Below are 72,089 nucleotides of genomic sequence, written 5' to 3'. Positions count from 1 at the left end.
GGCTTTAGCATGTGTAATCCACCCACCCCTCATTTTCACTTAGCTACCTCCCATCTTTCCTTCCTTTGGGGATAGCTTACATGTCATTTTCTTGATGCAATCTTTATAACTCTTACTCCTCCCAGATTAAGATCCCTTTTATATACTGTCATAGCACTCTGTACTTTTTATTCATAACATTTTCTCATGAAGGTGACTTTAGAGTTTATAGAGCATATAGACATGTGGTCATGTGTTTAGAGTCTGTCTATTCTAGCTTCACTGTAAGTTCTATGAGAGCAGGGACAATGTTTATCATCTTTATCTCAGTTCCTGGTACAATGCCTAGCACATAGTGTATATTTAAACAAATGAGTGATCTGGTTAAACAAGTCTCTCTGTTTCTCTAGTATTAAAAGTGTCGTTTCATATAAAATACCTGTTCTTAGGAAAAGCAAGAAAATGAAACGGAGAAGACTAACCGAATTAGTATGTGTATACATACATTCACACTGCAGCTGGATTAATATATTATATATGCTTATATTGGCACGTACTTGTATACTTTAGTATATCTAACCTAGGCTTTCCTGTATGTTTTATCTCTCTCTTTAATATAAAATATAAATTGGATTAATATTTTTTAATTATTATATATTGATATATTTAAATAACAGAGAGAGAAAGAGACACAAAGATATGAAAAAACTTAAAAAGTAGATTCAGAGATGGGTTTTCTAATCATTTTTTCAACAATAAAAAAGTACAAAATATCTCTAATTTTTTAAAATGCATTAAACTTCTGTGGCCTCTTTTTGCTCTCTCAAATGGTATTTTTTTTTAACTTATGAATGATACAGTAATTCTGGGGAAACACTAGAAAGCAAACCAAATTACAAAAATGAGCTCTGAATTTCAGTGTTTAAAACAATCCCTGCTATGTCACATTAACTCCAAAATACTTATTGAAAAATGCTTGATTATAAAAGATTAAAGAATATTAAATGCCCTTTGTACAGGTGAAATATAAGCTTCATAAAGAAATAAACATTGCTGGTTAGTTGTTTTTTTTTTTTTTTTGAGACCAAGTCTCACTGTCACCCAGGCTGGAGTTCAGTGACACAATCTCGGCTTACTGCAATCTCCGCCTCCCAGGTTCAAGTGATTCTCCTGCCTCAGCCTCCCATGTAGCTGGGACTACAGGCATGCACCACCACACCTAGCTAATTTTTTGTATTTTTAGTAGAGATGTAGTTTCACCATGTTGGCCAGGCTTGTCTCAATTGTTTTTTTGTTGTTGTTTTTTGTTTGTTTGTCTGTTTGTTTTTATCATCAAGCTCTGTTTTTTTAAGAAGCAACACTTGTAAATTTAGTTTGTTCATAGAAATAGAATGAAACATGATTTCTAATATTCTTGCAATTCTAGTTGTCAGGCCCATTCCGCAAATGGTCACTCTATAGAGAAAATAGATTACAGTATATTACTGAAGAGTAACCTATACAAGCAACTCAATGATAGCTACTGTTCACTCTTTCAACCATTCCTAGTTGATCTTTCTACTAGCAAACTCAAGGACTAACATATTTGGGGAAACTTAATCTAATGTAAATATCCTAGGGATAAGTCTTCTAGTTTCTTCATACTAACCCCTAAATACTATTTTCACTCTGTTATCCGTCTGAAACTCTATCTTATGTATAAAGTCACTTGATATTGAACAAATGCTCAGCTAAAATCTACTCTGTTACTGCTCCAATCCAGACAATTTTCAATGTATAATTAATGTCCTTCATTATACCAGAATTTCCTGTTTGCCTCTATGTGTGACGCATTCACATAATCCTTCAATTCCTGAAGGTATGACAAGATCTATGATAAAATATGACTAGTGGCTTTGTTTTTCTATCATGATTTTAATTCTTGCTTAAGGAAAATAATTGCTGTGGATAACTCTCATGTTGTATGTAACTTCAAAATACCTTCCTGTATGTTACAAAATGAGAAATTTACCAGATGGAAGGAGCACTTGGGGATTTCTAGTTGCCTCCCTGACTAAATCAAGGAAGAGGAGGAGAAGGTACCATGATTTGGATTTTGGCTGACAGTCCTGGTTCATTCTTAGTCAGAAAAATTAATGTTATATTCCTAAGAAGGATTGTTCATACCTCAAATATGTGGAGTGAGATAAGAACATAGAAAGACCTAGAGTTTGGGTGTATAATTTTGTTTCTACAAATTTCAAAGTTGTGTTTCTGAAACATAGATAAGTTGCAAGGACGCTTCTCTGGAAAATCCACTTTTTTTTTTTTTTTTTGATGGAGTCTCGCTCTGTTGCCCAGGCTGGTGTGCAGTGGCGCAATCTCGGCTCACTGCAAGCTCCATCTCCTGGGTTCATGCCATTCTCTTGCCTCAGCCTCCTGAGTAGCTGGGACTACAGGTACCTGCCACCACACCCAGCTAATTTTTTGTATTTTTAATAGAGACGTTTCTCTAACACAGAAATTTATGTTTGTTTTTAATCTACCTCTAGGGTTAGATAAAGAGAAAACTAGTTGACTTACTTCCAGCAAGAGAAGCTAATTATACTTCTTTATATTTTGTGGTGCAGTACAGAATTAGAGCAATTGCATTTCAAATCTAGTTTTGTGTATTTCCAGCTATGTGAGCTTGACAATTTGTTTCACATCTACCTTCCTCAGCTTCCTCACCTGTAAAATCAGTATAATAGCTATCTCACAGGCACTACCCTGGAACAAAGTAGATTCTTGGTAAATATTATTAATAATTTCTTTCCCAAGACTCCTAGTTCAAACTCCCCCTTACAAATGAGAAAACTGAGAACTTAGTAGTTTAAACATACTTATTTTTTTTTAATTTATTTATATTCTTTTTACATATGCGTGACTAATTTTTAGTACTCCTAAAATTTTTTTCTGAGTCTTTTTATAGAAGCTTTTGAAAGCTGTATATTCTATTTTTTGTGAAGTACATGGTAACTATCAAAAATTATGATGTATTTTCCTTCATATAAACATTCTTCAATCAAAGATCAATTTATTAACCTTTATTGATAATCTTGTTACATACCTGACCCTATGCAAGATCCTTATAAATCTGGAAATTATAAAAACGAAGAGCTTTCTGTCTGAGTTAAGATCTCTTTACAGCAAATATACTGTTTCCTACAGAACAAAGATTTTCTAATAAGGGGAGAGAAAGAAAGGGGAGGAGAGGTGAGGGGAGGGACTAGGAGAAGGGAAAAGGAGAAGTAAGAAAGAAGGAGGAGAGTGGAGGGGCTTGTGTTTTGTGTTGACTTTTTTTCTATTTTCTTTCTTCTTTCCCCTTCCCTCTTCTCCTCTTCTCTCCCCTTTCCTTCTCTCCCTCCCTTCATCCTTTCTGTTTATTCCTCAGAAGTAAAATAACGCTATTTAAAAGAGGAAGAGAAGGACCCAGGTACCCTAGCAGAAATCTCAGCCAGCGGCCAACACCAACCACCTCTCATAGGAATGAGGCCAGTTTTGATTTTCACCCATTTCAGTTTCTTCTGACTGCACCCACTTAATTGAGCTTAGCAGAAGAATCTCACATTAACATGTAGAATTATCAAAATAATAAACTGTCGTTTTAAGCCACTAAATTTAAGGTTGACTTCTTACACAGCAAAAGAGGATCAAACGTTACTTGCTAACAATTGAATGTGTTTGCAGGCTCTGGAAAAACATCGTACTGGAATTTCCTCAAATGAATGAATATGTAATGAAACTGGGTAACAGTCATACATTTGAGACTCAGCAAATTATAGTAATTAACATAAATTGAAATGAAAATTCTCAGGCCTGCAAAACTTTGCAGCACTTCTATGTAACAGTACCCAGGAAGATATTTCCCCAGCCCCACTCTCCCCACTCTTTCCCCACCCACACCTCATGTTTCACTGGAAGACAGTAAAACCTCCATTAACCTGAGTGCCAGCGGTCTGAATGATTCGTATCAACTGAGAGTCACACATAAAACACATTTGGTTTCAGCACTTAATAGAAACTCTTTTATTGACTAGTATTTCAATTTATTGATTAAAATACTTTAACAAACTGACCCAAAATTTTTACTAGCTCTAGGATATTCTGTTCAAATTATTTTTATGATTGATACCTCATTGACTTTGTACTTAAAAGAAGGATTTGGGAAATGTCAGCTCAAAATGTTCTATGTAAGGCAGGGATAATATGTCTTAATTTCAAGGGATAGTGGTCCTCTGATGTCTCTAGATATTTTCTTTTAAAATAGCCAACAGGTAAGTTCTGTTTGGGGTCTTAGAAAACTTCTTTGTTTTCTGAATGACTGTTATTTATAGTATGACTTAAAGGAAAAAGACTTGATAAAATTTCTTAGCACATACACACATAAAAACCCATGGTGACAATGTAAGCTTCTTTAAAAAGGCTGTCATTTTAATATTCAAGAACCTCTGACAATTGTTTTTACCCCTAGTATTCATTCAGTTTTATAATTTTGTATAAGCTAACTGCTTTTAACTGAATAACTTATTTGAAAATATCTTTTAACCATTTGTGTATGCCTTGCCCTCTGTACTGTGCTTCTCATCTTGGAAATCAAAGGGAATAAGGCAAATGACAGTAACAGCAATTAACAGTTACAGTCATTACAGTAGTAGTAATAATAGAGTATTATCCATATCCCATTGCTTTACACAAATATTTTAGATTGCTCTTAAAAAAGAAACAGTTAAATGACTAAGTTACACAAAAATGAGAACTTTATAATGCCTACATAATAGATGTTTAATCAATATTTTTAAATAAATGAAAACAAGCAAAAAGCTATTTTATATCAACTGCTGACTAATAGGCTTATGAAATTGTGATGACTCAAGAAATGTTTTAAGACTTCCTCATGAACCTTGCTGACAATGTATTGTCTGTGATGAACCACATTTGTTGATTAAGACAATGATTTGATGATACTGTGCCCCATGGCTACCTCCTTCCCGGTATCAACCAATTCAAACAGCATCATTACTTCAGAAGACGTTTCATATAGTTTCCTCAAAAGGATTAGTGACTTTTAAAAAATCTTTCTAATGAAACAGGAAAGAAATCTGAATAGTGTTAAGCGTGGAAAGAAAAAATTGTCCAGTGAAGCTAGTAAATATTCTCAGCAATGTGTTTAAGGGGTTGTACAGAAAATGAAAGATACTATGAATAGTGTTAAAAACCTTTATCTCTTGCTCTGGAAATGGTTTTGATCTTATGTTTGAATGGAAACGTATCTGCTTGAGAATTCACAATATCTCAATGTCAATAATGAGGAAAGTCTATAAAGTCATCTCACAGGAGGAACTAGAAAGAAGCCTGCTCTCCTAATTCTGTGTCCTGCTGAGCTTATCTTTGCAATTGACTCCACATCTCAACTCTCAGAAGAACCCAAACTCTCAGCATATCCCCTTCCTTTATGCTTGCTTAAGACTAGAAACTTCTGTGTTGAGACAGGAGAAAAATCATTTTAGTTTATTATATTGTACTGCTAAACTCTAATTTATAAGAAAAAAATGAGGTGGAGAAAAATAAGGGATATATTAAAAAACAGGACCTAACAATTTAAGTAGGCATAGTCAGGAACTATTAAACAAGAAAATTTGACTTAAAAACTTAAGTCAGAAAAAATATTTACTACATTCATTTTTCGGCTAGAAAGTAATTTTGCATATTTAATATTTTGAGACTTCAAGTGATGGGGCTTGTGCTTTGTGTTGTCTTTTTTTTTCTATTTTATTTCGTCTTTCTCCTTTTCTCTCCCTTTTCCTTCCCTCCCTCCTTACTTTCTGTTTATTCCTCAGAAGTAAAACAAAGCTACTAAAAAGAGGAGGAGAAAGATAAAGGCACCCTAGCAGAAATCTCAGCCAGCAGCCAACACCAACCACATCCCATGTGAATGAGGCCATTTTTAATTTTCAGCTATTTCAGTTGTTTCTGATTGCACCCACTTAGGTGAGCTTAGCAGAGGAAGCTCACAATAACATGCAGAATTATTAGAAATAATAAATAATTGTTCATAAAATTCAGTTATTAAAAGTGAGAAAAGAATATGGGAAGTTTAAATAACATCCTAAGAGAGTTATACATAGTTGTAGCAGGAAGACTGCCTGTTGCCAGGACCACTTGTATCTGCCTCGTTCTTTATTGCCAGTCTTCCAAATGACACTTTCATACCACACGTGCTATGGGTCATGTGGAGTTTGTAGCTAATTAGAACAGAAAAGAGAAACCTTCCTTCATGGGATTTATGTTTGTTGATTTACTTATTAACACTGCTTAGGACTTACTTCATCCTGCATTATCCTACATGCAATAAGATACATGAGACATTCAGAGAAACCTAGGACATGCCTCTGCCTTCAAAATGTCTAATTCAATTGAACAAGGAAATCTTATAAATGGGACAGTGATCCAGACAATAATATACAAACCAACATGTGATGTACATAAGTATACTTCTGTATCTATGTGGGGCTTAATTTATATGCAATATTTCACACCAAGAGCTTTAATCAGGACCTGAGAATTCAGAAACAAAGATTTGATTGCAGCTTCTTTTTTTTTTTTTTTTTTTTTTTTTTTTTGAGACAGAGTCTCACTCTGCCATCAGGGCTGGAGTGCAATGGTGCGATCTCGGCTCACTGCAACCTCCGCCTCCCAGATTCAAGTGATTCTCCTGCCTCAGCCTCCAGAGTAGCTGGGATTACAGGCATATGCCACCCCTCCCAGCTAATTTTTTGTATTTTTAGTAGAGACAGGGTTTCACCATGTTAGTCAGGATGGTCTCGATCTTCTGACTTCGTGATCTGCCCACCTTGGCCTCCCAAAGTGCTGGGATTACAGGCGTAAGCCTGATTGCAGCTTCTAGTAGTTCAAAACATCCTTATGGTCATAAACAAGGCAGAGGCTGAGTAACTATTTTTCCTACCATAGAATGTCATGTAGCCATTAAAAAGAATGGGGGAAGACTGCATCAAAGTAGCATAAAAGGATGCTGAACCCATATTTTTATTTATTTATTTACTTATTTATTTATTTATTTATTTATTTATTTATTTATTTATTTTGAGATGGGGTTTCACTCTTGTTGCCCAGGCTGGAGTGCAATGGCCCGGTTGAACCCATATTTTGAAAGACAAAAGTAAGTTGTATAATAATCTATATAAAGGGATCCCATTTATATAAAAAAGACCTTCATATACCTCTGTGAATAGTATACATGTATCTTTACGTATTAAACATGTTTCTCTCTGTATATGCATAAATATGTGCATATAAATCTACATAGAATAGAAAACTAATCCCAAATTGTCACCAATGGTTACCACTGAAGAGCAGTAATGTGGAGTAATGATAAGGAACTTGAATGTTTTATTTCAAATATATCTGTAGTGTATGAATTGTTTACAACAAATGATATCTATTTTTCTATTAGATTAAAAGGAAAGGAAAAAGTCAATATGGTGGGTCTTGTTTTTTAAAGTATACTCAGGTGGTAGAAACAAGTAACTTCTTTTATAATACAAAGGAGGATGTGTTTTGTTTATAGATTCTGGGTGAAATTACAAAAGACAATTCATTTGGAAGACAGAAAGAAGCCCATAAGCTAAAATAAAAAGTAAATCTTTTATGGTAGTTGGCTCTTATTTTACTTACATACTCCAAACTAATCCAAATACTTATCAACAACCAGGAAAAGAATATCTACTTCCCATAGCTACTAGAAAGGAAAGATAACTCTCTCTTTCAAGGGCCACAAGTTTGTGCTTTTGGGTGCTCCTAAAGTCCATCAAGCCTGTACACTGCATTCTAGGAAAGTCAGGGCATATTGTTACATACTCATACAAAGAAAATGCCTGTGGTATTTCAGAGTAGTTCTTACCTTCCTAAGTAGAGTTCTTACACATGTGTAAGAGAGATAGCTACTGAGAAAGGGAGAGTGGGAATGTGAAGAGATGCGTAACATGCAACTTAGTAGGAATTTTGATCTGTTTCATCTTTCTCTGGGTTGGGCACAGCTTGACAGGCTTATATGTGGATCACCACATACCCTCACTTCCCCTTTCCCTACCTCTTCCTCCTTTCTGGCTTTGAGGAATAGGATATAAATGACATCTTCAAAGCATGAGAAGCCACTTATCTGCAGACTTGTAGGCAGCAGCTCACACTCATGTGCAAGTCTTCTGGCTCTGGAAACAACTCTAGCTCAGTCTTCTCCACCATGAGCCTCAGACTCAAAGCCACCCCTTCCCGTAACAGTGCCAGACCATTTCGTGCCCTGAAGGTGTTGCTGCTTCTGTCACTGCTGCTGACCGCTCTGCCTTCCTGCACCAATGGGCAAAGTAAGAGAAACTTAGGGAAAAGCAAAGGTAGAGACCTGCTGCCTACACCTGTTGCTGCTTCTGCTATACCTGTGTCTGGGAGAAAGACTAGCTGGTGCCCCTGGGTCTGGAGAGTGCCATTATACTAACAACTCCAATTGGAGGGGGCACACAGAGGGGGTACTTCACATGTGCTGAGCATTCTGCTGGGCACTTTACTAAAGCTTTACAGATCATATTCACAATGGCCTTATGAGAGAGGTACAATTACTGTCAATTTACAAATAAGGAATTGAGCGAAATAGTCATGACCACTAATAGATCACATTTTCTACTCCACCTGAATGTGTAGACAGTGACTTGTACATTGAACTGTGCTGCGTGTGTGTGAAGTCAACCTCTGGAATTCATCCCAGCAACATCATCCCAAACATCCACATTTATTTGCTGTGAATTATCATGGGCATGTCTAGTCTAACAGTAGAGTAGAGCAAGAAAAATCAATTAAAATGTATTTGGAAGTAGATTCTCAAATAAAGAGGGCAAAGCATTGTGCAATGGTTAGCCAGGAATTAGGGCTAACCTAGGATGGATCACCAACATTCATCATGTGGAAGTGGTCAGGTCAGGAGCCCCTTGCAACAAAGTCCAAGTGATGTAAGTCCCTGCTTCTGTGTCATTGCTTCATCAGGAAAGCCCTACACCTTCACCTCCTTCCCCATCTGCATTGTTTTCTGTTTCTCAACAGATAATTCTGTTGTCTCTTACGGAGCCATGCTGAAAGATGGGAGGAAAATGTACCTGGACCCAGAAACTCCCAGAATCAAGAAGATAGTCCAGAAAATGTTGGAAGGTGATGGGTCAGCTGCTTAATCTGTTCACTTTCTGCCAAACCTGTTTACCTCCCAGGAAGGGCAGGATTTTAAAGCCTTGACTTTCTTGAATTCTTATTTTACCCAAGAAACCTACTCTTACTGTATTAAAATTCAGGTATGTTTCCATTCTCTCTCAAAAATCACATTTTATTCTGAGAAGGCTAGTTAAAAGATGACAGAAAGAAGATGAAAATAAGCAAGCCTAGTTTCAACATAGTATATGGTTTACTCTCTAATTCCTGGCTAACCATTGCACAGTGCTTTGCTCTCTTTATTTGAGAATCTCCTTCCAAACACGTTTTTGTTGATTTTTCTTGCTCGGTTTTACTGTTAGACTAGACATGCCCATGATAATTAATAGATTTTATAATGGTCAATGATATAAGAACTCACACAGAGCCCAGCATAGAATATTTGGTCAATAAATTTTTGTTAAACTCTTTAGGGATATAATAGAGCTTTCCAATGTGCTAGGATGTCTTGTTTACAACATTCTCTGAAAGTTTTTTCTAATGTTTATTTTAGCTTTCCAATGCTGAAAATAGTAAAGTTGTTGAATGTTAAATTTTGTAAGTTGTGATTATTTACTTTAAAGTGAACATATTTGTGACTAGTAGAGTAACAATATATAACGAAAACATATCCAGATATTCTATAAAGAAAACCATGGTATTTTCTGGAACAACAAAAAAAGAAAGTTGAAAGAAATTTAAAATCTTGCCCCAATATTAGATTACTTAGTAGGTGACAGAGTGGGGATTTGAAACTCTGCTCTTAATACTGCACCACACCACTTTTCTTAACTCTGCTTCCTCGAATGAGGAGATTACATTACATATAACATAGTATTATTGGCACACAAAATAGGATTTATTGCATAGATAACATACTATATACTATAATGATTATAGGAGAAGAAATAAGTTCACCTATTCCATCTTGTACTTGGACTTTGGGGAGGTACTCATGTACTAAGCATGTAGTTTACAACTTTTGTGCTATTAAGGAATGCTCTTATTATCTCCTCATCATCATAGGCTCAATACCTTAAAGTGTTTTGTCTATAAAATGAATGTATATATTAACTAATAGTTAGCCAAAACTATACATAAATAAACATGTAATAAAGCAGTAAATGCAAATTGCAATTCTTCTCCTTAGTTTTTTTTTCTCAATTATTCAAAGTAGCTCAAGCATCTCACTCATATCTGTAGTGTTTTACCACTGAAACTTGTCAACGCCAGCTCCTGAGACATAACACAGCGTTGGCACTACATTTATTCTTCATGAGATGCAGGTATCTCTTATTTTTGTGTGAAGTTATTGAGTTATTCTATTTAGATGCAGAGAAAGGGTAGTTTAATTGCCACTTGCTGCTGCCTGAATTCCTGTATGCTGCCAATATTGAAATCTCCGGGTAAGGTTGTACAGACCTACTATGTTGCCCATTGAAATGTAAAACCATCCCTTTTATTTATTCTCTCCACTGTTAACTTAAGTTTCAGTTCCATGGAAATGTATGAATTACAATATGTTCTGCCACAGCCATTGAGTTGTATACCAGATGTTTAAAAATACAGTCAAACATTGCTTAACGATGGGGATACGCTCTGGGAAATGCATCACTAGGCAATTGTTTTCATTGTGTAAACATCATAGAGTGTACTTACAAAAACCTAGTATAGCCTACTACACACCTAGGCCATATGTTATGGCCTATTGCTCCTAAGCTACAAACCTGTACAGTATGCTACTGTATTGAATACTGTGGGCAAATGTAACACAATGATAAGTATTTGTGTGCCTAAATATATTTAAACATAGAAAAGGTATGGTAGAACTATGCTCAAATAGAAAATGGTAAACCTGTAGAGAGCACTTGCCATGAATGGAGCTTGCAGGACTGGAAGTTGCTCTAGGTGAGTCAGTGAGTGAGTGATCAGCGAATGTGAAGGCCCAGGACATTACAGTCTGATCCTGCAGGCTGTATAAACACTGTACACTTAGGCTACACTAAGTTTCTAAAAAATACTTTTCTTTATTCAATGATAAATTAACCTTAGCTTACTGTAACATTTTTATTTTATAAATGTGTTAATTTTCTAAACTTTTTCACTTTTATAATAATACTTCACATAGAATACAAACACACTGTACAGCTACATAAATATATATTTTCTTTTTTATTCTCATTCTATAAGCTTTTTAATTTTTAATTTTTTCACCTTTTAAACTTTTTTATTGAAAACTAAGACTCCAACATAAAAATTTGCCTATACAAAGTCAGAATCATCAATCACTGTCTTCCACATTCATTTCTTATCTCATGGGCAATAAGACACATGCAGTGGTCATCTTCTAAAATAACAATGTCTTTTTCTGGAATATTTTCTGAAGGGCCTTCCAGAGGCTGATTCATAGTTAACTCTTCTTCCATTAGCAGGAGAAGGAGTTCACTCTAAAATAATGATTAAAGAGTATAATATAGTAAATACACAAACCAGAAACAGTGTTGTTTATTATAATTATCAATTTTTATATACTGTACATAATTGTATGTCATATACTTTTATGCAACTGGAAGCACAGTAAGTTTGTTTACACCAGCATTACCGCAAACACATGAATAATACATTGGCTTGCTATGATTTTACAACAGCTATGGTATCACAAGGCAATAGGAATTTTTAGGCTCCACTATAGTCTTATGGGATCATCATCACTTATACAGTCTATTACTGCCCAAAACGTTGTTATGTGGTGCATGACTGCACATAAGTCACAGAGAATTGCTATTGAAGAGATCACTATCTGGTGGGAGAGGCAGACAAGTGGACAAATAATTGCGACCATATGTGACACGTGTCAATATAGATGTATGTTCCAATTATATGCTCTAATTGCTCCAATTGAATAGACATAGGAACATGTCAAAGCCTCATCATCATCATTTTCAACACATTATCTTCACTACTGTAGCTACTTTGCACTGAGTCCCTACCAGTACATTGAAATAGTGATAAACGTTATGATATCTAATGTCACAGTGTTTTCCATTTAAGAAACAAAACAATTTTAAACACTTTTAAATACACAGATACACACACACACACATATATATCTACAGTATATGTGTGTGTATATTTGTGTATTCTGTGAGAAATAGGAAGAACAGAGTTCTGCAAGATAGAACAACAAGGGAACACAATTATATATAGCTGTCAGGGAAGGCCCACCTGAGGAAGTGATATTTAAGCTGACACCAGAAATATGAATAGGTCTTAGCCAGCTGAATAGGCAGGTGTAGGGAGAGTAGGAGAAAGAATTGCATATTCCTACAAAAATGCAGGCTTGCTGAGCATTAGAATATCAGCTAGTTCCATCCAGTGGGTCCCTGACACCCTTCACCACTGTTAGTCAGTGTGACAGGGAACCTTGGGCTTTGGGTTGAGGGTGTACCTTGCCCTGATCAAGAGCCAAAGTCATTCTTTTTTAGAGAAGAGAAAACGGTCGATATGGATCTCTTCCCCTTTCCTGTGTGGGATTCTGTTGCATCCCCTGCACTGTCACCTCCCATCATTCTCACACTCAACTCCCAGATGCCCTGAATCCTCCCACAGAGAGCATCACTGCTCCCCGCCAACAGTGCAGCCCATCTCACCCTGTCACTGGCAGTGACTGAAGACACAGCAGGCTCTGGAAGACATGGCCTGGCAAACTCTCCTTGTCCTCTCTTCTGGACTATTATTCAGGTTGGAAACAATGAAGAAACATCCAGGAGCTAAGTTTTTATAAAAATAATGCATTCAAATATTACTTCTGCAATTTTTCTAAGAGTAATGGGAAATAGACCTTGCGTCCTACAGCATACTGGGTGATTGTTGATGGAGCCTGGTAAATCTCATCCAGAGACTAGGAAAGTTTTCCACATTCAGGTGAAATTCAGAAAAGTCATCACCTAGAGACCAAATTAAACATATTAGTATTAGAAAACAATTGCAAATAGCACACTCTTCTAACACACAGCCGCCAAACTCAATGGTAATCAAGACTGAAGTTAGGAGCATATGGGCAGTTCTTGAGTTGAGAAGGAAACAAGAACTGTCTGGGTCCTGAAGCCACCTGCTGTGTAAGTTGCATGGTGACTACAGAGAACTCTACTATGATACAACACAGAAAATATTTCTCTTCTAAGATGCAAGTAGTGTTTCTAACTCCACAAATGTAAGTGTATATAAACTGAGGTTGGAGGTATGCATCTTTGTACCACCTCCTAGCCAAAGCAGCTGCCCCCAGCCTTTTGTTTTGTAATCTTGGCTGGCCAGAGTCCGAGTCTTCACAGCAGTGTCTTAGCTCCTGCACCACAGTTCCTCGCTCTCCACCCCAGGCTTCCGGACTGGAAGGACGCGGACGGGGGATAAAAGAAGCCTGGTGAGGCCAGGAGTCACTGCCTGCAGAACCTCAGCCAGACTTTCCCTGGGCACTGGGATCCTGCTGGAACCTCGGCTGCAACATGAGCTCCGCAGCCAGGTCCCGCGCCACCAGCGCCACCCTCCCGGAGATGCTGTTCTTGGCGTTGCTGCTCCTGCCTGTTGTGGTCGCCTTCGCCAACGGTGAGAGCAGAAACCAGGCTGGGAGGGCCAGCAGCGGCGAGGGGGAGTCCGGGAAGCCCTGGGGCTGGGGAGGAATCCTCTAGGATCATGATCGCAGCTACGCTTACTGCGCGCGTGCTGAGTCTGCGGGTACAGTGCCAGGCACTGCAAGTGCACCTCGCCACCTGATCAGCACAACCTCTGTCTGAGAGAGGTATGATTTATGGCTAAGGAAAAGAAGGCTGAAGGTAGTGGAAAAGGTCCCTAAAGTATCTCTGGCTACTCAGGGAGTCACAGCTCCCTCCCCTCCTCCTCTCTTACTCCCTCCCTTTCCCCCTCAGCTGAAGCTGAAGAAGATGGGTACCTGCAGTGCCTGTGTGTGAAGACCACCTCCCAGGTCCGTCCCAGGCACATCACCAGCCTGGAGGTGATCAAGGCCGGACCCCACTGCCCCACTGCCCAACTCATGTGAGTCCTCGCACTGCATCAAGTCAATGCTCCCGCTCCGTGCCTCCTCTGCACATCCCTCCCCCTTCTAATGCCATTTGCAAACCCAAGGACTGAAAGACACATCTCTTCTCTTTTCCCTGCCAGAGCCACGCTGAAGAATGGGAGGAAAATTTGCTTGGACCTGCAAGCCCTGCTGTACAAGAAAATAATTAAGAAACATTTGGAGAGTTAGCTACTAGCTGCCTAAGTGTGCACTTTCAATCTAACTGTGAAAGAATCTTCTGATGTTTGTATTATCCTTCTTATATTAACAAAATTAATCAAGTTGTAGTATAGTCAATCTATTTCTTAATAATACTGCAAAAATAATGCTGACACATCACAATTTCATATTTTAAAATTTCCAGAATTTTAAGCAAAAAGCATTATGAAGGAAGGCTTGGTTTAATAAAGACTGATTTTGTTCAGTGTTATATGTTAGCTGATACATATTTGTTCATTTATGTGATTGCAGTACTTTATAGCTACATATTTACCTTGAATGTTACAATTAGCTTGCCAATAAATATTAGTAGCTCTTAAGCATTACTCGACAGCTTTTTTTTTTTTTAATGAAGTAAATAAGCAACACTCTGCTTTTATCCCCATAAATTCCTTAACATTGGTGATATTAAGATTCTGGGAACTAAGAGAAGTGTGAGGTAATATTTTCATTCATCCTTTAGGAAGGCATTGCTCTACACTGGGGAGAAATGAAGGTGTTATAATGTGGGCATATTAGTTTCCTGTTGCCTCTGTAAGAAATTACCACAAACTCAGTGGCTTAACCAACACAAATTTATTGTCTTGTAATTCTAGGGGTCTCAAGTCCAAAGTAAGTCTTAAAGGTTAAACTAAAGCTGTCCTCAGAGCTGTATTCCTTCTGAAGACTCTAGAAGAGAATCTACTTCCTCTCCTTTTTCACCAGCATTCCTTGCCTCATAGCCCTTTCTCCAGTCTTCAATCTGCATCACTCCAACCTCTACTTCTCCTCTGTCTCTGCTGACTCTTCTACCTTTTATATCCAGCTTACCTCTCATAAGGAGGCTTGTGAATACATTGGGCTCACTTGGATAATTCAGAAACACTTTCCAACTCAAGTTCTCTAATACATCTGCAAAGAGATATATATATATAGCCATGTTAAGCAACACATTCATAGTGTCCAGAGAGTAGAACACAAGGATCTCAGGTGTGGGGGGCATTATTCAGCCTACCACCATGGACCAGAAGGCAGGACCTACTTGAGGCAGGAGAAAGCTACAGACCCTTGTTCATGAGCTAGTGCAATTTTAACCTAATGTGACAATGTGTACAGCTAGGATTAAGATCTATGATAAAATAGAGATGGTACAGTTCAATCTCTGTGGTGGGCTGGAAGGGAGGGAGGTACCTAGGATGACAAATTGATTAAAATAAACAAAATTTATAGAGACTTGTGAATATCATCTAAAATTTCCACATCCACATTGCAAATGAGTATTATTCCTATTATAGAGATGAGGTGACAGTCTTGGGAAGGACGCAGCTCGTTCAGAGGCTGAGCAGATCATTCTGGCTCCTGACTTCCTGCTCTTGCTTTCACATTGTGCTGTCTTTCACACAGGAAAGTGGCATGTTAGCGAATTCCATGAACTAGCTGTTGAAGGTGGAGTAGGAATTTGTTGGGGGGCGGGGGGCAGGCCGGCAATGGGAAGACTGGAACTGCCTCAAGATAAATAACAAGTAGAAAGACACAAGATCATTTTAAGTCATTTGCATGTTTGTACAACAGTTCATAGCACTGCAGGGTTGGAGTATCTATGGGAAGAGAGAATGAACAAGGGTCTCCCAACCAGTTTTTGCCCACTTAGTGTTTTTTATCTTCAGTATAACTTATGTACTACCACCCAAACTATCTTTCCAAAACCCAAATATTTCATTTCCCTGAATAAAATATTCAAGGTCCGAAGTCCTTAACCTGGCATCCCAGGCTGCACTACACTCACTTTCCTTCTGTGCCTTAGTTTTCATATGTGTGAAATGAGGACATTATGAGTGTCTAACTTTATGGATTGATTATCTTAAGGACTAAATAGAAGATGCATGCAAAACATTTGGCAGTTCCTTATATACAGTCTGAGCTTAAAAATTAACAACAATTAATTGTATTATAGTATTATATTACCGGTATCAATATTTCTCTTAATGTACCATTCCAGTTAGTCTGGAGTGTTGAGTAAGAATTTTTTATTTTTTATTTTTTTGTAAGACAGTGTCTCACTCTGTTGTCCAGCAACCTCTGCCACCCAGGTTCAAGTGATTCTCATGCCTCAGCCTCCTGTGTAGCTGGGATTATAGGCAAGTGCCACCAAGCCCAGCTAATTTTTGTATTTTTAGTAGAGACAGGTTGGTCTCAAACTCCTGGCCTCAAGTGATCCACCGGCCTCAGCCTCCCAAAGTGCTTGGATTACAAGCATGAGCCACTGCGCCTGGCCTGAGTAAGGAATTTAACAGAGGGTTTTTTTCTTTTTTCGTAATAGGTAGCAAAAAAAAATTGCAATAGCAATGAAATTGTTCAAAACAAATGAACTTTGAAGGAGAAAATACTGGAAATCAGATGTGTGTGGTGTGATTTTGTTTTTGCTGCTTTCCTTTTTGTTGCCTGTCTCAAACAGCATACCTAGTTTTATTTAATAATTTGTTGATGTGACTTTTAAAGGGTCAAAAGAGCAAAACGAATTTTGCCAAGTCAAACAATCCTGGAATGCTGGTGCCTCATACATTCTTGCTTCAGAATGACTTTGGTCTAACTGTCCTGAGAACACTTTTGAGTCATGTATTAATCTGTTTTGCATTGCTATAATGGAATACCTGAGGTAATTTATTAAATAAAAAAAAAGAAGCTTATTTGGCTCACAGTTCTGCAGTCTGTACAAGCATGACACCAATGTCTGCTCAGCTTCTGGTGAGGCCTCAGGAAGCTTTTACTCATGGTGGAAGGCAAAGGGGGAGCAGGCATTTGTGATGGTTAATACTGAGTGTCAACTTGATTGGATTGAAGGATACAAAGTATTGATTCTTCACATGTCTGTGAGGGTGTTGCCAAGGAAGATTAACATTTGAATCGGTGGGCTGGGAAAGGTAGACCCACTCTTAATCTTGGTGGGCACAATCTAATCAGCTGCCAGTGCGGCTAGAATATAAGCAGGCAAAAAAAATGTGAAAAGAGAAACTGGCCTAGCCTCCCAGCCCACATCTTCCTCCCATGCTGGATGCCTCCTGCCCTCAAATATTGGACCCCAAGTTCTTCAGTTTGGGGGCTCGGATTGCCTCTCATTCCTCCTCAGCTTGCAGACAGCCTATTGTGGGACCTTGTGATCGTGTGAGTTAATACTTAATAAACTCCCCTGTATATATATATGTATATATTTTTTCCAGCCCAGCTGGAAAGTTAAATCTTCTGGACTACAATGTTCCTTTAATCTCAGTCTGCATCCCTGACCTGGGGTTGGAGTCTCGAGGAAAACCATGAAAAACAGCTTCCGTGGTAAAGATGCCACACCAAATCGGATGTTGTCTGGATTGTTGAATATATATGGAATACACACACACACACACACACACGCACACACACACACACATATTCCATTAGTTCTATCCCTCTAGAGAGCCCTGACTAATACAGTGTGTCACATAGTGAGAGAAAGGGAGCAAGAGAGAAGGAGGTGCCCGATTCCTTTAAATAGCCAGTTTTGTGAAGTAACAGAGTGAGAACTCATTCATTACCGTGTGGAGGGCACCAAGCCATGCATGAGAAATCTGCTCCCATGACCCAAACACCTCCCACTAGGCTCCACTTCCAACACTGGGGGCCACGTTTCAACATGAGATCTGGAGGGGACGCACATCCAAACTGTATTAAGTTACTGCCTTTATCTGCATGGGCATGGGGAGAGGGCTTTGCTCCTTGGAAAATCCCAAGCGACACAGCAACTCCCTGTTGTTGTTTCAACATTCATGGAGTAATAAAGATTCAGTGCACTTAAACTCCCCTCTAGATGGAGGCAGTCAGCATAAAATGTCCACAAATTAGGGACTTACCACATAGTCATGGTGTCTATCAATGAAACAAAACCATCAAAGGACATTTTGACCTTGCAAATTGTTCTGCATTTTTATTATTGCTTTTTTTCCTTCTAAGACCTTTGTGGTAAAATAATTTCCTCTGTAATGCATAGGATATTGAAGACTTCTTTGTTTTTAAATACATATTCATATTTTTCTCATTGTAAAAGACAATGCATCTTCACTCTAAGTAACAGAAAACAGAGGCAAAAGAATAGAAACTATTTTTTAAAACTTGTAATTTTGCCACTCAATGTTCTTTTTCTTTTTGGACATATTATCATTTGACATGGTTATAAGTTGAACTGCTAATTTTCAATAAAGTATCAATTATTTGTACACAATAATAAAGAAAACACTTAGTAATTACTTAAGTGCATTGCAAGCACTTAGGGAGCATTCCTGTCCCAATTTTACAAATAGGAAACCAAGTCCAGGGTAAAAGAATTAGTTTTCTTTGGCCAGAGAATGAATAGCTAACCTATGTGATCCAGCATTCACTGGATATATATGTAGATCATATAGGATCTACATATATGTAGATCATATAGGATCTACATATATGTAGATCCTATGATTGTTATATTCATTGTGTGTATATGTATGTGTGTATGAATGTATGTATATATTTCCACACATACAGATATATACACACACAAACATAAAACAAGTTCATAATACAATACTCATATTTGCTTTGTACTGTGTGTCCTCATATTTTGTGTTCTATTCTACTCTATCCTACCACATTCCATTTTTTAAAAGATGTTGGCCACACCACTATAAAGTGATTTCATAACCTACTGATGTACCATGATGTGTAGTTTAAAAACACTCCTCCAGTTCTTTGATTAAAGAGTTAAGTTGTGACGGTCTATATTGGATTCCACACTCCAGATAAAATGCTTGAAGAGCCATTAGGGGCAGGATACTAAGGCCTAGCTGAAAAGTTAAATCTCCTGGTCTGTAGTGTTCCTTTAATCTCAGTCACCATCCCTCACCTGGGGTTGGAGTCTCGAGGAAACCCATGAAAAACAGCTTCTGTGGTAAAGATGTCACACCAAATAGGATGTTGTCGGGATTGTTGAGACTCTAGGTCCTTTTCAGCTTGGGCTACCATTTATATTTCCTGACCATCTGCTTCAGCCATGTACTTCCTAGCTTGGTCCCAAATGTAAATTGGGTTAAGAACAGAAAACACATCGATTTCTAGGAGGGCTCAAAGAAAAGCAGCATATTCACACTCAGTGGACTTAACTAGCTGTTATATAAAATTCTTCTTCCCATATGGGTTTTTTCCTTATTATTCCTGTAGATGCTGGCATTAGCCCAGTGGGCTTTTGAGAAAGACAGTTTGGGTTGTATCTCAGCTTTGACTCTGTGTGACTCTGGGTCTCCTCAGTTCCCTTATTCCAAAACAAGGACAATAAAGCCCACCACACAGGATACTGAAAAGGATTAAATCACACTTATAATAGGATCCAGTATGGGTTCTTACTCAGAATTGAAACCTAGTAAATAAATGTTTCCTTTCCTTTCCTTGGAGTTCTACTCTCAGGGAACATAATATTTCCAGCAGAAGCCACAATCCCTGAGCTAGCAACCAACTCTTTAAGAATACAGCCAATAAGCCAGTACTTCCCTTGCTCAGAACCAGAACCCAAAGCTTGGGGGCAGACAGCTAGTTAAGAAAAAATTTAGCATGACAGACACAAGTAGTATTTTCCTGATAACAACTAAAAGAAAATTAAATAACAAAACCACAATGTTTGTCAGCCAGCATGTCTGTAAGATTATAAAATATACAGGACATCTAGTGTACTGTATATTTATACAGGAGGCTGGCTTAGCTATTTTTCCAGGAAAGAAAACAAGAAAAAATAAACTTTAGACTTAAATTTGCCAAGTATTTACTTCTTCACTGAAGCAGGCACAACATGAGGATTATGTCACTATTCAGCATTTGTGGTGAGAGGCAATGCAACTTGAAACAGAGCAGTCAAAACAGAGTTGGAACAGCCAGCTCTTACTTATCAGCTGTGTTGGAGAATCAGTTTTCTTTTCTCAGTAATTCTAGGGATAGCTATAGGGAATGTTCGGAAATAAGCAATAAAGCAATTTACACACGCCTCCATCAGAATAACTATTAAGCTTCACTGTAATTATTCCTTTATCTATTTTCCTACTTTAAATCAGAGAATAAGGATTAAGCCTATTCCATCTCTTCATTCTGGATTTCAGAAAAATGCCTGATAGAGTAGGTGTTAAGTAAATGTGTGTCAAATATTAACTACTTGGAGAAGAATAAATCTGCAGTTAGTGCTGTGAAGTAATGGTGCAGTTGGGTGCTAAGGATAAGCTACTCAGCCAACAGAAAGTTAGTTGAAAATTAAAGAAAGACACCGTTTTCCCAGCTCTCGATCTTGTTAGGCTCACTGATCTCACCAAGTTATTCATAGACATTATAACACACCCATACTATCTGCCTCATCAGTGATTTGTCTGATGTTTTAATTAGAGTCGCATTTGTAACTATTAGGGACTCTGTTAAGAGTTCCCCTCGTCTGTCTATTCACGTGCTCTCATCATACACAGATGCTATGATATAGACATATTAAACATTATTTTATTATAGATGTTTGCTTCAATGTACAACATACAGATGGTAAATTACACACAACCAAGCCCTTGTTCCTCCTCTTTCACTATAATACCCACCATATCTAATTAGATCTTGTATTTCTTTAGTGTCCTTAATTAACTACTTACTTAATTAACTAGAAATGTCAATCAAGGAACTAGCTCAGTCACACACCAGTAGAGCAACCTCTTTGAAATCAGTATTGTTCAGGAAAATCTGTTTCAAAGATTACCTAAGTAAATGGACTGATCAAGAAGGTAAAAAGGAAAACACAAATATTTCTTACCAAAAAATTGAAGGATAATGAATGTTGGAAAATACTATGGACAAGATGTTAACATAAGTTCTCATGATGATTCAAACTTTTCTTTGCTGAAATCTGCGTTTTTATGCTATGTATGCTATTTTCATTTGTGGTTTATATGTTCATCCTTCAATTTCCTAAATTTTGTTTTCAGAATGACAAAGTCATAATAACGTTTTCTTCTCCAAAACAAATTTCTTGCATAATTATTTCCAAGAGAAACTTTTCATTTCCTTATCCTTTGCAATCCTGTAATTCTTTTTTTTTTTTAAATATATGCTCATGATGTCATTACTTGGTGAATACCACTTCCAGATAGGTCAGAAAACAATCTTAAAGAAAACAGAGATGCAAAAAGATTTATAAAAACCTTTTTAAAAAACAATAACTGGCCGGGCATGGTGGCTCAAGCCTATAATCCCAGAACTTTGGGAGGCTGCGGCGGGCGGATCACCCGAGGTTGGGAGTTCGAGAACAGCCTGACCACTATGGAGAAATCCCGTCTCTACTAAAAATATAAAAAAATTAGCCATGTGTGGTGGTACATGCCTGTAATCCTAGCTACTCGGGAGGCTGAGGTAGCAGAATCACTTGAACCTGGGAGGCGGAGGTTGCAGTAGCCGAGATCATGCCATTGCATTCCAGCCTGGGCAACAAGAGTGAAACTCTGTCTCAAAACAAACAAACAAAAAAACAAAAACAAAAAATATAAAAACAATAACCACCCCTCCAAAAAAAAATCTGGCAAAGCTAATATATCAAATGATTCTCAGTGTTACCTGAATGATTTTAAGTATCTGTAGACTAATCATAACATCAGATTATCATGCCAGGAACAGAAAAACAAATAATATAGCATTGCAAGAGAAAGTAGTCAGGCTAAACAAAGAATTTTACATTAGAATTCATATTTTATCCAACTTTTCCTCTTCTACTAAACTTATCACTGTGCCTTTTACAAGCAGGTGAATTTTAAAATGTGTGGGAAGAATAGCTATTATCTACTCACTTACTGCCTAGATCATGAACCTGTAATGACCTGGATTGTTCTATCAGCCCTAAGGCAAATGATCTATAAACCAAACACAGATATTCCAGCTCCATCTGTGACGAGGACCTCCCTGGCCTTATTCCTATCATTGTTCCCCTTCTGTTCCACACCTGGTAGAGCTCAAGCCCTCTGGCTTTGGATGCAGGTCCCATCTGTCTCTTTAAATGTATTGGCAGACCTGGGCATCAGAGCTTTCTAAGGACTTTGGTTCAGACTCATTACTCTGGCTTTCCCAGGTAGGGGATCCCCTTTTCTAGCTCTTACTATAGAATTCAAACTGTGGCTCTGACCCAACTGTCATATCTGGTTTCATTAAATGTCCACTGGCATCTTTTATTCTGGTCCTGAAAAGTCAAAATAGGCAAAAGAAACTAAGGAAATTCCACAGTCCATCAAGGGAAGCTTCCACATATCCTGACTTAAGGATATTTTAGTTTTAAAACAGTGACCTGAAACCATTGACTCATGCATTATGTCAGCAAACATTTGTTGAGTGCTTAGCATGAACCAGACTCATTTTAGAGACTTTTTCTTCTAGCTCCTTCTAACTCCCTGTTTGAAAACTTATCTTCATGTTTACATCTTCTTTTTCCAGAGTCCTGGCACAAAGCTTCCCGTGAACTTTCAGGACCAGATATTCATAGTTTTTGATGGGTCCCTAGGAAAACCACTGGTGTGAGAGAATTTTAGAGTCTGGTGGATGCAAACAGGAATGAGATATGATAGCTTTCCTTGCAGAATACACAATCCAGTATGGGAGTATGTAAATCAATGCTCCCCACAATGTGATTTGTATCCAAAGGCCAAGATAACGCTTTGGAAGGAAAGATGGGATTTTAATGGAAGTGACATTTGAAATGGTCCTTGATTGATAAACAGGAGCCTTCAGTGACTGGGCCCTGCCTATCCTTCTGCTGGATCAATCTAAATGTTAAATTCTGTGTTAAAAAAATAAACCGCTGATTTTTGTTTTCAGGTCATACCACACTGTTGCCAGTTTCCATTCCTTTGCTTGTTTGGTCTGCCTCTTCTGAAGTGGGTCCCTTCCCAACTCACCTTAGGTAGCACCTTCTACCAGAAAGTTTTCTCTGGAAGCTCCCACCCTTCCAAGAAAAAGGGTCAGGTGTTCACCTCCTGTGAGTGCCCACAAAACTCTGCACACAGCTGAGTGTCTTGGACCTCCACACAATGCCATATCTTTCTGTGCCACTCTGTAGATGTGAGTTCAGTTGAAGCAGAGTCTTCTTTTCCCTCTTTGTAATCCAATTTAGAGCCCAATTTAGTTCCTGGATCATGAGTGGTAGATAAATTTTGAATGGATGAATGGACAGATGCATTAACAATAAAGTAACTAGAGCAACTATGTAGGAAAGTTGTCTGTAGCAGAAGTGTGGAAGACGGGTGGTATTAGGCAAGACTATTTCACTGGCAAGAGACAGACATCTAATTTATCTTAAAAAAAAGAAAAGAAAGAAAATCTGCTGGCCTACATGACTGAGAAGTTCATAAATAAATCAGAGCCAGCTGGAGGACCTAGGTGTCCATACATATACTTAGATGGTCCCCTTCATGTCTTACCTTTGCTTTTCTCTGGGCCAAATTCACTCTCAGGCAGGTTCTCTCCAAGCATTACAAAATTCCAGGCCCTCATTTTACCAGTTTTGCAACCCCAGTGAGAATTCAGAACCTCCTTTTCATTCGTTCCAGCAAAAATTCTAGGAACTATTTCTAATATAGCCAGGCTTTGGTCACTTGTCCACATCTGAATCAATCAGCAGGGTTAGGGCTGGGGGTGGCATACAGGAAGGAACTGAGAGACGGGTTATCCTACCTGAACCCTACAGACTAAGAGCTGGTAATCGAGGGGGTGTTCCGAGAAGGGGGTGCCAGACAAGCAGTCTTTGGAAGACTGAATAGAGAGGCTGAACCTAACTCTAGCACCCACTATGCCCTTGTACTTTGGGGGTGAACTGATCCAGAAATCTAACATCATATTCACACATCTTTATTCTTCTCTGCTCAGAGCCAGAGTCATTACATTGGAAGAGATGAGTATAGAGAAATAGGTACAGCAGGTGTGAGGGACAAGAGTTCCTAAGGCAAGTAGGGGCAGAGGAGAGCTGCCCCACCGGTTCCTGCCTGCCTTGAGCATGGTCACTTCTCAGGATGGAGCAGTGCCTCTATTTAGGCTCCCCTAAAATACAGAGCTTGAGTCATGGGCTTGCCATGCATGTAATTGATTTGGGGAAATGTTCCCAACACGGAGGACTCAAGAACAGGAAAGAGTAAAATAGGAAAAGAGGACACGGGCAACTGGGGTTCAATCCTACTGGATATCCTCTGAGAAATGATATAGAATGTCTGCCCAAAGCATGAAAAATGGGAAAACATGTATCTTTTGCCTCTGGTTTCTCCTGCGAAAGGGATGTTACATGGCAGCAACACAGAAACATTGGGCTAGTGAGTGAAAAATACCTGATGCAGCTGAGGCAGGGAGCTGCCAGGTGACATCTGCAGGCAGCAGAGTGCTACAGCAATGACAGATAAACAGGTCTAGGAAACATGAGCTCCCAGATTTGACTGCTAATTATGAAAGTTTCCATAGTGATTCCAGGCAAAATGGAATTTAGCTACCAAAGCTTCCATTTTTAAAGCTTCCTCCATTTCTTTAAGAATTGTTGCTTGCATACGTTTAAAGACTGCGTAAAATCCCGTCATTCAACTCTTGAAAAAAATTAGCTTGGAGGAACATTTGTTCCAACAAGACAATGAATTTGTTTATTTTTCCAGGCTACAGCATTCCTGTGCTTATAAATTTTGAATTTTGGTTTATGCGGATTTCATTGATACAAGTGGCATATTAAGGAGGAAATAACAACAAAAAATTATTTCCATTCCAATTCATTTACACAAAATGTGATTTTGATGAAAATTTTCCTGAGTCAAGTTCTGTCTAATCTGCGGATGCCCACTGCTTCTTGACGTGCTTAATTCGCTTCATTCTCTTGGCAGCTCCTGTGGAGCTCTGCTCCCCCTGAGCGCTCTCATTGCGTCAGTTTTGGGTTGGGTCCTGAGATGATTACAGCAGAAACACTTGTGTTTTTCTCCAGTTACCAGAACTAGATGAGAGATTTGGGCAGCGTGATTAATGATGAAGGCAAACTATTTAATCCTATGAAACATGATGAAGTGTCCAAACTCGGCAGTAGATATTTTGGATTTTCATATTTGAACAAACAGGCACTAAACGAAAATTCAGTTTCCTCTCTAAAAGCTAGCAGATGAAACACGCGTGGCCATTTAATTTTGGTGGCATTCTAAATGAATTCAGAAAGAGAAACTTTTTAAAAAATAAACTATTTAAAAAAAAGAAACTAAAAAATAAAAAAATTATTTTGAAATAATTTTAAGTTTATAAAAGTTGCAAAGTTAATACAGTATCTGTGTATCTTTCACCCACTTTCCTTTAAAGTGAACATTTTACAATATCATGGTATATTCGTCAAAGCTAAGAAACCACCACTGACACATTACTTTTAACTGAACTCCAGATTTTATTTGGGTTTTGCCAGTTTTTCCATTAACATCCTCTTTCTGTTTCAGAATGCAAACCAAAGTACCACACTGCAGTGAATTGTCATGTCTCCATAATTTCCTCTGGACTGTGATGGTTCTTCAATCTGCCCTTATTTTTCATGACATTGACAATTTTGAAGAGTACCACTCAGCCATTTAAGATTCTTTGATTTAGGTTTGAAGCATGCTTTTCTCATGATTAGACTTGGGCTATTAATTTTTGAAAGAGCACCAAAGAGGTAAGCTGTTCTTGTGACATCATATCAAGGGGGTACATGATATGCACATGACATCACACTGATGAAGTAAATCTTCCTCATTTGGTATAGGGCGAGTTTACCAGGTTTTCTCATGGCAAAGTTACTATTTTATTTTTCAGAATTGTGTACTTCAGGAAAATATAACAAGCTATTTCAATGCCACAGGAAAGATATGCTGTTAGTGAAACAAAATTATGGAGATGTATGACCATTTTGCTGTGTTTTCATTTAAGAATATGTAAATTTGAACCATTCAACTAGGGCAATAACAGATTTTTTTAAATCATTCTACTCTTGAAAGTATTAATTATATATCACAGAGTGTTTTTATCATAGTATAATAGTTAAATGCCATTTTATCTGACTTTGATTTCCAGGCTCAAGGATGTATGACCTTAGGCAAGTGACTTAACCTCTCTACACCACAGTTTCTTTATTCGCAACTTAAAATCTCATAGACACAACAATATCTACTGATACTGTAGTTATCAGTACAAGCACAGGCTTGTTTGGAAGACTGAATGAGTTAATATTTGTAAACTGCTTAGAAGAGCAGAAAATAAATGCTCTGCCCTTTGCCTCGGGTGTAGAGGTTTAGCAATTTGCCCTTGGTATGCAGCAGCATAATCAAGGAAGCAGCATATTTTTTATTTACCAGAATTCTGTAAGCTCTTATAATTTAGCTCCTTTGTTGAAGAAAAAAAAGCAAATTTTCAGTGACCTGTGAATGTTTGTTTCATAGACAAAGTGAAGAGACATTAGAGAAGAAAAATCTCTTCTTGCCTTTTTGGTTTGTATAAACTTTATAAAATGAGCATATATTACAACTACAATTAGAAAACAAAACAATACATTTTTTAAGTTTTAAAGAATCATTTCCATGTTTCTGGAAATTTCAGTTTCCCATCAAATCCCAGAAAAAGAGTGATAATAAGAGGTGTAATCACTCAAACTTTCAATTATGCATGAGCTAGTCACACACTTAATAAACTTTAGATTATATGTCATTTCCTATTCCTTACTACTAATTTGAACCTTCCTCTAATTTTCTTGATTTTTCCCTTAGAGTCATATTGATAAATACTAGAGTTTTTTTAAAAAATAGTCATTCCTTTAGTACATCTTTTCAATAAATAAGATGAAGACTATTACATTCAAAGTCCCTTTTTATATACATGAAGTTATTGAAAGGTGGACTACAAAATAAACCAATGATCTGTCTGAACGGTAACAAATAAAATTTCATCTAAGTGTACCTCGTGGTAGAGTACATATTTGTCTTCCTTTCTGAAAGCCTGATACAGAAAATTTTATTTCAATTTTTGTAAATTCTTAACTGAGTTTCTTTTTTAAAAAATTTAGATTTAGAAGTTTGCAGCATTGATTACAGCTTGAAACTGATGAAGATATTTGGGACACTGTATTTGGTCTCCATTGGGTCAATGCTTTTTCATTTATTCTTTCTGTTAAGAAATATAAGTAATCAGGAAGATGTGAAAAGAGAAATAATTGTAAAAGACTGGAGTACATATACTATCTACAGTGTCTGTTTTAAAGAAACAGCATTCTAGCACACCTTTCTACCCTTGACTAAGATTACTGTAATGAGAGCACCAGTACCCCTGAGTAACCAAAAGGGCATTTTGGAAACTGAGCTTTTGGTGTTTGTATGAACATTCTGTCTTCCAGGACCTGCCTTGATTTATTCAAGACTCATACTGCTGTATATGGTGTTGTATACATTACGGGTAGTTGGGTAGCAGTAACTGATACAGAAAATTTTAAATGTAAAAAACACTGGGGAGTGAAACTTTCCATTACATATATATATATATATATATATATAAATTCACATCAGGATGAGTTTCTGTTTAGGCAATGTTGGAAAACGCTATTTCCATTTTTTTATTTAACAAATATTTAACAAACATTTATAAGGCACTTAAATCCATGCTGGCTCTTACAAATGTTGACTCATTTCTCATAACCACCTTGGGGTAGAAACGGAGAGGCTAAACAACCTGCAGGCGATGCTTCACTACTAAATGCAGGTGGCAGCCTTGCCTGTGTTCTCTGCTTGGCTAGGAACACAGGTCTTACCTATTGAGCTGGGCTGTGTAGAACTCTGTTGTGGAGACATCTGCCCCTGGGGCAGAAGCCTCTGCTTTTTCCCCCTCCTCCCATCTTACTCCATGTCTCAGAGAGCTCTGAATCCCACTTGGAGAATCACACGTAAACCCTCTAAAAACCTAATGATGAATAAAAATAAGTTCTCTAGAACTTCTGGAGAAAAAAGTAATAAAGCTACCAGGTTAAATGACTGAAATTCCTGAGAGAAAACAACATGTGTGTGTTTCTCTAGAAAGGGGGCCCAATACTGAATACCAGGAAGTCCTATAGTAAATGGAATGTGACTCTATGTGGGATCCGGCGTTCCTATTTCATCCGAATGCATGTCTGCTGCTTCAGTGGGAAGGGTGCTTGCACACCAGGTACCCACTCCCTGGTGTCATGTGCTATGCAGTCCAAAGACAGAACCAGGAATGGTGAGCCCATGAGCCTGCTGGACCCAGCCCCTCCGAGGTCCGGAGTGACAACCAGTGCCATATTTCTAGATCAAACCTGAACCCCTCCTACAGGGAAAAGATTTCCAGGGGATTTTGAAAGTTCCGACATTTTACAGGGAAGAAGGAAGATATGCAGGATATGAAAGAAGAGTTCATGTTATACAGCCCTGGCTTCCACTGACGCTAACACTGGATTCAGCTTTTGACACTGATAATCTGTTGCCACCAAATGGAAAACGTAAACAAGACATTCTAAGTGTGGTTAGAGAATATGCAACACAAGGAACAAGCAGAACATTCTTCTCTGGAATCTGACATAATGGACTGTACTTTCACAGACAGCACTGATGTTAGATGTACGTGAAATAGGCTAAACTGAAAATAAGAAAGGCTGAGGCAGAGAGGATAATATAGCTCCAGCCTATCTCCCAGCACCTTGTTAATTTCTCTCAACCTCCAGACACAAATCCGAGACATAACGCTCTTCCTCCAAAGAGGTCGCGCCTTCTCTGTGGTGGTTCTCAGGGATCCGCCCCAGCTCCTTCTCCGTTCCCAGCCCCACACACTGGGATCACCAGGCACCCAAGATCCCACCTCTCAGGTGGTATCTTCAGCGCTGGCTGCCACTCAGCCCCCCTCCAGGGATCTGGGGCAGAAGGCGAATATCCCAGAGTCTCAGAGTCCACAGGAGTTACTCTGAAGGGCGAGGCGCGGGCTGCATCAGTGGACCCCCACACCCCACCCGCACCCCAAGCGCTCCACCCTGGGGGCGGGGCCGTCGCCTTCCTTCCGGACTCGGGATCGATCTGGAGCTCCGGGAATTTCCCTGGCCCGGGGGCTCCGGGCTTTCCAGCCCCAACCATGCATAAAAGGGGTTCGCGGATCTCGGAGAGCCACAGAGCCCGGGCCGCAGGCACCTCCTCGCCAGCTCTTCCGCTCCTCTCACAGCCGCCAGACCCGCCTGCTGAGCCCCATGGCCCGCGCCGCTCTCTCCGCCGCCCCCAGCAGTCCCCGGCTCCTGCGAGTGGCACTGCTGCTCCTGCTCCTGGTAGCCGCCGGCCGGCGCGCAGCAGGTGGGTACCGGCGCCCTGGGGTCCCCGGGCCGGATGCGGCTGGGGTAGGCACCCAGCGCCGACAGCCTCGCTCAGTCAGTGAGTCTCTTCTTCCCTAGGAGCGTCCGTGGCCACTGAACTGCGCTGCCAGTGCTTGCAGACCCTGCAGGGAATTCACCCCAAGAACATCCAAAGTCTGAACGTGAAGTCCCCCGGACCCCACTGCGCCCAAACCGAAGTCATGTAAGTCCCGCCCCGCGCTGCCTCTGCCACCGCCGGGGTCCCAGACCCTCCTGCTGCCCCAACCCTGTCCCCAGCCCGACCTCCTGCCTCACGAGATTCCCTTCCCTCTGCAGAGCCACACTCAAGAATGGGCGGAAAGCTTGCCTTAATCCCGCATCCCCCATAGTTAAGAAAATCATCGAAAAGATGCTGAACAGGTGAGTTATGGTTTCCATGTACACAGGCGACTGGAGCCGTTGGTCAGAAATACTGGCATGTGCCCCCTAAAAATAAAATCAGGAAAACCCAGGGGTTAGTTGAAGGACTAGAAATTGGGATTATTGTTTTCACAATTAAGGTTTCCTTTACGATAATTACTGCTCTGGTGCCAGAGGATATTCCCAATGCCTGGCGTCCCCACCCTGGTTCTTCCTTCGTTCCAATGAATGTAGGTAAAACTGCCTTCATTTGAGGCCCAGTATGACAAACAGCAACAGGTTCTGGCTGTTTTTAATCCAATAGTACAGTGGAGACCACCGCCCCACCCCACCCCCATTCCTAAAAGAGCATCCCAAGCTTAGAGGTCCCTGCCACACAGCACAGCTGTCATAGGCAGCAGCCACTTGGTTGCCAGGCTGGGGAAACTGCATTCAGAAAACTCTAGAGGCTGGAGGAGCAGGGCAGGAGAAGAGTGTTGTGCAGTCAGCTTTCCCGAGAACCTACTCAGGGCACCCATTTTCTCATTGCAGTGACAAATCCAACTGACCAGAAGGGAGGAGGAAGCTCACTGGTGGCTGTTCCTGAAGGAGGCCCTGCCCTTATAGGAACAGAAGAGGAAAGAGAGACACAGCTGCAGAGGCCACCTGGATTGTGCCTAATGTGTTTGAGCATCGCTTAGGAGAAGTCTTCTATTTATTTATTTATTCATTTGTTTTGAAGATTCTATGTTAATATTTTAGGTGTAAAATAATTAAGGGTATGATTAACTCTACTTGCACACTGTCCTATTATATTCATTCTTTTTGAAATGTCAACCCCAAGTTAGTTCAATCTGGATTCATATTTAATTTGAAGGTAGAATGTTTTCAAATGTTCTCCAGTCATTATGTTAATATTTCTGAGGAACCTGCAACATGCCAGCCACTGTGATAGAGGCTGGCGGATCCAAGCAAATGGCCAATGAGATCATTGTGAAGGCAGGGGAATGTATGTGCACATCTGTTTTGTAACTGTTTAGATGAATGTCAGTTGTTATTTATTGAAATGATTTCACAGTGTGTGGTCAACATTTCTCATGTTGAAACTTTAAGAACTAAAACGTTCTAAATATCCCTTGGACATCTTATGTCTTTCTTGTAAGGCATACTGCCTTGTTTAATGGTAGTTTTACAGTGTTTCTGGCTTAGAACAAAGGGGTTTAATTATTGATGTTTTCATACAGAATATAAAAATAAAGCACTTAGAAATAGAAAAAACTCGTTTGATTTTTGGGGGGAAACAAGGGCTACCTTTACTGGAAAATCTGGTGATTTATATCAATATTTCTCAATTTTTTTATTGTGTTTATTTTTCTGGGTGTTCAATTTGCTATACAGATAAATCAAACTATGAGTTATGCTTCATTTCATGTGGTGATTGCTGCCAATACCCTTGGCTCTCACCTAGTGAAGAATGTGCTTTACTAAACTATGGGCTGGCCCCTAATGGGAGAGTCACTGATATAAATTGCCCTTTTTATAAGAAGTTTCTTTCTGTCTTGCTACTCAAATTTACCTCCTTAAAAATATTTATATTATCTTAACAAGGGCTCTCATTTCATTGCTTTTGTTGAACAATATTTCTCATAATTATTGACAATTTAATGAAGCTGGCAGTGAAATGGTGGCTAAAATATTTCGTTTTTCAAAACTCAAATCATTTGTGTCGTCAATAGAAGCAGAAGTGAGTGGCTGAATGCTTCACCTGTGAAAAGATCTGATTGAAATTTGGGCTCAGCTTTCTAACCTTCACATATAAGTAATTAGCTCTAAGATTTGCGGTGTTTCAATCCTTTATAGCAATATACCAAATATAATGGTTTTAAGATTGGACTGCATTCATTTGCATCATTCCTAGTGGAATTTTGATGGGACATCATAGAGCGGTTGCCTTCTGGGGAACTCTGTATTCAATGCTGTCCCAGAACAGCAGCAGCACTACAGGTTTTTAGGACAGAAGCAAAATTGGCATGTCTAAGGAAGAAATACCCCAATAATACAAAAGAAACCACACTCCAAACCTGCAAAGGAAAGATGTTCGTGCGTGCATGAGGTGTGTGCTTGTTTCTGATTCAGAAATCCTGAGCCCTGGGTAACTGCCTCTAACAGAGGCAAGAAGGTGAGACTGGCAGCCTCAATACTTCAAATCAAATTCTGGATTGTCCCAAGAAGCTGGGCAAATAAAGGTCATAAGCGGCAAGAAACAAACTCTGTGAGCTTTTCTCACAACTAAAAAAGTTAAAAACAAGAATCTCTTCATAATTCCAACATTATTAGTTAATTATGAATGAGATGAGGAAGAAGAATATTTGTAAACTATACATAAGCAAATAAATGCAAACCATTTGAGAAACTCCATAAATGGTAGCATTCACTCCCTAACCCCAAGTTAGAGGACACTGGAAAATGTTTACAAGTAGCACCCAAGGGTTCAATAAAACCACTCCTTACACCTAAGACAAGTCCTTACCCTCAAACATTGGAGCTTGCTGTACTGGCTACCTAGCTCTGGCTAATATGGAACAGGGAACATAAAAAGGACAAAAGAGATGCTTTTATTCACATGGTGGTTAAAGACAGATTTCAAAGGATCAGATTGACTTTGGTGTAAATTCCAGCTCTGTCGCTGTGATCTTGGGCAAGTTTCTTTACTTCACTCAACCTCATTTTCCTTTCTATAGGATGAGCATAATAAAATTAGGCTTCTGAAGTGTTGCAGGAATTAAATGTTATGAAGGCTCTGGAAACCTAGTTCTTGCCATTGGTCCTCAGGCCAACTCCATGGACATTGTCTCAGTCTCAGTCTTAGATCAAGCAGATATGTAAATTGTGTTTTCACACCAAATTGCTCTGAAAACTTGCAAGTACAAGGCAGTCTCCTGTTGGGAGTGTTATAGCAGGAAGTAGGATACAGCCTTTTTGGCATGGTAGTCACAGGGTGAAGGAAGTAGGAAAAGGATATTACATAACACATCACAGTTCTGAGAAGCCATCAGCAGGAAACAGCAATGATCACAGTGACTGAGGTTTCTTGAGCAATGTTACCACGGGGTCTAGAGAAGGAAAGAAGGAGACGTGGCTAACGCTATTCTATCATTGTGAGTCCTCCTGAGACACCCTCTCAGGTGTTCCAGAAGTAACTGGAGAGACGTTAAGGGATGGTGGAGGTGGCAGACCCACAATAGCACAGTGAGGGAAATCCAGAAAAACAGATCACACTGTTTGTCTTTTCTGGCTACCCAATCACATAATTTAAAAAAGGACCTGCCTGTCTTCACCAATTATGTCCCACTCCCCTCACAATGAGTACGACAGCTGCAATGGATAACAGCTTCCCAACTTAAGGCACTTGTTCTTCTGCATCTCTTCCTGGGGGCTTTCTCCATTGAGGTGTGGGAAAGGGGGTTTGGCAGAGAGAGATTTCTCAGCCCACAGCTAGGATGGCCTGTGATTTGATGCCCTGAGAGGAGAGATAGGAGTTAAAGGATGAATATTCAATTTTCCCAGTCTCTTGCTAGATAATTCTAGAAGTTCCTCTCTCTCTCTCCATATATATGTGTGTGTTTAAATTTTATAGATAGTGTATTAAAATAAAATAAATAAATATTAAAAAGTCATACGAATAGATGAAATGTTCCACTTCTCCCTTCATTATGTTTACACCTTCTTTACACACCTGAGCATAATTAAGATAGTTATTTTAAAATCTTGGTATGCTAAGTCTATCATTCTGTCACTTCTGAATCTATATTTACTTGATTTTTTTTCTCTTATTATAACTCATGCTGTTCTACTTCTTAGCATGTATAATCATTTTCATTTGACTGCAGGAAATTTTGAATCTTATGTTGCTGAGTGTCAAGATTTGTTTTCTTTCTTTAGAGTCTTGGGCTCCATTTTGACAAGCAGGTAAGTTCTAGGGCATCAGCTTTGTCTCTTTGGGGCTTGTTGTTGAGCTTTGTTAGGGTGGTCTAGGAATGTTCTTCACTCTAGGGTTTGTTTAGCTGTACTACTAAGTCATGTCCTTCTTGTGCCATTAGTGAATGCCCTGAGTGCTCACAGGTTCTCTCTACTACGACAGGGTAGACCTTAACTATCTCCTCATTCCATGCTAGGTCTGAGGTTTTCTCAGCTTACAAATCTCTAGTTACTCTTTGCTTGACTTATGGAGTTTCCCCCCCGTGCGTGTGTGACTTAGTATTGATCAAAGAGACCCAGTGGGACCTCAATGCAGATTTATGGAGTTCTGGTTTCTTGCATAGATCTCCCCTTTCTACAACTCTTTTTTCCTAAACTTCTAGCCACCCCAGCTCCCCTGAATTCAAACCTGTGCCCCCTCAACTCAGTAAGACTACCATGGTCTACTTTGGATCTCTCCCCTTGCACAGTGGTCCAGAGTTGCTCCAGAAAAAAACCAAGATGACCATACACCTCACCTTGTTTATTTCCTTTTCTGAGGAATTCTAGCCTTTTGCTGCTTGTTGTCCAATGTCTGATAACAATTGCTTCATATATTGTGTTGCATTTTCTAGTTGCTTAAGACAGGAAGTTATGACTTCTGTTTTACTTCAACGTGACTGGAAATTGAAGTCTTATTGGGACAATTCTGAGGAACATTTTACAAGGTTTCCTTGAGACTCCATGGCAAGATGAAGCCCTGATTGCACAAATGATATCTTATTCATTACATACACTTTATTAGATTTTCTCTCTTCCCTATCCCACATTCCCCCACTCCTTCACTTGTTCTTTCTATGATCACCTGTAAGATAAACTACTGCGCATAAGTCTTTTATCAGACTCTGTTTTGAGGGAGCCCAAACTTAGACAGTTGGGCCCCCTAGAAATTAGACCTCATAGCAGAGGCTTATGACTACTATTTTATTGAGGAGTATAATGCCAGAGAACCAGGAGGAAGAAAAATGGGAAGTGAGGCAGAAACAAGTGAAAGCTCATGATAGAAGAGAGCAGAACCACACTGGCCATTGCTGCACACAACTGAGTTCTTGACCTCACAAAGGGGCTGTTGTGAGTGTTTGCTTTCCTCTTCTGCAGAAACTGTGAAACCTGCTCAAACCAAGAAATTGTAGTTGTTGTGTTTATAGCAGAGTCATAAATCTTCCTAACAGCAGGGCATCAGCCTCTGATTTCTATTCCTTGGCTATGCTTAAAATAAAAATGTGGAATCTGGATCCACAAGGTACTAAAGCAGGGAGAAAGAGTCTACTAAACCATAGTCAGGACCTCATTTTCACCTTTGAAAAGGTGAGGACTCCAACTGACATTTTTGTTCTCCGCATTAAAAGTAATAAATCTTTCTTTTTTTAAGTGAAAAGTAGTTAGAAATGCTACTGTTGCTTTCAAGAATCTCCTAAAAAAGAAGCCAGATCATATGGAGAGAAATAAATAAATAAAATGTTGAGACTAGGGACTGATCCTTTGACAGTCAGACAGGAGTTTGGTTCAAAACTTGAGAGATCACAAGAAAAAGAAAATCAGCCTTCTCATTTTATAGATGGAACTACAAAGGCTCAGAAACCACCAAGGAGTTACCAAATGCCATGGAATTATTTTATTACAAAAGTGGGTCAGAGTTTGGTTTTCTGATGACTAATACACAGTGATTTTTATTAAACTAGATTATTTTCATGACTGCTCAAGAAGACAGTTAGCCTAAATTTTGGCTACAGGATTGGCTTTCTAAAATTTGTAGAACCATTCTCAGGGTACTAATTAATAGCTAATAGCCATTCATGCCATGTGCCACTTTAAGAAAGTTTAAAGAAAACATTGTGCATATTGTAGCCAAATAATTCAAAGTATAAAATGAGTTCAGCCAATTTACTGGCTAAATTACTCGATTAATCATCTATTGTCTCCCCAAAATGCAGTGGGTTTCAACAGTCACCATTTTATTTTGACACATGGCCATCAATTTGGGCTAGGCAATACAACAACCTGGGCTTGGCTCAGGTGGTTCTTCTGATGGTGTCTCCTGGAGTCACCAGGTGACACTTGGTGACCTGAGTGAAGCTGCCTCACTCACATGTCTGGTTTTTTGCACTAGTCATTGCCTGGGCCTCATGAGCTTGGCTATCCTCATATGGTGGCAGCTGCATTTTAACAGAGCAGGGGTAGAAACTCCTAGGCTTCTTACCTTCTTGGCCTGGAACATCTATATCATCACTTTTAACACTTCCTATTGGCCAAAGGAAGTCATGAGGTGAGCATAGAGTCAACGGGGTTGGGAAACAGATTCTGTCTCTTAAAGTGAGGAGCTGCTAAGAATGTAAGGCTATTTTTAATCTTTCACTGCTGTATTACTTCCTAATATTTGATTTTCTTGTTTATGACCTAGAAATACCCCTTGTAAAGTTTCCAGAAAACTTACAAAAATTCATAGAGGAATGTTAGCACAAATGTTTATTGGAGTACAATAAACAATTATTATTATTATATTACATTGCATTTCAGTGTAGATAAATATTTTTAAAATAAAACATAAGATTACAGTTAAAATTGGATGTTTTGGTAACTTGCATATTTGTATAAGCCTCAGGCCTATGTGAAAATTCAACTAACAAAATAACTGTTTATAAAATCAGGGAAGTTGTCAAGTTGTCAGTCTCAGCACTCTAAATCTAACTGTAATAAATTCTGCTGAAGATCTGGCATAAATTTTAGTAGCTGTAGAATGAGAGAACCATCTTTGATAAGAAAAATTACCATCTCTTTAACAAACTCCTTAGTAAACTATTGTGATGTCTTAAGCCTGTCTTTGAAGTTTTATGAAAAACTAAATTACTTTGAATCTTTCAATACTTGGTTATCTTATCTGTATATACTTTCTTATTAGCATCATAACACCTGTACAGATTGATAGCACATTTTTTTAATTTATTTTTTTAAATTTTATTACTTTATTTTTTTAAATGTTATTATTATTATACTTTAAGTTTTAGGGTACATGTGCACAATGTGCAGGTTTGTTACATATGTATACATGTGCCATGTTGGTGTGTGATAGCACATTTTATTACCTTTACTTGGTACAGAAGAAAAATGAGATTTGAAGAAATCAAGGTTGTTTCTGAATAACAGTTTGAAGTTACTTGCAGCTTTTCATTTGTACAAAGGACAAGATGTGATCAGTCAATTGAATGTTGTCAGGTTGTTAAAACATCCCATTTAAAGACTGAAATAGCTTTTTCCTCCTTCCTTAACATGCCCATGTCTTATTTGTGCCTCTTTGTGCATTTCTCTGTCTCAAACGTTTATCAGCCTTCAAAAAAAAAATGATGACTTTCTTTTTGTCTTTTCACCAGTCCAATGTTACCTTCCCTGTAAAGTCTTTCCTGACGGCCCTGGGGAAGTCCTCCCTCCCCTCTGCTTCCACTATGCCTCAGATATACAACTATTATAACACAGACCACCTTTTAGTTTAATCTGTTTACTCATCTGTCTCTCAAAACAGACTGTGAACCTCTTAAGAGCAGAAATTCAACTTTCATTATCTTCAAATGCCTAGCATCAAGCAAAGGCCCTCGCAAATAATAAGTGCTCAATTATAATCAGTAAAAGAAAATAACTTACTATTTAGGCTAGTTTTAGCTTTAAACTGTATCAACCTTTCAGTAATCACTAGTTCTTCAGTTAAATGTTGTTATAGGTTGAATTATATCCCCCTCAAATTTATATATTGAGGTCCTAATCCCCAGTACTTCAGAATGTGACCTTATTTGGAAGTAGGGTCCTTAAAGAGGTAATTCAGTTAAAGTGAAGTAATTAGAGTGAACCCCTAATTCAGTATGATTGGTGCCCTAATAAAAAGGGGAAATTTTGAGATAGACATGCATACAAAGAGAACACCATGTAAACATAAAGATGAACACCCGCTGAGCAAGTAAAGACGTCTGGAGCAACTCCTTCTCTCACGGTCCTGAGAAAGAAACAACCCCATTAAACCTAGATTTTGGGCTTCCAGGGTCCAGAATTGAAATATGAAAACATTTCTGTTGTTTAAGCAACCCAGTCTGTGGTACTTTGGTATGATAGCCCTAGGAAACTAATACAAATGTTTTGCTCTTTGATTTGTTAATACAAAAAAAAAAATGTGGTCACTATGATATAATCAAAGTCACTTATAAAACTGCTTAAGAAATAAAATTAAAGCTCATAGTTCACTATTAGATAATTAACCTTGAAGCCAATGGAAACTGCTGCCTTCAAACAATAAGTAAAGTGTTGTTTGCAGTTCTTTTTAAAAATTATATATTTATTACTTTTCTTTAATGCCATGAAAAAGATAACAGACCAGATTATCTTTATACTTTAAATAATTAAAACACAAAATATATGAAGTGATGGACATTAGACAATAGGAATAATGGGATAGTAATCCCTGCAAGAAGAAAAGAAACAGAGGCAAGCCCTTCCATGGCCCCAGAGTACCACATAGAGAGCATTTCCAGAAATGATCATTGAAAGACAAAGTTCAGAGTTCTATGTTGTTGTTGTTTGTTTTGTTTTGTTTTGGATGTTTTTTTAATTTTTACTTTAAGTTCAAGTGTACAAGTGTACATTTGGTACATGGCTAAACTTTTGTCATACAGATTATTTCATCACCCAGGTATTAAGCCTAGTACCTATTAATTAATTTTCCTGATCCTCTCCCTCCTCTCACCCTCCATCCTCCAACAGGACCCAGTGTGTGTTGTTCCCCTCTGTGTGTCTATAAGTTCTTATCATTTAGCTCTACTTATAAGTGAGAACATGCGGTATTGGGTTTTCAGTTCCTGTGTTAGTTTGCTGAGGATAATGGCCTCCAAGCTCCAACCATGTCCCTGCAAAGGACATGATCTCATTGTTTTTTATGGCTGCCTAGTATTCCATGGTGTTTATATACCACATTTTCTTTATCCAGTCTATCTTTGATGGGCATTTAGGTTGATTCTATGTCTTTGCTATTGTAAATAGTGCTGCAACAAATATAGATTTGCCTGTGCCTTTATAATAGAATAATTTGTATTTCTTCTGGTATATACCCTGTAATGAGATTGCTGGGTCTTTAGGGCTTTGAGGAATTGCTGCACTGCCTTCCACAATGGTTGAACAAATTTACACTCCCATCGACAGTGTATAAGCATTCCTCTTTCTCCATGACATCGCCAGCATCTGTTATTTTTTTTCTTTTCAATAATAGTCATTCTGACTGGTGTGAGATGGTATCTCATTGTGGTTTTGATTTGATTTTCTCTAATGATCAGTGATGTTGAGCTTTTTCCATGATTGCTGCCTGCATATATGTCTTCTTTTGAAAAGTGTCTGTTCATCTCCTTTGCCCTTTTTAATGGGGTTGTTTCCTTCTTGTAAATTTGTCTAAGTTCCTTATAGATGGTGGATATTAGAGCTTTGTTGGATGTATAGTTTGAAAAAAATTTCTTCCATTCCATAGGCTGTCTGTTTACTCTGTTGATAGTTTCTTTCACTGTGCAGAAGCTCTTAAGTTTAATTAAATCCCATTTGTCAATTTTTGCTTTGGGTGCAATTGCTTTCAGCATCTTTGTCATGACATCTTTGCCAGTGTCTACGTCCTGAATGGCATTTCCTAGGTTGTCTTCCCCAGGGTGTTTATATTTTGGGATTTTACATTCAAGTCTTTAATCCATCTTGAGTTAATTTTTGTATATGGTGTAAAGAAGGGGCCCAGGGTTAATCTTCTGCATATGACCAGCAAGTTATCCTAGCACCATTTATTAAATAGGAAGTCCTTTTCCCATTGCTTGTTCTTGTCAGGTTGGCTGAAGATCAGATAGTGGTAGGTGTGTGGTCTTATTTCTGGGTTCTCTATTCTGTTCCATTGGTCTATATGTCTGTTTTTGTACCAGCACCATGTTGTTTTGGTTTCTGCAGCTTTGTAACATGGATAACAGTTGGATAGTGTGATGTCTCCAGCTTTAATCTTTTTGCTTAGGATTGCCTTGGCAATTTGGGTTCTTTTTTCTTTCCATATAAATTTTAAAATAGTTTTTTCTTTCTCTGTCAAGAATGCCAATGGTAGTTTAATAGCAATATCATTGAATCTATAAATTGCTTTGGGCAGTATGACCATTTTAACATTATTGATTATTCTTATACATGACCATAGAATGTTTGTCCATTTGTTTGTGTCATCTGTCATTTCTTTGAGCCATGTTCAGTAGTTAGTTATCCTTGTAGAAATTTTTCACCTCCCTAGTTAGCTGTATTCTCAGGTATTTTATTCTTTTTGTGGCAGTTGTGAATGAGTGTTTGTTCCTGATTTGGTTCTCAGCTTGACCGATGTCGTTGTATGGGAATGCTAGTGATTTTTGCACATTGATTTTGTACTGAGACTTTGCATAAGTTGTTTATCCACTTAAGAACCTATTGGACTGAGACTATGTCATTATCTAGATATAGGATCATGTTGCCAGTTTACATTTCTTGACAGCAACATGGTTGTAATCTGAACTCCATTTTTCTGCAGCATATTAAGCTGTATGTGTACTTCAGGTTTGACCGACTTTATTAAGACCTTAAATGGGATTATGCAAATACAAAAGCCAACAGCAAATACTTCCTGAGGAAATGCATCTTAATTCCCTACTTTGTATGAACATGTTCTTTGTAAACATGCATAGACATTCTCATGACTCCATTCTACCAGTCACCATTAACTGCAACCGACATCGATCCCTTCACAATTATGCAGTTTCACCCCCAGAAAATAATACATTCATTTCTCTATTTAACAAGTTCATCTTAGAGTGCCCCCAAAGCCCCAATTAAAACAATACTTGAAAAACAAACTCAGTTTCCTTGCTGGCTTGTGAGTGACAACATGAGGCTCAATAAACTGTACCTTTTATTCTTTAACCAAGAGAGTGCAATGAGAGTAATAAAAAAGTTCTCAGCATTGCAGAGAGCACATAAAAGTGGGCTGCAGTATTGATTCCACCAGAATCAATCTGGATCTTGATCCAGACCAGGATCAAGATCAAGGATAGACCTGGGTACTCAGGACTCCTCCAGCACTCCTCCTGCTGGCTGTCATTGTTCTGGGCACATTTGGTAAGCCAACTGTGGCTTTTATCTTTTCCTTCTAGGCATTAGAAAATCTCAGAAAATATTCCAGATGTAATGAGATTGTATTTGGCATTAAGAAAAATGTAAAAACTGTGAAATTGAAACTTAAGCTGACATATACAGTATTTAGACTATGGAGTGTCAAAGACTTCTTGTTGAGTCAAATAAAAACATCTGTTTAACTTCCTAGAAATATCTGAGTGTAAGAGTCTGTGCTTTTCTTATTATAGATGATAGCAGGAACATTACCAAAAATTGGTTTACGATGTTCATTTTAATGATGGTAAGCAGAGAGAAAATGCTAATTTCAATTAATAAAATTCACATATAATCTTTATGTTTACAACTTTTGGTAGGAAGGATCAAGTTGATTTTTGCCATTGAAAAAGTTATCTTATTGACCATACATACTTGTAAGCAATAAATTATCGGTCTAGTATATCTACCAGTTTTTCAAGCATAATAGATGCTCAATAATTGTTTGTTGATCAGGATAATAATATGTTATTAATAATTATGTTTGTGTAACTGTCTTCATAAACATTTCTATCAGTACTGAATTTGTGAATACAGTTGAGTGTCCTTCTATATTGATTTCTACTTTCAAGTAAAGAAGTAAGCATCATGGCTATGTTTGTTCTCAATAAGGATTTTTCTAATTTTTTTCTCACACAGCTGATTCCTCTGAGGATCAAGAGTTGGATGTCAGTGTATTCAGACACATTCTGACTTTATTCCTCACCAATTCATTAAAAATGATCAGTTGATACATAAGGATCCTTTCTGCAGAATAAAAGAAGTCAGTAAGTAGTGAAGATGTGGTTGAGTTTGGAAGCCTCTAGGACAGCAGTTTTCAAAGCTGGCATTTCCTTACAAAGTATGCTAGGTTGGAAGTATAGGAGATCTAACCTCTAGGTGTTATTCCTACGCAATGTGGGAAGATAACTGCCCAGTCTTTATGCTTTCATTCCTGAAAACATTATCTACTTTCCCCAATAAAAAGGGCTCTCAAATGGGAACATAGGGTATGAATTCATCTGAGTGGAGTTAACCCTATAGTCAGTGAACATGTACCATAAGCAAAGATACACATTCCTCAGTAAGGATACATGGATAATTAGTTGATCATCAGGAAATCTATTACAAACTTAGTTATATGATAAATTCAGTATGGCCAGATGGCCATGGAGACAACTGAGGCATAAGCCTACGAATAAAGAGCTTAGAGACTGTGGAAAACAATTCTGCATTTTATTTAAAAAAATTTTACTATAAACTATGTTTGCCGGATTGTTTCAGGTGTTCATTGCCAGGTAACGAATTACCACAATTTAGTGGCTTAAAATTAACCCACTTATTAATTTTCACAGTTTCGTAGCTTAGTAATCTAGGTGGCTTCACCAGTTTCTCTGCTTGGGGTTTCATAAAGTCAAAATCAAGGTGTCAGCTAAAGTCTCATTCGAAGACTCTAGGGATGCAATCCACTGCCAATCCAGGTTGTTGGTAGAATTCAGTTCTTTGCAGTATAAGACTGAGCTCTTCATATTCATTTTATCTCTCAAAAATTCTAATGAATTAATTTAAAGCATTGTTAAATTAAGCATAGTTATTATTTAGCCAGAACATTCTTTTCTTTTCAGAACCACACTGAAAGATGGGAAAATAATTTCTTCAGATCCCTGCATATGTGCATCTGAACATGGGAGAGAGAAAAATAAAGAGGGGCAGACAGAAAACAAAACACATCTCCTCAGAAGAAACAAACTGTTAGTCTTTAGAGTGGTGATATGTATATATTGAAAGAGAACTAGATAAAAAGTTCAGACGTCTGGGCTCTATGATTCTGAGCAAGCATCTGAGCTTCTTTATACTCAGTTGTAAATGTTAAAACATGGGAAAATGAAACAAAACATCTCCTCCTTGACAAAACTGTCAAGAGGAGATAATAAAATTGAAAGTGCTTTGAACATAAACACGAAAAATCAGAGTGTTGTTCTTATTAAAACTATGAGATCACTTCTTAATTAGTACTTAGAAAAGCAAGTTTTGTGGTATCTGTTCACATTGCCCTATCCATAACTACATATGCACCAAACCACTAAATTATCTGTAGCAGGTGCCAAGTTTTACTGCTGTAGAGCATAGCAAAAATGATAATAGTTATTAAGCTGTATACTATCAAGTACCTCTGAGATTGAGCTCTGTGAAAAAAAAATCCATCTCAGGACAACAAGTTCAAGACTAAGTACTTTAGCACATAAAATTCCAAATTTCTGGGGAAAGGGATCCAGTTAGCACAGTTTGAGTCATGCACTCACTCATGGTCTACCCCTCTGTGGGCAGGAAATTAGAAACACACCACAGAGACATGGCTGCCAGAAGTCCTCCCAGGGTGAGGCAGGCGATTCCTGGACTAACAGACAGACATCTCAGTGGGACCTCCCTACCACTCAGAGAGCATTCTTCTTAAATCTGAGGGAAGAGTAAAAAACTGTGGGTACTTTTGATTTCAGAAGGATTTTTTTCAGGGGTACAGGGGGAGTGATAAAAATAACCTGAAAACCTTTAAATTACAAGTCACCTAAAATACTGGCTATGGAAACAATTCTTTTAAATGAATAGCTTAGCTCTCTAGAAAGTAGTAAAAACCCCCAGGACCTCAAAAAAGAGCAATCAGAAAATAGGACAAGAAATTTCATAGGTTAGTGCCATGGATTGTGTAGAGTAAGGCTTGAAGGTGGTTGCTCCATCAGTAACCTAGCTGTTGACATTTTTATCTCACGTTAGAACAGAAGACATGGCTGTGGATCCTTGTAAGACAGAGAGTTGTAACAAAGGTCCTTGTATAAAATCAGAACCCTCAAGAGAAATAAATCTACTAAAAACACTGATTTACAATAAGGACGCATGTTTGTCTTAACATGAACAACAGGTTGAAGAAAAAACAATTTCTTGAGAAATTATTTGGGATTCTGTTATAACACCTGTTTGGGCTTGGAACCCCTTGGTTCCATAGAAGGAGGCCCAGATCAATACCTGGCAGAAATGAAACTAAAACTGCGCTAATCAGATATATCTTCAATAGGCACCACACAGAAGTCTGAAAGATAAAGCCACACTGAAGATGGGTTAATAGTCCAAATTCGTAAAACTCTGGAGAAACCATCCACCCTAAACAGGAGTTAAAACTTGGAATGAACAGCACTCCTAAATTGAAAGCGTTAAAATCAACAAAGAAGACCATTATAAACATGTTTCAAATCATTAGACATCAAATAAGGACTTGAAATATAAGAATAAAATAAGATACTAGGAAATTAAACAGATTTGGAAGGCAGATGGGGAAAATCTAAAACAGATAATAGAAAAAAAAGAATAGCAAATTTGAAAAAAAAAGGAGCTTCTAGAAATAGAAACACAACGATACAATGTGAAATTTCATAAGGTGGCTTAAGCAGTATATTTGATTCATCTAAAGAGAAAATTATTTTGGAAGATCTGAGGAAATTACTATGCAGCAGAGATAAAAATATAGAATATATTATACAATAGGAGGTTAAGAAGGTTTAAAAATAGTATGAGAATATCTAACTTATTTCTGAAAGAAATTCTAGACCACAGGGAGAGGGAGAATAGGTAAAAAGTAATATTTGAAAGGATAATGATTGAGAATTTTGTAGGACAGATGAAACCCCCATGTTCAAGAAGCCAAATAGATTTTAAGCAGAACAGAAAAATAAAACATTCAGCTGCAATGTACTGAAAGTACAAGATCCAAAAGATAAAGACCTGAGAATGAATAAGCATGTTCTAGAAGGACAATTAAAGAAAAGATCAAACCTGAGCCAAGTCTCTGGAAATAATGTATTTTCTCTAAAATGGAACTGCTTTGGTTGAATTAGTTTTAAAACGATATTAAATTGCTGTGGTTTTTTAATGCAACTCCGTAATGAAGAATCAAGGACACTAAGTTTGGCTTATGTTAGTTATGATTAAATGTCATATGGTTTCTAAGAGATGCAGTGAACTACTAATAAAAACATCAGGATTAATGATGTATTTATTGATCAACTAATTTTCATAGTAATTTTTTGCTTCCGTATGTTTGTGGTTCAAATCCTATATACCCAATGATTCATACATTTTACATATTTTCTATGATTTTTTTTTCTTCAGGTTCAAAGTGTTTTTTTCAAAATGTAAGCTGCTGGACACATTGAGAAAAGTGGATCATTTGTATTGCTCTCCACCCATCCATCTTAATGTGATAATGTGGAGAAGTGCTAAAAATTAAAAGTTAAAACAGGGTTTGGGGCAGACAGACCCTAGATCTAGCATTTACAAGTTATATGTTTTCAGGCAAATAACATTTCTGAATCTGTTTTCTCCTATAAAATGTTAACATTAATGTCTTCTTTATTTGAAGTTTGTTGAGAATATTAAAAAAGCAAATGCCTTCTACTGATTTATGCCCTACAAGTCATAGCAAATTGCTCACAGTGTTTCTGAAAATACTATTCAACTTCTTGGCTTAAAGTTTTTGTTCATACAGTTCCCTCTATACAGATCAATTCCCTTTGCTCTGCCTCCTTACCCTTCACCTGACCTAACATTTAAAGGATCTGAGGTCTGAAGAATGACTTTAGTTTGTGTGTCATCAACTCCAGCTTCCCACACCCCTTAAGTGCGGGTTATCTGTTCCTCTTCATCTACATAAGCTGCCAAAATTTCAGTTGTTTCACATTTAACTTCATTTCATGGAGGAAGCTTTTGAATCAAATCAAATGTAAATGACTTTCCAAAGATTATAAAACTAGTTAGTGACAGAGCCAAGGCATGAAGCCAGGAATCCTCATTTTTATCTTAAATTACCTCTGCTGCTTATACTTCAGTTAGCAGGGCTAGCCTCACCCTGGTTACGCCCAAGCTCTGTGGGGTGCTGAAACATAAAATCTTCAGAAAGATACCCTCTGTGTATTTCTGCGTGAGGTGCATTTCTTCCCCATGACACAGTGATTAATTCATCAGGCCTTCTAAGACATCCTGACTGCTGCTCCTTGCCAGCTCTGCTATCCTTTCACTGGATTATCAGGTGCTATAATCTTGATCCGGACCAATGCGTCTTCTGAATTTTCTTTTTAGTGCCAACAGAGATATGTTTTTTTTTAATATAGCTAAATCTCCTTCTAGAACTCATCATTTTCAATGGAAACTTTTCTCCTTTCTTGAGCCTCATTTATTGTCTGTCACTGCTGAAAAGAATTGTCCTCCCACCTCTAACCATGACCACCACTACCACCATCACCAATCTCTACTGAAACACACATTTACTCACAACTATGCCCAACTCTGTGGGCCACGGAGTCCAAGGAAGAAAAGGTGACAAAGTAAGAAAGACTATTAGTCAGATCCTTTTTGTCATGTATTTGTAAGAAACAGTTATACTTCAAGAAAATAAGCATTTTCTGCTTAAGAGATTGCAAATATTCGTTGTGTTCTTTCCACTTGTATTTTTATTTCATTTCAATTTTCCTCTAAAAATATTATTAGTGTAATTAATTTATTAATTTTTTTCTTTATGGCATCTGGAGTTTGCGTTTTGCTTTCATAGCACTTCTCCCTTTCGAAACTCATTTCTTTTTCTTTTCAAATTTAGATATTTGATCCATCTGGAATTTATTTTGGTATAAGGAGAGATATGAGATTTAGCTTGCATCTATCCTCAGATAGTTAACCATATGTTTCAACTTCATTTATTTGCTCATCCCTTTCCCCCAGTGTTTTTAAATACCTCCTCTAGTATGTGTTTAATGTCATGTGAATTTGATTCCGAACTCTCTATTCTATTCTACTAGTATCTCTGTTTCTTTGTCAACCACCATCAGAATTTAAAGATTACTAGGCCCTTAAGAATGATACAATGGATTCTGGGGACTCAGGGGAAAAGGGTGGGAGGGGGATAACATAAAAGAATACACACTGGGTACAGGGCACTCTGCTTAGGTGATGGATGCACCAAAATCTCAGAAATCATCACTAAAGAAATTTATCCATATAACCAAACACCACCTGTTCCCCCAAATCCTATTGAAATAGAAAAATAATAATAATAAAAATTAAAGAATTACTGTGCCTTTATGTGCATTAGTATCTGTGTTGCTAATCCTTCTCTTGTAGCTCTTCAATTTCAAAGATTTTACGGCTCTTCCCAGATGTTTGTTTTGTCATGTAAACCTTAGAATCAACTTGCCTAATTCCAAAGAAAATGAACCTATTGGTATTTCATTGGAATTCTCTATTTGTGGATTAATTTAGAAAAAAATGATATCTTTATAAATATTGTCTACTTAAGAATCAAATACATCTTTTGCTTAATTCAAGGATGTGTATGTGTACCTGTGTGTGGACACATATGTACCTTAAAGGCATTTTAAACTTTTCCTCATTAAATCTTGCTCATTTCCTGTTTAGTTTATTCCTAGACAATTTTTGTTGCAGCTGTGTTTGCTATGATTAAAAATGAGACTTTTTATTCCATTACATTTTAAACATGCTGTTCCTTTTTTATGGGAAAGCTCTTGATGTCTGCATATTAACTCCATAACAATCAAGAGGCTGAACTTTTCAATTGCGTCAAATTAAGTTTAACTTGATTAATTGAGCTTCTGTTTGTGTAATCATGGCATCTGCAACTCATAACAATTTTTTTGCTCTTATGTTTTTATATCTTTTTTGTTTCCTTCTTTCTCTGATTAAATTGGTGGTATTTAGGACAAGGTCTTGATATAAATGGCTGTGAAGCATTCTTAAACTTATCCATCCCTTTAATGGGACTAAATGTTTTGCTATTAGGCATGATGCTGGCTTGGGCTGAAGGTAATATTTTCAAAATAAGACTACAACTCATGTGAAAGGAAAAATACTTCTCTACCTCTAAGTAGGGTGCACCTTTGCCTCTACTCTACTCAGAGGACTTACTTTGTTTAGTAAGAATAAATCAGGCATGTTCGACACAACTCTTTTTTCCTCCCTTTTAGGATCAAGATACTGGGAGAATGAAGTCTTCTCTTTGCCAAAACTCTGACCTGGGCATCTCTTCCAACTTTCCTACTCGATGTGGACCAGAACATTCTTGTCCAGCATTACTAAACCCTTGCTGGATATGATTGTCTAGTCTGATGTTAAATTCACAAGTCTATTTGGCTTTCTCACCAAGCCATATCTTCTGTGGTGTTCCTTAAAAGCAATAAACATACATTGGTGTAGATATGCTCTTCCTTTGCTTTTTTCTTAATTTTTCAGGATAATAGAGTAGGTGTCCATTCATACTTTTAGCAGGAATTGTGAAATTTTTAATGAAAGTTGGATCTTATCAAATACTTTTGCAACAACGACTAGAGATAATTTAACTATCTCTCTTTTTTTGTTTTGTTACTCTTTTCACAAATAGGCACCAATTTGGGGCTTAATAAATCATTTTTGCATTTAATTATAATTAAATATTTAAATGTTTATGAGTAAATGGAGTTATCATAAAAAGCAATAGTAGTGTTTACTCTTCTTACTATATATTTTCAGATACGATTGTTAAAAGTAAGTCCTTTTTAAATCATATTAATTAAAGCTACCAGTGAGGAACATCAGTAGGGGTGTGGCTCCTATTCAGGTTTTAGCTGTTAAAAATATTTTCCATTACCACCAAATGTAGAATCAGAAAATGTCTTGAGAATGCAATCAACATATCGTAGATCACTGTATAGAAAACATAAGTTATAGTTTCCAGGGTGTATAAGAACATCATGGAGCATGAAGATGTTACCAACTAAATGTATATGAATATATAATTTTAAATATTTATATTTGATGAAAGAGTAGATTCAGATTAATGCCCTAATGTTTTTATGTACTAAACATAACCTTAGGGATTTATTTTCCAAAGACTAACACAAAAATTAAATATGCATTTAAAATGATTTTTAATGCAGCATCATAAGGCAATGACCTGAAAGTGGGAGCAAGAAGACATAGCTTTGAAGAGTTATACAAATGTTACAATTCTGAAAATAAGTTGAGGTGTTTAAAAGTATAGATGCTAGAGATGGATAAATCTATATATGAATGTCAGCTTTAGAACATATTAGCTGTGTGACTTTGGAAATATTACTTAACCTCTGTGAGCCTCAGTTTCCTTGCCTGCAAAAGGAAAAGAAAAATAGAAAGCACCCTACCACCATCAAGTTTGCTGTAAGAGATACATGTAAAGTGTTAACATAGATACCTGGAATATAACAAATTTTCAGTAAATGACAATAATTATTTTTTCAATAAATGATAGTAATTAATGTAATTATTGTTTACAAGGTTATATTATTGTTAATTATCATTATTTTACTCCTTTCAGTTAAGATCAACATATCACTTATTTTTTCTATACATCTAAGGTACAAGCCTTCCTAAACAAGTTTCAAAACTGTATTTTCTATAATAATTATTGCCCTTACCACCTAAATATTAAAACCTTATAGTTGTTTGGAAACTTTGTGCTGGAAAGTAGAGTTTTCCTTTCCCAGGAGATCCACATTAAACCTGATAACTCAATTGTAACTCAGTTTTTTGAAAGATTTTCTCATAGTAATCTTTTTAGCATTTTAAAATTTCTCTGCGATTCTCTTTCCTTAAAATTTTTCTCAGTAGAAATTTATTGAAATAAAACAAAAGGATGCTGACTCTCACCATTAATCCTTCTCCAAAATATATACTCTAAATTAGGACTGCTAGAAAACAGGCTTCTTAATATATAATCCATATATGAGTGGATCATATGTGTCATATCTAAGAGTAATGAACCTGTATTTAAAATATTTTTTCAATGTGGAAATGCTTTAAAGTAGTTCACTTGCCCTCCCAGCTTTATTGCAAAATAATTACCAAAATTTGTATATATTTGAGGTGTAAAACATGATGATTTTATATACATTACCACAATTAAGTTAATCAACACATTCATTGCCACCCAGTTACCTTTTGTGTGTGTGTTTGTGTGTGTGATTTCAAGTAAGCAATACAGTACTATTAACTATAGTCACTGTTCCATACATTTTATTCCCAGAACCTATTCATCTTATTACTCAAATTTTGCATCCTTTGACCAACATCTCCCCATTCCCCACCCTTCACCCCTTTCTCCTGGCAGCCATTAATCCACTCTTTCCTTCCATAAGTTTGACTTTTAGATTCCACATAAAAGAGAGATTACACCATATTTGTCTTTCTGTGTCTGACATTTCACTCAGCATAATGTCCTCCAGGTTCATTTATGCTGCTGCAAGTGGCAGGATTTCCTTTTTATATGGCTGAATAAAATACTAGTTTGTGTGTGTGTGTGTGTGTGTGTGTGTGCAGGCATGTGCATTTATGAGATCTACATATGTTATATATAAAATATTTTTAGAATTATTCATCTGTCAAAAGACATTTAAGTTGTTTCTACATTTTGGCTATTGTGACTAATGCTACAATAAACATGGGAGTGCAGATATCTCTTCAAGATACTGATTTCATTTCCTTTGGATATGTGTCCTGAGGTAGAATTGTTAGATCATATGGCAGCTCTATTTTTATTTTTTTATAAACCTCTATGCTGATTTTCATAATAGCTATACCAATTTACATTCCCACTAACAGTGTACAAGGTTTCTTTTTGTTTCACATCCTCAACACTTGTTACCTTTTGCCTTTTTGGTAATAGCTATTCTAACAATAGCTTATTATTAAGGCAATATATCTTTGTGGTTTTGATTTATATTTCTCTGAAGATTGGTGATATTGAATACCTTTTCATATATTTGTTGGCAATTTCTATGTCTGCCTTGGAAAAATATTTATTCAGGTCCTTTTTTTCATTTTTAAATTGGGTTACTCAGGGTTTTTTGCTATGGAGTTGTATGAGTTCCTTATACATCTTCAGTATTAACTCCTTATCAGATATGTGGTTTGCAAACATTTTCTTCCATTCCATAGGTTGAATTTTCATTTTGTTGACTGTTTCCCTCACTGGGCTGAAACTTTTTAATTTAATGTGGTCCCATTGTTTACTTTGCTTTTGTTGTCTGTGCTTTTGAGGTTATATATATATATAAAAAAATTCTTGCCCAGACCAATGTCAAGGAGTTTTTTCTCTATGTTTTCTCTTAAGCCTTTCATGATTTCAGGTCTTATATGTAAGTCTTTAATCTTTTTTGTATTAGTTCTGTGTATGGCATAAGGGTCCAATTTTATTCTTTTGTGTGTGGATATCCATTTTTACAACATCATTTATTGAATAGATATTCCTTCCTTCACTCTTTTTTATTCCTTTTTATTTTTATTTCTCTGACTGGATAATTTCAAATGACCTGTCCTCAATTCATTTATTTGTTCTTCTGTATGATCAAGTCTGCTGTTGAAGCTCTCTACTGTCATTTTCAGTTTGTCCTTACATTCTTCAGTTCCAGAATTCTGTTTGGTTCTTCTATTTCTTCATTAAACTTCTCGTTTTGTTGTTGAAATGTTTTACTGATTTCATTTAGTTGTCTGTGTTCTCTTGCTTCTCATTGAGCTTCTACAAGATGATTATTTTGAATTATTTGTCAAGCAATTTCTAGATCTCCATTTATTTGCATTGGTAACTAGAGATTTATTAGTTACCTTTATTGGTGTTCTGTTTGCCAGATTCTTTATCTGTGTAGTCTTGCATTGGTGTCAGTGCATTTAAAGGAAAAAATGCCCATTCGGTATTTACAAACTGATTTTGGAAGGTAACAACCTTTACCTATTGGGTCCCCAGGGTGATGGGATTGTCTCTGGCATCACAGTTGAGTGGGGCTGGAGCTGAGTCAGTGGCTGCAGCTGGGTCCACAGGGTAGCATCTCCTTTTCCTCAACAAAAATGGAACAAGGCAGAGTATTTTGTGTAGGGATTTATTAGTCCGTTTTCATGCTGCTAATAAAAACATACCTGAGGCTGGATAATTTATAAAGGAAAGAGGTTTAATTGACTTACAGTTCCACATGGCTGATGAGACCTCACAATCACGGCAGAAAACAAGAAGGAGCAAAGCCATGTCTCACATGGCAGTAGGCAAACAGGAAATGAGAGCCCAGTGAAAAGGGAAACCCCTTATAAAACCATCAAATCTCATGAGACTTATTCACTACCATGTGAACAATATGGAGGAAACTGTCCCCATGATTCAAGTGTCTCCCACTGGATCCCTACCACAACATGTGGGAATTATGGGAGCTATAATTAAAGATGAGATTTGGGTGGAAACACAACCAAACCATATCATTCTGCCCCTGGCCCCTCCCAAACCTCATGTCCTCACATTTCAAAATCAATCAGGTCTTCCCAATAGTCCCCAAAAGTCTTAACTCATTTCAACATTAACTCAAAAGTCCACAGTCCAAAGCCTCATCTGAGAAAAGACAAGTCTCTTCCACCTATGAGCCTGTAAAATTAAAACCAAATTAGTTACTTCCTAGATACAATAGGGTTACAGGTACAGGTATTGGATAAATACACTCATTCCAAATTGGAGAAATTGGCCAAATTGAATGGGCTAGAGACCCCATGCAAGTCCAAAATCCAGTGGTACAATCAAATCTTAAAGCTCCAAAATTATCTTCTTTGACTGTATGTCTCACATCCAAGTCATGCCGATGCAAGAGGTGGGTTCCCATGGTCTTGGGCAGCTCCATCCCTGTGGCTTTGCAGGGTCCCTCCTAGCTGCTTTCATAGGCTAGGGTTAAGTGTCTGTGGCTTTTCTAGGTATGCGGTGCAAGCTTTTGGTGGATCTGCCATTCTGGGGTCTGGAGGACAGTGTCCCTCTTCTCACAGCTCCACTAGGCAGTGCCACAGTGGAGACACTGTGTAGGGGCTTCAGCCCCACATTTCTCTTCCACACTGCCCTAGCAGAGGTTCTCCATGAGGGCCCCACCCCTGCAGCAAACTTCTGCCTGAACATCCAGGTGTTTTTATATATCATCTAAAATCTAAGTGGAGGTTTTCACATCTCAATTCTTGACTTCTGTGCAGCTGCAGGCTCAACACCATGTGGAGGCTGCCAAGGCTTTGGATTTGCACTCTCTGATGGCATGACCTGACCTGTACCTTGGCTACTTTTAGCCATGGCTAGAGTGGCTGGGATGCAGAGCACCAAGTCCCTAAGCTGCACACAGCAGGGGTGCCTAGGCCTGGCCCACCAAACCATTTTTGCCACCTAGGCTTCCGGGCCTGCGATGGGAGGGGCTGCCATGAAGTTCTCTCACATGCTCTAGAGACATTATCCCCATCATCTTGATGACTACTTATGCAAATTTCTGTCTGAATTTCATTGTCTATATTATTATCAGCATTTTGGTCAAAGCCATTCAACAAGTCTCCAGGAAGTTTCAAACTTTCCCACATTTTCTTGTCTTCCAAGCCCTCCAAACTGTTCCAATATCTGCTGTTACCCAGTTCTGAAGTCGCTTCCACATTTTCAGGTATCTTTACAGCAGCACCCCATGCTACAGTCACTAATTGACTGTATTAGTCCATTTTCACACTGCTGATAAAGACATATCTGAGACTGGGTAATTTATAAAGGAAAGAGGTTTCCTTGACTCACAGTTCCACATGGCTGGAGAGGCCTCACAATCATGGTGGAAGGCAAAGAAAAGCAAAGCCATGTCTCACATGGCAGCAGGCAAAGAAAGAATAAGAGCCCAGTGAAAAGGGAAACCCCTTATAAAACCATTGGATTTCATGAGACTTATTCACTACCATGAGAACAGTATGGTGAAACCAACCCCCTGATTCAATTATTTCCCACCAGGTCCCTTCCACAACACATGGCAATTATGGGAGCTACATTTCAAGGTGAGATTTGGGTGAGGACAAACCCAAACCATATCAAGCTGATTTGGAAAACTAACCAACATGCCCATAAAAATCTGACATGTGTAGCCTGCTGTGAAATAATGCATGACCAACCATTGTTAGCCAATAAATAATTATGAACAGTACCAAATAAGCAAAAAAAAAGTTATCTCTATATACCTTACCCTCATTTTGACCCTAGAAAATACAGAAACAGCAGAATGAGCAGGAGAGGAGAAGAGGAAATTCAAAGTAGTCAAAGAGAAACAGAACAGACCTTGGTAATTTCATCCAGTATCATGATCTTAAATGTCATCTATGTGTCAATGGTTCCTACACTTAAATTTCCACCCTTAGAGTCTCTCCTGAATTCCAGATGTGTATATCTCAGCTTCCTGCTAACATATTCACTTGAATATCTAACAGCTGTCTCAAAGTAAAGAAGTTCAACTCTTCATCAATTTCCAGCAATCTGACCTACCAGTAATCCTCTTCATCATAGTTAATGGCAACTTCATCCTTCCAATTGTTCAGGCCAAAACTCTTGCAGTTTTCCTTGATTTCTCTATTAGCTACATATTACATATTGTTTTCATCAGAAAACCTTGTGGACTTTACCTGCAAAATATGCCAAGAATCTGACTACTTCTTACCACCTAAACCACTGTCTCTGTGATTTAAGCTGGCATCATCTTTAACCTGGAGATTCCATGGTCTCCAAAGTAGCCTCCTATTTCAAGATGCACATTTCTCACCTCTACAGTCTATTTATAACATAGCAGCCATAGTGGTTCTTTTAAAGCATAAATCAGATAACATCAATCTTTTACTGAAAATTTTCAAATCATTCTCCATCTCATTCAGAGAAAAGCCAAAATTCATACAATGGCCAACAAGGCTTTGTGTTATCTGCCCTTCTCCATTTCCTCTACCACACTCCTTGTCTTAGTCTGCTCAAGCTACCATAACAAAATGCCAAACAGAAACTTAAACAACAGAAATTTATTTTCCCACAGCTCTGGAGGCTGTAAGTCCATGATCAGGGTACCAGATTGATTGGGCTCTAATGAGGGTTTTATTGATGTCTTGCCAATGATTGTCATCATGTTATATCCTTACATGGCAGAGAAAGAGAAAGAAAAATCTCTCTGGTATATCTTATTACAATGGCATTAATCCTATCAGATCAAGGCCCTATCCTTATGACATCATTTAACCTTAAGTTTTTTTCATAAAGGTCCTATTTCCAAATACTATCATATTGGGGGTTAGGGTTTCAACACATAAATTTTGGAGTAGGAAGGACACAAACATTCATTCTGTAACACCCCCACTAAAAATAAGACTTCATCTCCCACTAGGTTCTTCTCACTCATGCTACTTCAGGGTTGGCCTGTCATGAATCATCACATTTCAAGTGATTTTCTTTTCCATTTCAATTTTCCTTAGGGCAAATTTCTAATTAAATTATATAGAACAGTTTTTAACAAAAGAAACTCAGAAATGAAGAGGAAATGGTAAGGTGAGAACCAATGAATGTGACAGAGCTCTCTATTTCTCTCTTCTACTCAAAACAATGTAGTAAAAAACTGATAACTCCAATTTTTATGTATTTTGATAGTAAGATACATTTTTAAAAGAAAATATAAAATTACAGGTAATGCAAGAAGAATAGAAAATAGATATAGATATATCATTTGCAAGGAAGATACATGCTCAAATATAACTAATTTTGTGATAACAATAGCAAATACATATTAAGTCCCAACCATGTGCCAGGTGTTGACTTTAGCATTGGAGATCTTGTGGTCAATGAAACATAAACTTGCCCTGAAAGAGTTTACAGAATGGTGCACTGTTTCTCAAAATGTGTTCTGTGGTATTTATTAAAATGTCAAATTTGTTTTCTTACTCTCCAAATATAATTAATTAGAATCTTAGTAGGGTGTGTGTGTGTGTGTGTGTGTGTTTGTGTGTGTAAGGGGCAATAATCTACACTATATGCAAAGACCTGAGATGTTTCTTATGCACAGTAAAGTTTGAGAATTTCTATACTTCATTTATTTATCTAAGTTCCTGATATTCTTCAAATCTTGATATAATAATTTTTTACTTGTTCAGCTCTTTGACTTTTAAAATATTTCCAGAAAATATTTTATCTACCATTTTTAGTTGTATTCTATGGGAGTGTGACTCCAAATAACCTAGTTTGCTATTATTGGAAACCAGAAGTCTCAATCCCATCTCCACTTGAGAAAACTATACTCAAGCTTTCAAAGCTCTGCCATGATTCTGCTCTTGATTGCCTTACACATATGTGATTTCTTCTTTGTTCAAGACATCGTATAACCTCTCTTTCTCTTATTGTCTTAGTCTGTTATAATAAAGACACTGCTAATAAAGACATACTCAAGACTAGATAATTTATAAAGGAAAGAAGTTTAGTTGACTAACAATTCCACATGGCTGGAAAGGCCTCACAAACATGGCAGAAGGTAAATGAGGAGCAAAGTTATGTCTTCATGGTGGCAGGCAAGAGAGGGTGTGCAGGGGAACTTCTCTTTATAAAACCATCAGATCCTTTGAGACTTACTATCACAGCAACAGCACAGAAAAGACCTGCCCCTTTGATTCAATTATCTACCACCAGGTCTCTCCCATAACACGTGGGAATTACGGGAGCTACAATTCAAGATAAGATTTGGGTAGGAACACAGCCAAACCATATCACTTATTTTTCAGTCATGAGTAAACTCGGTGGTTTCCTATTTATTTATTTATTTATTTAGAGACAGAGTCTCGTTATGTTGCCCAGGCTGGAGTGCAGTGGGACTATCCTGGCTCACTGCAACCTCTGCCTCCTGGGTACAAGAGATTCTCCTGCCTCAGCCTCCCAAGTAACTGGGACCACAGGCACGCACCACCTTGTCTGGCTAATGTTTGTATTTTCAGTAGAAATGGGGTTTCACCATGTTGGCCAGCTTGTCTCAAACTCCAGACCTCAGGTGATCTGCCCACTTTGGCCTCCCAAAGTGTTAGGACTACAGTGTTAGGTGTGAGCCATGGCACCTGGCCTGGTTCCCTTTATATATCATATTAGACACTTAATGCCAGGCAGTATATTTTGTTCCCTGAAGCAACTAGTTTGTGCTTTGCACAAAACAGTCACTCAAGATTTATTGCATTAAAAAAATTTCAAAAAGTATTGGTTGAGAAATTATTAACCAAAATATCACTTCAGCTATTTCCCACATTTCTCAATTGCAACAAGCAATAGTCTTGAGCAATAAAAAACTTCCCAGGACTCTTCCTCTCACATTCCACTTGAGTTTACATAAAATAATGTGAATAGGCCCAGTTTGTTTTTCTTCTAAAATGGTGCAGCTGCTGAAACATTCAACTGACACTTGTTTGAATTGTGATAATAAATGTGTTTCATCAGTCCAATTCACAGAACTCCCTAAGTGGCCTCAGTTCACAGGCAAAGAAGGAATGTGACTCCCAAGGAGCATAATTCTATACAGATGTGGTCAAGTGAGACACAAAATCCCAAACTGCAGGCAAATACATGAAAAGATGTGAGGAAGGAAATCATTTGCATAGAACATAAGGTATGTGTTGCCTTAATTGCTTGCATAGTTGAGGTAAAAATTGTTGGCCAGAAAATAGTCTGGAATCATTTTAGAAGTTGTCATAACCCAGGTAACAAACGCTAATTTCATCATTTGCTACTTATCTAACCTAAGATACTATGAATCATAATACAAATCATTACCTTACATACCATTCAGAAAGGGAAAAATCAGCCCAAATAATCTGTGTTCTCCATCAGTGGTAAGCCATGCCACAATTATAGAGATTTTAAAATGTGATAAAATATGCCTTTTAGAGTCACTGAAATACAGCATGTGTCTTAACATCTTCAACACTCTATTTTCAGGCAGTTGTGCATTGAGTTGTAGATTGCACTGCTGAGGAAAAGCAAGTCTTTTACCTGTAATCTTGCATCTATCACCTCATGATATATCTACCTACAGAGAAAAAGAGGTGTATTGTAAAGTTGACTCATCTAGTCTCTCTGCTTCTGAGGGAAACATTGACTTATTTAGATGGGTGAGTTTGAAACAATCAACTTTGCATAACATCTCCTGCTTACCTTTTTCACAGAACCACACACCCTCCTGTAAAGTAAATGATCTGCTCTGCTCTCTGCCAAGAATAAAAGTAGCTTATCGCATAGGGCATACCTAAGATTTTCCAACCCAGCTTGTGACTACATAGATAGGTCTGCCTAATTCTGGGGGTCAGTGTTAGGAAGTACACCTGTCCACAGAAACAAACCACTGGCTCTAGTACCAGCTTCATTATTAGTAAGCAGGATATTTTTATATCTTATCTAAGTTACTTTCTTTTTTATCTGAGTTGAATCAAAAGTCATAACTCAAGAAGGGATAAACGATGCTACCTGTAGGCTTCCTAGAAAAACAACTAGCATACATGCATGCCCTTGGTTCTGATGAGCAGGAAGCCCTCTATACTAGAATGGAAAAACTACAATAAGATGGTCCATTAAAGGTGGCATTGTGAAGTTCAATCCATCATGTAATCATCCCTCTCTCATCCTGCCTGACACAGTCAAAATCACAACCCCAGTCTGCTTCTGAGTGTGTTATTTCTTCTCTGCCCAGGGGGACCTATTCTTTCTTCTCATTCTCCTTTGGCTTCTCTTAGCCTCCTCCCAACAAAAATGCAGTGCAAAGCTTTATTTATAACCTGTGATAGGTTTGGCTGCCTTTGTTCTGCCATCAACCGTCAGAGAAGCAACCCAGGCACTAATTCAAACCAATCAAAGAGCAGGCAGCCATATTCTATTGGAGCAGATGTGGCATGATGTAAAGATCCCATAAGGACCATGTGTTGACTCCCTGAAAGCCATCACATTAGAATAAATTAGAATAAATAATTTTACCAATGCAACCACAATCTACTTTGCTTGTCCACATTCTCAAAGACCAACAAACTGAGACCAAAAGCAGCTATGCAAAGATGTCCAGAAGTGAAGTTTGAAGATAGAACGACTTCGGCCCAGCTCCATGTTTATCCTATTTCTTTGTATGAATTTTATATTGAAAAAAATACAGTACATTTTCTTCATAAAAATTCTGCTGAGATGCTTACTTTTATTTTCTTCACCTAGGGAAATCATTCCCATATGCACTGACTTTTAGATTATGTAATATAACTTGTAATTATTATTATTATTATTTTTTTTGCAGCTTGCCTCACATCCTCTCAGTCCTCCTGCTACTCAGCAATTCCTGCAGCAAACAAACTGCTCTGTGTGAGTTTAACCAAACAGCATGTGGTGTTAGCTATACTCCATGCCCTCGTTTCATGCCCTGGAGCTTTTCTAACATGGGAGCACCCAGGAGTGACAGGCAGTTGACCTCCTTTGTGCCACTGATGGATATTATGGGATGGGAGCTGTCAGATAAATTCTCCCCACTTCTACCCCTAGGACACATTATTCTGAGGCACATCTACAATAAGCATTATCATTCTCTTCACCTGGAAGAAGTTGTAGAGGTTCCATCTCAGAAGACCAGAAACAGCATGATAAAGCACGGACTTCCTCAAGAAGAAGAAATCACATTTAGAGCTGTTGAATATAGAACAAGGCAGAGGGAGATGGTCAAACTAGTTTGTTCTACACCTTGTTCCAACATCTTTTCAAGAGAAAAATCACTGGCCCTAATGGAAGGATGTTTATGTAACTAACATAAAGAGATATCATAATCACCAATTAGAAAGAGAGAATGCAGATGAGAATCAGAGCAATGCTCAGTGCTCACTGAATCTATATTATAGCAGGCTAATGTTAGTCTAAGGCTGACTCTATGTGCAGTGACTTAAAAAATATTATTTTAGAGTTCTTCAGAAGACTTAACAGTGCTTTTGGCATTTATTCCATTACAATGTGCTAGACAGACATGATAATTTGTAGTGATACAATTGTTCAATACAGGTAACTTATTTTACCAAGCTTTTCTTCTTTTTTTCAAATCAAGATGGTTAAACTGTTATAGTAGGTAGCTAGTCAGACATGAACAGGGCAAGAGAAGGCTCCCCTCACACAAACACAGCAGGAACACCAGGCGACCAGCAGATGATGGTCAGGCAGTTGTTAACTGAGTCTCTAAAACAATAATTGGTCACAGCCAGCACCAGGGAAGGACAGTCTCCCCATAGATAGAAAACACCTGAAACTAGTGATCAGCAGCTTCCCAATAAGATCTCAGAAGTTGGGTGAGTGGGCTCAAGCATGCACATTAAAATGGCAGAATTTAATCAGCAAATGACCTTCCAGGAACATTTGACTGGTAAAAGAAGAACGCCTCAAGTGAGCGTGTGTGCAACTCCAGTAAACACACTGCACATGCTCAACTCCCAAGTGCTAGCAGGCCACTGTGCATGCAGACAGCCCATCCCAAGGGAAGAATCGGGAGAAGTAAGGCAAGACCCTGGAAGTATGCCAATGTATAAAACCGCTAGTCAGAAGGTCAAACCTCACACTGAATCTCTCAAGTCACCCACTTGGCCCTCTTCCAAGTGTACTTTACTTTCTTTCACTCTTGTCCTAAAGCTTTCAAATAAGCTTTCACCGCTGCTCAAATACTTGCCTCAGTCTCTCCTTCTGCCTTATGCCCCTCCGTCAAATTATTTCTTCTGAGGAGGCAAGAATTGAGATGGCTGCAGACTCATACAGGTAAGGATTTGCTGCCGGTAGCAAAACTACCAGACAATGTCAAGCACAGTGTGTTCCCAGCGCAATAACAGATTACACATTTGTGAGGTTTTATGAGTGACACACTTCCAGAGCAAAGCTGGAGAAGGAACCACATAGATATAGATCAATAATAGAATAATTGTGACCATTGCTTGTTCTTTCCGAGGCTGGACAATTAAAAAGAAGTCAGGCTGTTATTAACCTCCAGAGATGATTTATTTCTCCTAAGGTCACATGTGAGGAAGACCACTGCCTTAAGTCATTGCCGTGGCTCAAACACTGAGAGGAGATAGAGTTGAAAATGGATCCAGATCAGTCCCCCAACCAGGCAAACAGCCTCACTCTGGAAACTTGTTTGGTGGCCTCAAAGATCACTTTTTTTTCATGATACACCTTGACACACCTAGGAAAAAAATATTTGAAAGGTTTGAAGGGTGAACCGATATCATCCAGAAAGAAGAGAAGAAAACAGGGCTTGGTCACATACAATGTGAAGAGATTATTTGAGAGTGACTTCTCTTGCCAATAACTAGCAGAGAAACTTCAAAAAAGAGGCAACAACTTCCGTTGGTTATGTGTTTTACCAAATGAGGTCTACCTTTACCACTGCAGCAGAAATGCTGCCTTTCTTAGCTCGTTCACTTATGTATCTCAAACGGCATGCGCTTACCTAAAAAAGCACTGTAGAAAAAGGTAATACGAATCACGGACATTAATAAAATCTGTGGAATCTTCCTTTAGTTATCATTAAATTCATCCAAATCCAGATCATTACCATAACGGACATTGTAAAATTCTCAGGAAAAAAAGCCATTTTTACTGAACATATCTTAGCAAAGTCTATTACGGTTAAACTATTGTAATGTGCTCTCAGTAACTCAATTTTATTTAATTATTGCTATTTTTTAGGAATAGAGCAAAAGTATTTGCTCTGAGCGTCCTACATGTGGTTTAACATTGTGGAATAGTTCATATTTTCAGGGTGAATCGGAAGAACTTGTTCTACTTAGTCTAAAACCCAACATTCTGAAATAATTTTGATGGTGTTTAAGTCAGATCCAGGACTTACCAATATTTTGGAAACTTATTTTTTGTACTGCACAGTGACCTTTTAAGAGGTCCTTTGTAATATGCTGACACCATGGTGAACACAAAGTTTATAGGAAGAATTCTTTATTTTATTTTTTTTCTTTGAGACAGGGTCTGGCTCTGTCACCCTGGCTATAAGTGCAGTGACACAATCACAGCTCACTGCAGCCTTGGCCTCAAGTGATTCTCCCACCTCAGCCTCCCTAGTAGCTAGTACTACAGGCCCATGACACTTTGCCCGGCTAATTTTTGTATTTTTTGTAGAGACAGGGTTTAATCATATTGCCCAGGCTGGTCTCGAACTCCTGGGCTCAAGCCTCCTGCCTTGGCCTCCTAAAGTGTTGGGATTACAGGTATGGGCCACCACACCTGGCCAGTTTTAATTTCTAATACAGTAAATATCAATGGTTATACTCCATATTTCTAACAAAAAAAAAAGCTCTTTTTGGGTCCTGAATAATTTTTAAGAGTTTCAAATTATCTTGAGACCAAAAAGTTTGAGAATCACTTTCTAGAGCAATGCTTTCCAAAAGAATTTATCACAATGTTGAAAATGCCCTATAAATCTGCACTGTCTGATACAAAAGCCACTAGATACACGTAGCTGTTGAGCAGTGGCTAGTGCGACTAAAGATCTGAGGCTTTTACTTTTATTAAATTTAAATTTAAATAGCAACTGTGGGTAGTAGCTAGCGTATTGGGCAGTGTGGTCATAGACCTTCAGTGTGCTGGCTCCTGATATAATATTTTTTCCAATATTCCACACAAGTTAATAGTTAGCTCATTTTTTCTTCTGCTAACCATTAAGCTCTTGGCTTGGTTTGTATGGGGTGTAAGGGAGGTGTTTAACCACAAAATACGTAATAAGAGAATTATCATGCATAGTTTTGAAATATGAATGAATTCCAGATAAAATCCTTGACTCAAGATAAAAAAAGAAAAAACCATTGTAGTTGCCCCACTGGGAATTAAACAGAGTTCAAGAGAATGTTTCTTCATGCCTCATCTTGAATTAACTACACAGACTATAGGCAATTGTTTTTAAATTATAAACAATGTTTTAGGCTTTGTTTCTGTTGCAGACAAAAATGTAAGTGTTCCAGTTACAAAAAAAAAAAAAAAAAAAAAAAAAAAAAAAAGCTTGATTGAGTGTCCAAACATGGTACGGGCTTGACTTGGTATTAACATCATTCATTAGAATCTGCATCTCAGTTAGAATTCCTGGATTTCATTTTGTGGAACTATCTGGCTATTGTGCAGTTTTTACCCTTGCTAACCAAGCACAGAGTACAGAGGAAACTCTCAACTTGAAAATATAAACCTTGAATTCTGTGATCCTGTGTGAGTTACAGAACCTCTCTAAACTTATTTTTTCTCATAAAATAGGATAATAATATTATTAGGGGCTTCTCTACATATTGAGAGGATTAAATGAGATAATGCACATGAAACATTTAGTATAACTCCTGAAACATTATATATATTTAGGGGGTGGTGGTTATTACCCTAATAACTGCTATTAATTACATTATTTATAATTAATATAATGTCTACACTACATATACTATATTATTTACAATTAATATAATTAATATTATATCAATTATATTTCTAATCAGTAGGCATAATTAATAATATATCAATCATGATTGTTATGATTAATGTAATTAATAGTATAATAATACAATTTATAATAAATAATTAGTAATATTATTAACTGTGCTTACTGGACTTTTTTTAATGAGTCAGCTATGTGCCAGGCAATGTGTTAGTGCTGGTGGATAAGTGGCCCCTGTCCATGTGTGCATGGAGCTTCCAATCTAGAGAGGGAGAGAGACACTCCCTAGAGAGTATTGTGAGGATTAAACTTTAAAAGAGAAAAGAGCTGGGTCCTAAGATAGGATGTATCAAGGAAAATTGTTTTGATCTAGAGGCTAGGAGGATGGAATGTTTAAGCTGAGTCCTGAAATACAGTTCTAGCAAGATTTACCACTGGTAGAAATGTTTCAGGGTATATTGGTTGGGATGATGGTTAATAAATAGACTCTAAAGTTTAGTGACTAAACAAGACATAAGTTTATTTCTCTTTCACTTAACAGTCCAGAGTAGGTAGTCAGGTTTTGCTCTGTAAAGTCATCCAGAGTCCCAGGCTACAAGGGTGGTTCTGCCATTCTTCACTGCGGCTTCTACAGTAGCTCCATCGCCACTATGTCCAACCAGCAGGAAGGAAAGGAAGATGGACAACTAGGAAGAACTTATTTAAACAGAAGACTTGAAAGTTACACTTACCCAGGAAGGTCAGCTGGGTGTTTAGACATGCCATTGTTGAGCTAGCCTGCCTTGGTGTTGTCGTCATTCACTAGGATCTGAATTTTGTATTGCTGCACTCTTGTCTGAAATGTGTAGGTAATACAGAAATTATGTTCATATATATAAATTTTATATACCCTAAAAGTTAGTTTAGTTCAATAAACACTTAGAACTTGTACTTTTTTCCCCCTTAGAGATAAAAACATGGTTAATACTTCCATTCACTTACTTGTATTCTCATTCATTCAGCAATTTTCATCGAATATCAACAACCTGCACTAAATTTCAGGCACTTTGAGGATGTTCATGAAACACAGCCCTTGATCTCAAGAGATTCAGAGTCTATTGTGGATCGGAGGGTAGCAAACATCACAGTTTAATGCAAAATAGAGAGAAAGATGTGATATTATCTGCATATAAATAAGTGCTGAAGAAGGTGGGGACTGTTCTCTGCCGAGAGAATGGGGAAAGGTTGTAGCAACAGAGCCATCTGAGAGAACTTGAATATTGATTTTATAAACAAAGAAGAACCTTCCGGTCTGATATGGTTTGGCCATGTCTCCACCCAAATCTCATCTTGAATTGTAGCTCCCATATTCCTGTGTATCATGGGAGGGACCCAATGAGAGGTAATTGAATCATGGGGGTGGATCTTTCCTGTGCTATTCTCATGATAGTGAATAAGTCTCATGAGATCTGATGGTTTTATAAATAGGAGTTCCCTTGCACACACTCTCTTGCCTGCTGCTATGTAAGATGTGCCTCACTCTTCCTTTGCCTTCTGCCATGATTGTGAGGCCTCCACAGTCATGTGGCACTGTAGGTTCATTAAACCTCTTTCCTTTATAAATTATCCAGTCTCAGGTATGTCTTTATTAGCAGCATGAGAATGAACTAATACACAGTCTATGAGAAAAGTCATAAATAGCTCAGTGTGATTGGCTAGTTTAGGGGTGGCAAACAGTCAAGAGTGGGTGAAGTAGCTAATCAATAGAAAGATAAATGAAAATAGAATGTTAAAAGAGAGACAAATTGTGAAGAACCTCAAATGTCAAGCAACATATATTTGAATTTGTTTAATAAATAATGGGAAATTAGTGCAGATCCTTAAGAGGGGATAGATGTGACTGGATCTGAGTTTCAGAAAGAGAGCCCTGGAGGCAGCATACACAGTTAAGTGGCAGCTGAACTTATAAGCATAGATGCAGGGTTTCCAGAGTAAATCCTGCCCCTGATGCCTGTGTGATGTTGAGCAATTGTTTTACCCACCCTGTGCCTTAACTTCCTCATCGTTAAATAGGAATGATAATGATAGCTATTTTATAGAACTGTTGTGAGCATTAAATTGAGTAATTCATGTCAAGAGTTTAAAATAATGCTTGACATTTAATAGGGATACATAAACATTTACACACACACACACATACACACACACACACACACACACACATATATATATACCTTGGAGAGAAATGGAAACAAATTAAGAAAACAGAAACATCTAGTTTGAGCTAGGCTAAAAAGGGCAGTGTAGATACAGGAACAAGGGGCCTGGAAACAGATTATCTCATGCCCAATCGCAGATAAATTGTTTCTTAATTGTTCTAACCCTTTTTTTCTCCATAAATTAGAAATAATAACAGTGCCTATTTTATAGAATTGTGAGGAATTAAATTACACAATACATGCAAAGTGCTCAGCAAAGAGCCTAGCATCTACCGATCACTCACAAGATGAGAATTTTCATTATGAAAAAGGATTTATTCTAAAAGCTTGAAATTCTATAATTTTTTACCTCTGAATTAGTTTTGTCCTTTATCGCAAAATTGATGTAGTACAAAAAACACAGACATTATAACCAGGTAAAACTGATATAAATTTTTATCCTGTCACTTCAAAGCAGTGTAAATTTGGGCATATTTTTTCTAAAATTTAGGAGCACCTGTTTCCTCTTGAGACAGTTATAATGCTTCCCACAGTAAAATGTTGTTGTGAAGATTACCTGAAATAATTTGCATAAAGTACCTAGACTGGAACACAGTAAACACGTAATAGAAGTTGAATGCCCCCCTCCACACACATGCTTTTTTTTTCTCTAACTCTCTCTCACATCTGCTCTGAGAGATTAAAAAGTCACATGCAACCTCAACCTGGGCATATCTAGTCTAACCAAGACTGATGAGAATCCCATTTTAGTTGCAAGCAGAAGATTCAAAACAGAGAAGCACTGTTGTGAATCATGAGTTGTGGTTTCAGGCCGAGAAGGACAAAACCAAACTAACCCAATCCCTTCACTTGCCAAACCTCTTGCTGTTTGACCCCCGACTAACAGCTAACCAAAATTAGCCACAGACCGCTGATGAGCATGTGAGCCATTGTGCAACTTTTCCAACTGGATAGAACATGAAAAATTAAGGAGAGAAGGACCATCCAACAGAGAGGCAGTGAGGGTTGAAAATACAAGGGATGATTATAGTAGGCTTGGCAGGGGACAGGATATGCATTAATGTGGAGAGAGGGATTTTCTTTTTTCACATCAAAACACACAGAATTTGACCACCTAAGTGAACAAGCTTTCTTCATATCTGGGAGTCTTGATGACATAGTTGTTAAGAAAGCTGGTTTAGGAATAGTGATTGCTGAGTTCAAACCCTGGCTCCACCATTTGTGAGCTGTTATATCCTTGAGTAAGTCATTTAAAAGTTCCAGCTGGGCGCAGTGGCTCATGCCTGTAATCCCAGCACTTTGGGAGGCCGAGGCGGGTGGATCACCTGCGGTCAGAATTTCAAGACCAGCCTGGCCAGCATGGTGAAACCCCATCTCTACTAAAAAATACAAAACTTAGCTGTGCATGATGGCGGGTGCCTGTACTCCCAGCTACTCAGGAGGCTGAGACAGGATAATTGTTTGAACCTGGGAATCGGAGGTTGCAGTGAGCTGAGATTGTGCCACTGCACTCTAGCCCCTGGGTGACAGAGCTAGACTCTCTCTAAAAAAAAAAGAAAAAATTCTGAGCTACCTTTTCCTCGATAGTTCCCAAATCATTACACTAATGCAATGATTAAGTATTATCATAACCTTTACAAAGCAGACGAAATAGAATCTTGGGACATATTAAGTATTTAAAGATATTAGCTATTACAATTGTGATTTAAGTTTTTAGCTGGTCAGCACACTTTAAGGAGAGTTGAGGCAATTGTCTATTACAGATGGTACAGATGACAAATAAGATGAGTCAGGCAAGTAAGATGAGTCTGCTTGACTGATCTCATTTCTTAGATTTATTTAGTGTAGAATTAACCTAAAATTACTTTCTTTAAAATAATTTTTCTACTAGATTTCATTGTCGTCCCAAGTTTTTAAAATTCTATTTTCCTGAACTTCTGATACATGACACTTTTCTGTTTCTGGAGAAACTTATCCTATTCACAACTTTTATTAAGTGACTTGCTTCTTAAGTATCTTCAGGCTTGGCTATTGCTCATAGATCTTTTATCTAGCCCTTACCACTCCTCAATGTGGTTTGAATCTTACTGCCTTCCCTTCTGACTCTAATCTAAATAATAACCCTTGAAAAGAAAAGCTCAGTTTCACCTTCTAGCTATACAAGAGCACTCTCTTTACCTAAGTTAAAGGAAGTGCTCTCTTGTTCACTATTTAGCATTTTGTGGCTAGAGACAAACTGGGTTCTCTGAGCCTGCAGAGGTAAAATAACAACTCTCACCTTCACCCATGTTAGAATTAATGAAACAAATCTCATATCGACAAAGATTCTTTGCTTGACTAAACTTTAGTCAGCTCCTCTACCATCTCCTAAGCCCATCTGTGAATAACCTTGTAAAATCTAGTATTAGCAAAGAAGCCTGCTAAATCAGGTTAGCAAGAACTACCCCATCCTTTTCCAGACCCCAGGTAGTGTCTAATCACTCTGGTCTGTCTTCAGCAATAATCCTATCAGGTCAGTCTAGGCCAGAATCCCCCTGATGCCTGACGTTTCCTCACAGTAATTTTCCATCCACTGACCCCCACCTTGCACCTTGGCTATAAATTCTCACTTGCTCCTGCTGTATTTGAAGTTGAGCTCAATCTCTTTTCCCTCTGAAAAATCACATTGCCATGGTCTCTATGGTGACCAAACCTATTGTGATGGTCTCGAATAATGTTTGCCATACGGTGCTTTAACAGGTATCACTAAATACATTATTTTTTTTATTTAACAACGTGCATGAAACAACCAGAGAATAGAGTCCAGGTAATTATGAAAATAAGGGAGATAATATGGTATACATGATATATGGATCCACCAGAGGCATGAGACTAGACATATTGCTTTCTGGGAAAAGCAGTTACTACAGCTGGGAAAGGGAGGGGAGGTAGTAAAGAAATATTTCTGTTGGCCAAATGGCTGGCTGGCAACACCACAGATGGGGGCATTCTTCTTCTTGATCGACTGCAGTCCCTTCTTGCTACACAATGCATCTTCCTCTATTGAGACTTGACAAGTAACACTTAGTTTCCCACATAGTTTACATAGGGCAATTTAATCCCAAAATAGCGGAAACACCAAGTGCTAGAGTACAATAATAACTGACATTTTTATATAGCATGTTGCAGTATAAAGATAACTTTTCCTTACATTGCGCTAATGTTCATAACCACCCTATGAGGGAATTATTATTATTTCCATTTTCAAATGAGTAAAATGAAGTTAAAAGAAATTAAGCAAATTTCTTAAGGCCACTAATTTAGTCCCTAACCATTTCTGATTGGTTATTACCATGTCCTGTCACCAAAGCCTGTACTGCTATGTTGCCTCACCTTTGGAATTAGAAAGAGTGTGGTTTTTTTGGTTTGGGGGGTGTGTGTGTGTGTGTGTGTGTGTGTGTGTGTGTGTGTGTGGACAGGGCTTATTTTATGAAGTAATCCCATCATCTAGAACATTATTTTTATGGGAAAATCATTCCAAATACCAACTTGGCAATAAAATTTTAGAATATAGCCCACTTATAAGTTGGAAACCTGTGTTATAAAATGCAAAATCTGGACCTGCAGTGGGATGTTTTATTACCTTATTTCTTTGTGAAGCGAAAATGTGTGAGTTTCTTTTCCAGTGTATTTTTTTCATGCACTGATTTAATTAGGCCTTTGAAAACCTATTTTTCTCTTTCATATCAGAATAACAATTAGGCTAGAAGTGAAAAGATTCTATCAATAATAACATGTTTCTTTGGTAAGCTGTATAATGTGTTAATTTCCAAAGAACTTTCTGCTGCAATATCTCATTACAAAATTGTGCTTATAATATATTTTGCTACATTATATTTGGTTTTAAAGTAAATATATATTTCATACTTTACTTCATTTTACATTCCTGTCTTTCTTATAAAAAAGGTCAAGTTTTTGGTTACAGACAATCAAACCACATTTGATTCAGTGAATTCTTAAGTCTTTCAACCTCTTGGCTGTCTTTAGAATACCCCATCACCTCTTCCATCCAAGTACTATCCAGTCCCGACCTTGCTCAGCTTCCTAGATCAAACAAAATCAGCCACGTTCATGGTGGTATAGCCATAGACTCTAATCACATTTCCATGGCGTTCCCTAACTACTTGTGCCCCAGCCAGGTTGCTTTTTTGCTAAGAAATTTCACTAAAGATTAGAGATAAGTTTTTTAAAGTGTTTTGCAAAAGACTCTTTACTCCCTTTCCAATGGTTCCAAAAATCTGTCAACGTGTGGTTGACAGAATGAGTTTGCGTTTTCCTTTTTGTGGGAAGTGAATAATCTGGGAGATGCAATGTCACCAATTAATATTTCACAAGACTTTGATCTCAGCAAACATTTTCACCAGTTGGCCAACATTTTAGAATGTTTTCAGCTGTTATATGACAGAATATAAAAACAATTTTTGCATTTTTTATTTTATTTTATTATTATTATACTTTAAGTTTTAGGGTACATGTGCACAATGTGCAGGTTAGTTACATATGTCTACATGTGCCATGCTGGTGTGCTGCACACATTAACTCGTCATTTAGCATTAGGTATATCTCGAAATGCTATCCCTCCCCCCTTCCCCCAACCCACAACAGTCCCCAGAGTGTGATGTTCCCCTTCCTGTGTCCATGTGTTCTCATTGTTCAATTCCCACCTGTGAGTGAGAACATTTGGTGTTTGGTTTTTTGTCCTTGTGATAGTTTACTGAGAATGATGATTTCCAATTTCATCCATGTCCCTACAAAGGACATGAACTCATCCTTTTTATGGCTGCATAGTATTCCATGGTGTATATGTGCCACATTTTCTTAATCCAGTCTATCATTGTTGGACATTTGGGTTGGTTCCAAGTCTTTGCTATTGTGAATAGTGCTGCAATAAACATACGTGTTCATGTGTCTTTACAGCAGCATGATTTATAGTCCTTTGGGTATATACCCAGTAATGGGATGGCTGGGTGAAATGACATTTCTAGTTCTACATCCCTGAGGAATCACCACACGGACTTCCACAGTGGTTGAACTAGTTTACAGTCCCACCAACAGGGTGAAAGTGTTCCTATTTCTCCACATCTTCTCCAGCACCTGTTGTTTCCTGACTTTTTAATGATCGCCATTCTAACTGGTGTGAGATGGTATCTCATTGTGGTTTTGATTTGCATTTCTCTGATGGCCAGTGATGGTGAGCATTGTTTCATGTGTTTTTTGGCTGCATAAATGTCTTCTTTTGAGAAGTGTCTGTTCATGTCCTTTGCCCACTTTTTGATGGGGTTGTTTGTTTTTTTCTTGTAAATTTGTTTGACTTCATTGTAGATCCTGGATATTAGCCCTTTGTCAGATGAATAGGTTGCGAAAATTTTCTCCTATTTTGTAGGTTGCCTGTTCACTCTGATGGTAGTTTCTTTTGCTGTGCAGAAGCTCTTTAGTTTAATTAAATCCCATTTGTCAATTTTGGCTTTTGTTGCCATTGCTTTTGGTGTTTTAGACATGAAGTCCTTACCCATGCCTATGTCCTGAATGGTACTGCCTAGGTTTTCTTCTAGGGTTTTTATGGTTTTAGGTCTAATGTTTAAGTCTTTAATCCATCTTGAATTAATTTTTGTATAAGGTGTAAGGAAAGGATGCAGTTTCAGCTTTCTACATATGGCTAGCCAGTTTTCCCAGCACCATTTATTAAATAGGGAATCCTTTCCCCATTGCTTGTTTTTCTGAGGTTTGTCAAAGATCAGATAGTTGTAGATATGTGGCATTATTTCTGAGGGCTCTGTTCTGTTCCATTGATCTATATCTCTGTTTTGTTACCAGTACCATGCTGTTTTGGTTACCGTAGCCTTGTAGTATAGTTTGAAGTCAGGTAGCATGATGCCACCAGCTTTGTTCTTTTGGCTTAGGATTGACTTGGTGATGCAGGCTCTTTTTTGGTTCCATATGAACTTTAAAGTAGTTTTTTCCAATTCTGTGAAGAAAGTCATTGGTAGCTTGGTGGGGATGGCATTGAATCTATAAATTACCTTGGGCAGTATGGCCATTTTCATGATATTGATACTCCCTAC

General features: G+C 37.8%; 2 protein-coding genes across 2 annotated transcripts; both read left to right on the top strand.

Annotated features, from left to right (window-relative positions):
• The first annotated feature begins 13,577 nt into the window (after positions 1-13,577).
• Positions 13,578-15,541, top strand: PF4V1 (platelet factor 4 variant 1). The gene is made up of 3 exons (XM_003832333.6): positions 13,578-13,845; positions 14,166-14,292; positions 14,419-15,541. The coding sequence occupies exons 1-3, from the start codon at positions 13,746-13,748 to the stop codon at positions 14,504-14,506; spliced, it is 315 nt and encodes a 104-aa protein (XP_003832381.1). The 5' UTR covers positions 13,578-13,745; the 3' UTR covers positions 14,507-15,541.
• Positions 15,542-29,638: 14,097 nt separating this feature from the next.
• Positions 29,639-31,707, top strand: LOC100976904 (growth-regulated alpha protein). Its single transcript, XM_003832332.7, has 4 exons — positions 29,639-29,892; positions 29,991-30,114; positions 30,228-30,311; positions 30,843-31,707. Exons 1-4 carry the CDS (start codon positions 29,793-29,795, stop codon positions 30,856-30,858), a joined length of 324 nt encoding a protein of 107 aa, XP_003832380.1. The 5' UTR covers positions 29,639-29,792; the 3' UTR covers positions 30,859-31,707.
• Positions 31,708-72,089: the final 40,382 nt, after the last annotated feature.

This window comes from Pan paniscus, chromosome 3, assembly GCF_029289425.2.
Source record: "Pan paniscus chromosome 3, NHGRI_mPanPan1-v2.0_pri, whole genome shotgun sequence".
Classification (NCBI taxonomy): domain Eukaryota; kingdom Metazoa; phylum Chordata; class Mammalia; order Primates; family Hominidae; genus Pan; species Pan paniscus.
This window is presented reverse-complemented; position numbering and strand designations above follow the sequence as displayed.

What these genes read in the sequence shown, in the direction of transcription:
- PF4V1 (XM_003832333.6), top strand. Translation starts at nt 13,746, where the DNA reads ATGAGCTCCGCAGCCAGGTCCCGCGCCACCAGCGCCACCCTCCCGGAG. An exon ending in TGTGGTCGCCTTCGCCAACG is followed by an intron (nt 13,846 to 14,165) that starts GTGAGAGCAGAA and finishes TTTCCCCCTCAG; the next exon opens with CTGAAGCTGAAGAAGATGGG. An exon ending in TGCCCCACTGCCCAACTCAT is followed by an intron (nt 14,293 to 14,418) that starts GTGAGTCCTCGC and finishes TTTCCCTGCCAG; the next exon opens with AGCCACGCTGAAGAATGGGA.
- LOC100976904 (XM_003832332.7), top strand. Translation starts at nt 29,793, where the DNA reads ATGGCCCGCGCCGCTCTCTCCGCCGCCCCCAGCAGTCCCCGGCTCCTG. An exon ending in CGCCGGCCGGCGCGCAGCAG is followed by an intron (nt 29,893 to 29,990) that starts GTGGGTACCGGC and finishes CTTCTTCCCTAG; the next exon opens with GAGCGTCCGTGGCCACTGAA. An exon ending in TGCGCCCAAACCGAAGTCAT is followed by an intron (nt 30,115 to 30,227) that starts GTAAGTCCCGCC and finishes TTCCCTCTGCAG; the next exon opens with AGCCACACTCAAGAATGGGC.